Source organism: Dreissena polymorpha, chromosome 8 (genome assembly GCF_020536995.1).
Source record: "Dreissena polymorpha isolate Duluth1 chromosome 8, UMN_Dpol_1.0, whole genome shotgun sequence".
Lineage (NCBI taxonomy): Eukaryota > Metazoa > Mollusca > Bivalvia > Myida > Dreissenidae > Dreissena > Dreissena polymorpha.
Window position 1 is genome coordinate 11159318 of NC_068362.1, and position 70814 is coordinate 11230131.

Below are 70814 nucleotides of genomic sequence, written 5' to 3' on the forward strand. Positions count from 1 at the left end.
AAGTGAAAGTTTTGGCAAAAGAATCTCTAGCAGGGCTTGCCATTAACAGTTGTTGTATTGCCCCTGACAAGTAAAAATTGGATCTGGGGAAGTTATTTTAAAATCTAACTTCCAGGTCGGGCAAATGGGAAAAAAGGGACAAATTAAGCAAAATTGTGGTTCAGTGTTAATATAGTAAATAAATCTTGATTAAATTGCTAAATGCACAAATATACGTTGGCAATTGTTGTTCATAGAATACTTACTATGCATGATTGGCATGTAGGCCTCATCTTGAATTCAAAATTCATTTTAGAAACACCATACAAAATAAAACTGAAAAATAGTTTGGGATTCCAGAGAAAGGTGTTCAAATTCTATTTTTTCAACCTTTTCAATACATTTAAGTTCGAAATAGCATTGTTAGTGTTTATAGACATAGCTTTGGTCTAAATATTTGATATTTTATCACAATCATTGTGATAATTGTCCAAAATTGAATATGCACAACCAAAGTTAAAATTTCAAGCAAATTTAAAAACAAAGCCAAATACTGACATCAAATTTAATACATATTTTGATGGAAGAAAAAGCAAATTTTAACATACCTCTGGTTATGATAATTGTTCCCTCATAGTCTTCTGCGCCCCATTTCATGGAGCATTTTGATTTTTGCTTGAAAACTTCAAATGTCAAGTCTCTGAGATTTTGTCGCACACTTACAGTGTATTATCCTTTTCACAGTAAACTAGACCAAGCATCTTTAAACCATATATATTACAACGCTTTTATAATGTTATGTCTTAATTTCATAATTGTTCCAATTTATAATTTTTTGTCACAAATTTTGTGTGGTTATTGGCCTGCCTTTGTGCTGTCTTCAATCAGCTTCAAATCTTCACTTCAACCACTGGGCAAATTCAAACAAACCTTCACATAAAGGATCATGTGTGATCCTCTATCAAAGTAGTCAAAACGTTCCAGTAAGATGCATGTATTGGTCTTCAGTACGGCTGCATAGAGGAACATTCACTCTTTTTAAGAAAAAAAACACACAATTAAACAAAAGGGCAGAGCATATTAGATAACTCAAGGGAACGACTTACTAACTCGTTAGTTAGCTATTTCGTGGGAATGTCTTACTTAGTCGAGGGTACGATCGAAATAGAACAAGGAGGAGTGCACAACTAAATAAAAGAGGAGTGCAATGAAAAAAATTGATTAATGCACCCCTCCTTTATTTAATGCACTGCTCATTTTTTCATTTCACTCTACATTTATTTAGTTTTTTTTGTTTTTTTTTATCTCGTTCAATCAAGTTAGTATGTCATGAGAACACGATTGAACAAAGAGGATTGCATTTAAAATAAAAAGAGGAGTAAATCTCACCTCTATGCCACCTTACATCAGAGATCGAGATATGGATATTCTTTAAATTAAACCTCAATCAAGTGTCTTAATGTCATGCCACTTGAAATAAAAGAGACCCTAGTGAACACAGTTTTGTATATGGTTTATTAACAAAATATATTTATATGTGCTGAAACAGCAAAGTTTAAAGTCAATTTGTCATGTTTTACGACCTGATATATCACTTATCTATATTATACTTATTATAGCACTGCAGATGCCCCAGGGGTAAAGAAAATCTAGCCTTTAACCACTGTGGTCACATTGTCAATGACATCTGGTATAATAATTGCAAAATTAACTTGTTCTGTAATTATATAATTTCTGATAGGTTATGTATTTGCAATTTTCTTGGCATTACTAAAATATGTCCAGCAGCAATCATCTATGGTACTATTTAATGTATATTTTATTTGACAAAATTCAAAATGGCTGACTGACATGGAAATTAGATTCAAGTATATTAACATTTTCATCAAAAGTGATTTGGCATAATACAGGAATACAAAATTATAAAGTTAACATTGACTCGCCATTTACAATGCCAATTTAAAGTTAAAAAAACGGAATTGCAAAATATATTCAAACTTTATTTTTGAATTTGCTATGATACCATTACAATTGTATGCATTGTGCACAAAATCATATAAGAATAAAACAAACCATATACATTTACATGTACCATGTGATAACTGTACTCATGTCATGTTAATGTTTAAAGCATTCTTAAAAAATGTGTTTTTATTCGATTAAAAGCTAAAAACATTCCATACCGATTTGTTTTGATTAATCCCAAAGTGAGCGTGGTACTTTATACATGTACGTTCATGTACATCAGTACGTGACATTTGCCATATAGGCGAGTGAGTCGTGTTCGAGTTCGCCATAAATAGCTCTGAATTAATTAAAAACAATTTTGATAACTAACGACACAAATATGATTGTTGTGGACACACAATTAATTATTCAAGACATAACATATTTCACAAAACATACACACACAAAAAGCAGCGTCATAAAATTATTTTCAAGACATAAATGATCTCAGAAGGTATTGTCAAAACCTACACATGCACTAAGTTCACGATTTCTTGAAGAAGTCCGAGATCACTCTTTGCTTCAGTGCATATTTCTGCTTTACAATCTTAATGCTGAAGATGCATTTAAAATTAAGCAAAGGCAATGAATGAATTTGCAGACAGATGGATTGATATTTAACGGTCATATTTCTCACAGTTTTATTTGACAAACAAACAAACAACCTCGCGAACATTTTACGAACATTGGTCCAAAATATCAATTGGTCAATTACAAAAATGGATCCACAAGCTAGAGTGCTAACTCAAATGATATGTTTCTGAACATTCTAGAAGTTATATTTTTTACCCAATCCTCATAAACACTTTACTAAAGGTATATCTGCTGAGTTTAAAAACGGTTCAGGTCTACTGAAAAATATGAGTGCCAGTGGGCTATGATGTTTTCCATATGCGTGTATTATGAAACTTTGTGAATTATATACAAGCCACATTTTATTCTATATCATCATGAAACATTTTTCAGAACAATTGCAATAATGATACTTCAGCTGAATTCAAACTTGCTTCGGTCCATTACAAAATACGACTCGTTTAGGTGAAAGTACTATAGGGAGGAAATAATAATGGTTAAGTGCTCTACACGATGCTCTGATATTGAACACGTGATTCACGCATGTTCAGTCCCGATTATTTGCAAGCGTCATCACTTGGCATAAGCTTTGATTTCCATTTCATTAAACAGCTCACACCAACTTTCTGAATCGTGTTTTTTCCAATATCACAGCTTAAGTCCTTGGTAAATTATTAACCGACTTATTAATTCTGATTTAAATACAGTGGAAATTGAGTGATGTTCTTCCTTCGTCTCGTGGTCGTTTTATGCTCATCCTAGTCTGCGCAGCTATCAAGAACACTTTCGGTTAAGTCTAGTTCACGTCAGGTATCGGATCGATCGTCTAACAACGTTTCACAATATGGATTATTTTATATTATTTAACTGCTTAACAATATAGTTGCGTCATAGAATCGGTCTATGAATTTGAAACTGACGATGATTTTACTTTTTCAGGAATGATCTTTTTTAAAGACCAAATATTAAGAAAATACTAATTGCATCTAAACATAATACGGATTACAGTTATAAGCACTCATGGATTCAACTTGCATTCTTTGATCCCACACTTGAACATCTGGGCCCCCATTGACCAACTGATTGTTCGACTTAAGTCTAATCAAGTAAAGAATTTTCTTAACCCTTTCCCACTAAGAAGCAAAGTGAAAATGGCTATGTGCAAACAGCATAAAACCAGAACAGACTGCGAGTAACTCACAGTCTGTTCAGGTTTTATGCTGTTTGCTGCTCATCAGTATCTAAGGTTTGGAGATGAAGCCTTTACAAGTTCAATCAAGTTAGAAAGGTCTTCAATTAAAATGTACTTTCTAAGGGACTACAAATGCGTCAAAATACGTATCTAAGGGTAAAAACAAGAATGTGCTAAAACTACATGACAGTCCCACATCTAGCATCAAATATTGTAAATTGTTGTAAATAAGAACAATATGTTTATAAAACAAGCAAATTCGTTGAATTGATATCCCCTGCAAAATAAATGTTGTTTATAGATGGGTTTAGATTACTAAAATAAAAGGTATAAGTTAAGAATGAATAAAGCGAATCGCATGATTTTACATGAAGTGTGTGACATTGACCTTAACCATAGACGTGAACCTTGACCTTAGTACCCTAGACATGAATCTTACATAAGACACACAGCAAGGAAGAAGATGCAGAAGAATTTTGGAAGGTTATTACAGACTCCACTGATGCATATTAAAACAATTGCTAAATAATAAATATTTCTACAAATGTGTGACCTTTGATGTGTGACCTTGCATTTGGTTAAAACGCATAGGTATTGCACTGCCGGATAAATGAGAACAATTACATCAGCTCAGTTTGAGAATCCATTAATTATGGTATAATCCTTACCAAATAAGGCATATTTAATCAAAATGAGTTTTTGACCTTAGAGTGTGACTTTGACCGTTACCCTAGCAACCTGGATCTTTTATTTGACACTCAGATAGATAATGGATAACGTTTGTAGACAGTTTTACAGAAACACTTAATGCAAAGTAAAGGAATGACTAAATAATGAATAATTCATCAAATGTGTGACCTTTGACCTCAATGTGTGACCTTGACCTTAGCTCCAAGGATTATTGGTGTTGTATGTGAGTAGCGGATCCGTGGTCTAGTGGTAACACACTGGCTTCACAATCCAGAGATCGCTGGTTCGATCCCCCGCTGCACCTGACCTACTAACTCGTCTTTCGCATGAGACGCTTAAAACCGAGGTGCAGTGTACTAGGTGCTATACACCGGGCACTAAAAGACCCAGGGTCACCTCTTGAACGGGGTGTCTCCTGTATCTTGCACTATCCCCCGTTACCAACTAACACGTCTTTCTGGGGGCGATGGCCATATGGGAGACAATCCCGGTGCTATCGATAAAAAAATAATGAAGAAAGGTGTTGTATGTGAAGCATCCCCAGATAATTGAGAAGAACTATGGCATAATTTCAATTTTCACTATTTAAATCTAATAAGTCAATATGTATAATCATATGAAGTAGTTTCATGGCTCTTGCTCATGTGTTAATAGAGATAAAGCTCTAACCTAATATTAAAAGCATTTTTTTCAAAATACAAAAGGGCCATAACTCCGTTATTAACAGATGATGTACAATGCCATTTGGCCCACATCATCCTCATATCCATACATATATTCATACCAAGTTTCAATGAAATTCGCCAAAGCACTTTTAAGAAATGGCTCCGGACACAAAAGTGCCGGACTGACAGAAAGATGGACGGATGGACAACGCCAAAACAATATCCCTCTGCCTATGGCCGGTGATAATAAGCATACAAGTTAAGCTTGTATATATCTACGCTCTCGGATAATTATGTGGAGTCTAAGTCCAATTGTTTATAATTTTACTTCCTGGTTTTAACATACATGTATATTGAACAGCTTTTATTATCCCCACGCTTTTTGAAAAAAAGGTGGGGATATTGTGGTTATCTCCGCCGTCCGTCCGTCCGTCCGTCCGTCTGTCCGTCCGTCCGTCCGTCCTGGCCACTATCTCCTCCTACACTAAAAGCACTAGAACCTTGAAACTTACACACATGGTAGCTATGAGCATATGTGCGACCCTGCACTATTTGGAATTTTGATCTGACCCCTGGGTCAAAAGTTATAGCGGTTGGGGTGGGGCCGTGTCAGAAATTTTCACTCATTTTTTTAGGTTATTTTACATTTACTTCTTTATTTCTACACCGATTCACTTCAAATTGATACTGGACCTCTCTTATGACAATACGGTCAATCTCAACCATGCATGGCCCCATTCCCAACCCTGGGGCGCCCCGCCCACATAGGCCACACCCACCAAAAATTTCCATTTACTATAATTTTTTCATTTCTACACGGATTCACTTCAAATTGATACTGAACTTTTGTTATGACATTAGGGTCAATCTCAACTATGCATGGCCCCAATCCCAACCCTGGGGCGCCCGCCCACATAGGCCACACCCACCAAAAAATTCCATTTACTATATTTTTTTCATTTCTACACAGATTCACTTCAAATTGATACTGAACTTCTCTTATGACATTAGGGTCAATCTCAACTATGCATGGCCCCATAACCAACCCTGGGGCCCCGCCCACATAGACCACACCCACCCAAAATTGCCTTTACTATAATTTCTTCATTTCTACACCGATTCACTTCAAATTGATATTGAACTTCTCTTATGACAATACAGTCAATCTCAACTATGCATGGCCCCATTACCAACCCTGGGGCGCCCCGCCCACATAGACCACACCCACCCAAAATTGCCTTTTACTATAATTTCTTCATTTCTACACCGATTCACTTCAAATTGATACTGAACCTCTCTTATGACAATACGGTCAATCTCAACTATGCATGGCCCCATTACCAACCCTGGGGCCCCGCCCACATAGACCACACCCGCCCAAAATTGCCTTTTACTATAATTTCTTCATTTCTACACCGATTCACTTCAAATTGATACTGAACTTCTCTTATGACAATACGGTCAATCTCAACTATGCATGGCACAATTACCAGCCCTGGGGCGCCCTGCCCACATATGTCACACCCACCCAAAATTGCCTTTTACTATAACTTCTTCATTTCTACACCAATTCACTTCTAATTGATGATGAACTTCTCTTATGACAATACGGTCAATCTCAGCTATGCATGGCCCCATTACCAACCCTGGGGCACACCTAGGTCAAACATTCGGCGTGGGGATACGCGTCGGCCTCTGCCGCGCCATTTCTAGTTCAATTTAAGCCAATGCAAAATTTGCAAATCAATATTCTTATCTATCAGTATCATTATCATTTGTATTAATGTCTGCGTTCAACATAACGTGACATGCGATTAAATCCCTATTAGGGATATCTAAGAAGTATCTGATTAAAGTACCAATCATGTAAGAATCTTAACATTTATTGCTCACATCACATTATTAGCGGTACAACTTAATTACCAACAATAATCAAAAACTGATAAACTCTATGAGCATACATTCGAGCAGTAATTTACATGCCTAATTTTTTTCCGAGGGCAAGGAAAGTTCAGTTTTAAGTAATTATTACCGACAATTTAATCTTCCTACCGACTAAGTCTGGTTTTGATACCTCATAATTTAGAGTCGCGATATTCCCTGTTCACATTTCTGCAAGATAATTCACAAGGGCAATAACTTACACATTTTTTTTAAGATTTTTAGCTCCACTGGCCAAAGGCCAGCGGGGCTTATGTCATAGTCCTGTGTCCGTTGTGTGTGCATGCGTGTGTCTGTGTGTGTGTGCGTCCGTAAACTTTAAAAATCTTCTTGTCCATAACCATTGTGCCTAGGGCTACCAAAATTTGCTATGTAGTGACAACTTAAAGTCCTCTACCAAGTTTGTTCAAATTATGCCCCTGGAGTCAAAAAATTGAAAATTTGCTTATATAAGGCCTATTTTGTGCAAACTTTAAAAATCTTCTTGTCCATAACCATTGGGCGTAGGGCTACCAAATTTAGTATGTAGTGACATCTTATAGTCCTCTACCAAGTTTGTTCAAATAATGCCCCTTGGGTCAAATTTGACCTTGCCCGGGGGTTAAAAAATGGAAAATTTGCTTATAGAAGGCCTATTTTGTGCAAACTTTAAAAATCTTCTTGTCCATAACCATTGGGCCTAGGGCTACCAAATTTGCTATGTAGTGTCATCTTATAGTCCTCTACAAAGTTTGTTCAAATTATGCCCCTGGGGTCAAATTTGACCCTGCCCCTGGGGGTTAAAAAATTGAAAATTTGCTTATATAAGGCCTATTTTGTGCAAACTTTAAAAATCTTCTTGTCCTTAACCATTGGGCCTAGGGCTACCAAATTTGCTATGTAGTGACATCTTATAGTCCTCTACCAAGTTTGTTCAAATTATGCCCTTGGGGTCAAATTTGACCCTGCCCCAGGGGGTTAAAAAATTGAAAATTTGCTTATATAAGGCCTATTATGTGCAAACTTTAAAAATCTTCTTGTCCATAACCATTGTGCCTAGGGCTACCAAATTTGCTATGTAGTGACTTCTGATAGTTCTCTACCAAGTTTGTACAAATTATGCCCCTGGGGTCAAATTTAACCCTGCCCCAGGGGGTCAAAAAATTGAACATTTGCTTATATAAGGCCTATTTTGTGAAAACTTTAAAAATCTAACTGTCCATTACCATTGGGCCTAGGGCTACCAAATTTGGTATGTAGTGACATCTTATAGTGCTCTACCAAGTTTTTTCAAATTATGCCCCTGGGATCAAATTTGACCCTGCCTCGGGGGGTCACAAAATTGAAAATTTGCTTATATAAGGCCTATTTTGTGAAAATTAAAAAAAATCTTTACGTCCATAACCATTGGGCCTAGGGCTACCAAATTTGGTATGTAGTGACATCTTATAGTCCTCTACCAAGTTTGTTCAAATTATGCGCCTTGGGTCAAATTTGACCCTGCCCTGCATAGCGCATCCTACGTGTAAATACATATGAATACATTTTCGGAAAGGAAATCACTTTTTTTTTAAGATGACGCGATGTCTTTCTGAACACCGGCGTTAGCAGTACTAAACTGGACGCGTGTAACATATTTCTCCAATTTGTCAAGGAAATTTAAGAACTGGCTTCCGCCTGTGTTTTGCTCCCAGAACTGCCTTACATCGTTAATGCATGTGGTCATACGTTGATTAGATATCATTTTCATTCATGTGTTGTCGGCCTCATCGTCGGCTTTTGACGACATTATAAAATTAACATGCTACGCGCAGGCGGCAAAGGTGTAATTATCGGCTTTGACGCACAACGCGCAGACGACATAGGTGTGAAATTACGCCCAGTGTTTTGCAGTTTTGACTTCGGATTAAAGATTGATAATAAGGTGCGAATTAGAGTGTTGGGACCGACATAATCACTTCGAATTAACGATTTCTTTGGATTAACAAAGTTCCGATTAACAATGAAATTTTACAATGAACAAAGAAGAACCACAATCGGGACCCGAAAAATACTTCGAAATAAAGGTGACTTCGGATTATCGTTTTTCGAAATAACGGTGTTGAAGTGTATATATATTGTGTCACCCTGTGACATTTTATAAATTACAGCTTAAATTGTATACAATTTTAATGTCCATTATTTTCACTTAATGAACCAATACATGTGTATGAACAAGTAATGATAAATAAATATAAAATGGTTATGTTCATCAATTATTATGCCCCCCTTCGAAGAAGAGGGGGTATATTGCTTTGCTCATGTCGGTCCGTCGGTCTGTCGGTCGGTCTGTCTGTCGGTCCGTCCACCAGGTGGTTGTCAGACGATAACTCAAGAACGCTTGGGCCTAGGATCATGAAACTTCATAGGTACATTGATCATGACTCGCAGATGACCCCTATTGATTTTGTGGTCACTAGGTCAAAGGTCAAGGTCACGGTGACCCGAAATAGTAAAATGGTTTTTGAATGATAACTCAAGAACACATACGCCTAGGATCATGAAACTTCATGGGTAGATTTATCATGACTTGCAGATGACCCCTATTGATTTTGAGGTCACTAGGTCAAAAGTCAAGGTCACGGTGACCCGAAATAGTAAAATGGTTTCCGAATGATAACTCAAGAACGCATACGCCTAGGATCATGAAACTTCATCGGTAGATTGATCATGACTCGCAGATGACCCCTATTGATTTTGAGGTCACTAGGTCAAAGGTGAAGGTCACGGTGACCCGAAATAGTAAAATTGTTTTCGGATGATACCTCAAGAACGCATATGCCTAGGATCACGAAACTTCATCGGTAGATTGATCATGACTTGCAGATAACCCCTATTGATTTTGAGGTCACCAGGTCAAAGGTCAAGGTCAAGATGACCCGAAATAGTAAAATGATTTTCGGATAATAACTCAAGAACGCTTTTGCCTAGGATCATGACACTTCATAGGTACATTGATTGTGACCAGCAGATGACCCCTATTGATTTTAAGGTTACTAGGTCAAAGGTCAAGGTCACAGTAACAAAAAACATATTCACACAATGGCTGTCACTACAACGGAGGGCCCATATGGGGGGCATGCATGTTTTACAAACAGCCCTTGTTAATAATGTAACTGAAAACTGTGCAAATAGTGTGCATGAACTGGTATATGAATGCACTCTATTCTGTACAACTTAAGTTTTGTTGCAAATGTTACATACTCCCCTGTGAGAGTTTAATGAATTGTTCATGAACCATTCACGAATCATTCTTGCATCATTCATGAACAACATTCATGAACTATTCATGCACAATTCATAAAGGTGAAATGGCCACTTTCTGAATTATTTCTTGAAATATAAGTTCATGAACCATTCATGAATTAATTTGTTATTGAATCATTCATGAAAAAATTTGTCCATGAATCATTCATGAACCTTAATGAACTCACATAATAATGAATATTTCATGATCACTTTATGAAGCGGCCATTTAACCTTCATGAATAGGGCATGAACAATTCATGAATTGAAACTGCATAAATTCATGAATTATTCTTGCTCCATTCATGCAATTTCAATTCATGAATTATTCTTGCTCTATTCATAAAGTTTTAATTTTGAATTATAAACTTGCTCTATTTAATGTTCTAGAACTAATAATGAACAAAGTGATGTCATGAATACTTCAAGAACAATGAATGTTAAAAGTAAATGCATACCATTAAATGTATTTGAAAGATAAAAAAGGGAAATGACAGAAACATATCAAGACGCACTAACCCAAAAGTGATCTAGTTTGTAAGGACCTATAAAATAATATCACATTAAATCAGCCTCTATTTCAGGAAAATAGTATTGAAGAGTATTGTTTGAAATTTACGGTTTTATATATAATTATAAGCCCGTCTATGACGGGACGTATTATGGTATACCCCGCGTCCGTCCGTCCGTCCGTCTGTTAATGTCGTACGCTACGTCAAATATCCTTTGACAGATTTTCTTCAAATTTTAACACAATCTTAATATTGATAAACCCTGATCCCCTTTCGTTTTTGACGGAATTCTGAATTGTCGTTCCAGAGTTATGGGACTTTGTTCGTCAAAATTTCGTGATTTCATTGAATGTCCTACTGTAGCTATATGAAAATGTTAAAGTTGTTATAACTTTGGTATGCTTGGACCTAGAGTCTTGAAACTTGACATGAAGGTTGGCCAGAACTAGTAAGTAACCACTGGACATTTCAAGGTCATTCATTTGAAGGTCAAGGTCACTGTGACCTTGAATGTAAAAATGTTAAAGTTGTTATAACTTTGGTATACTTGGACCTAGAGTCTTGAAACTTGACATGAAGGTTGGCCAGAACTAGTAAGTAACCCCTGGACATTTCAAGGTCATTCATTTGAAGGTCAAGGTCACTGTGACCTTGAATGTAAAAATGTTAAAGTTCTTATTTCATGTTATAACTTTGGTATGCTTGTACCTAGAGTCTTCAAACTTGAAATAAAGATTGGCCAGTACTAGAAGATGACCACTGGTCATTTCAATGTCATTCATTTGAAGGTCAAGGTCACTGTGACCTTAAATGTTAAAATGTTAAAATTGTTATAACTTTGGTATGCTTGGACATAGAGTCTTCAAACTTGACATGAAGGTTTGCAAGCACACTTAGATGACCACTGGTCATTTCAAGGTCATTCATTCTAAGGTCAAGGTCACTGTGACCTTAAATGTTATTGTTGTTCATGTATCCTACCGTAGCTCAAATATCCCCCGATGGATTTTTTATACGCCCGTCTATGACGGGACGTATTATGGTATACCCCGCGTCCGTCTGTCCGTCCGTCCGTCCGTCCGTCCGTCCGTCCGTCCGTCTGTTAATGTCGTACGCTACGTCAAATATCCTTTGACAGATTTTCTTCAAATTTTAACACAATCTTAATATTGATAAACCCTGATCCCCTTTCGTTTTTGACGGAATTCTGAATTGTCGTTCCAGAGTTATGGGACTTTGTTCGTCAAAATTTCGTGATTTCATTGAATGTCCTACTGTAGCTCAAATATCCTTCGATGGATTTTTTTCAAATTTCAACACAATCTTAATATTGATAAACCCTGATCCCCTTTCGTTTTTGACGGAATTCTGAATTGTCGTTCCAGAGTTATGGGACTTTGTTCGTCAAAATTTCGTGATTTCCATGCTCATGTACTTATAAAATAAACCATGTATTCAAATACAAATAAACTGAAGTAAAAAAATGATTCAAAGGGTTATTTATTACCTTACTACTTCATTGGCGAACGACGGGCGTATCATGCGCTCATGGCGCAGCTTTTATTTATTAAGTGTTATGACTCCCAAAGTAGTGTGCTATTAGTTTTCTCATCATTTCTATTGAATTTGTTGCCTACAATTAATCACATGCTCATAGACCATCAATATTCAAGGTTTCAAGTTTAAATGTTTTGAATGTTCATGTACACTCCATAACTTGTATTCTGTAACTGATATAACATACATTTACTTTTATGACAATCATATTCTTTGGCAGCGTAATATGTAGCCTACTGTGACAAGCCTTGTTTCTTGCTGTACATTTGAACACAATATCTGCTATTTTCTACTGGGTATCTCATAATTTACGCAAGAACACAATCTTTTTTTAAACTTATTTTTTTTATTCAGATTATAGCCATCCACTGGTAATGTAAAATATAATTGCTTTGAGAGATCTATCCGACAGTAGATTTTAAATAGTTGGTTTAACTGAATATAAAACAAAGGCTAATATTATTATATTTTTTTTTATGCTCCCCGAAATTTTTTAAAGAACATAATTATAGTTGCCAGTTTGTCCTTCCTTACTTCATTACTACCTTCTGTCACACTTTTGTTACAGTTTTTCATAGCGCCTTTACTATTTTACCGATCTCTTAAATATTTGGCATGCAGGTACTTAATGCATGGACCTCTACCTTTTGATGAGGTTTGAGGTCACTCAGCTCAAAGTCAATGTCACCGAGGTTAAAAATAGACCTTCTAAATGTCAAACAAGGGGAGAATCATTTTCAACGATTTTATTTAAACTTGATTGCATCAAAAGCCTAAGGCTTATTACTAAAGCTCTCTAGTCTTTTTCCAGAATACAATCACCACTTGTTGCCTTTATGGCTGATCGTAAGAACACTCCCACAATAGGGATCACACTCAGGACCTCAAGCTCACTAAGCAGACACAATATCCTCTGTCAACTTTCAGTGTCCAATTATATACAATCAGTACTTGTTACCTTTGTGGCTGATCGTAAGAACACCCCAACGATAGGGATCACACTCAGGACCTCCAGCCTGCTAAGCAGGCACCATATCCTCTGCCAACTTTCAGTTTCCAATTAAATAGACATCTTGTATTTCAACCAAATGCTCTTTATTTAATTATGTTTATATGTTTGATTCTAAAATATTTAATAAACATAGCTGGTTTTATTGGCAATTCAATTTTACAGTACTGCCCTTTTAATATTTTTATTTTTTTTATTTTACAGTACTGTCCCTTTAATTATATTGGGTTTTTTGACATCATTGTGTCATCTCTTCTAAATTACATCATCACACAAACTTTCACTGTTTTGGGCTACATACATAGGCCATCGGGTTTATAGTGTTAAACCTTATTAATATTTTCTCTCTGACGGGCGTTTCTAGTTTGATTTGTTTTTTAGCAGTCACATAAACAACCATTATATATGCAATATGGATTTTTTTCACCCATTTTTGCTGCACATTTCTGTATTTGCACCATGATGATCTGAAATATCATCTGTATGAGGCTAAATATTTTAATATATTTCTAAAAAGAAGGGATATATTAGTAGACATTTGTTCGTAACTTCATTTCATTGTTTGTCAAAAGTTGTAACTCTGTCGCTCTGGTCTCCTTCCTACCATTGAGTAATTAAATGGTAATTAAATTGAATAGGTTTTAATTCCCTTTTATTTTTGTTTAATTTGATTGCAATGCTATGAGGTTAAACTTTAATTGAGGGCTATAAAACCGGTTTCAACCCCTAATGCTTTGCATTGACCGTTCTAAGGTGGTGACCCCAGCTTTATTCTTCTGTTGTTTCGTATTGTGCTGTTTCGTACTGTTTGGGCAATTGGTCATGTGCACTTTCCTTAAATAAAGGACCAACTAATTGTTTATAATGAGAATGTACATGTCAGTGGAGTGAGCATTGTTATCATAATATTTCGGAAGACTTTCTTAAGAAGATACCTATATGTACTGTATGACTGGAACTTTGAAGGAGAGACCTTTGATACACAAGGTTTGTTGAATATCATGATTAAGAATATGAGCATGAAATAGAATGGTGTAGTTTTTTAATCATTACTAAAGTTCTGTTGCAATAAAACATATGAAATGTATTACTATTAGTTGTCGCATTGGTATCAAGCAATTTATTAATATATATACAGTCCACTCTCGTTATCTCGAAGTCGGCGGGAACAAGAAAAAATATCGAGATAACGAGAGTTTGAGATATCCGATTCGGCGTTTTCAAAGAAAACAATGAGACGAAAATTTACCTTGTTTTTAGCATCTTAATACCTGCTAAGTGGTCTAACTAAAGCCGTCACCGTGTGGCATAATACTCTCTTCCTGATATATACGCGTTTTTACGAGGTAAGATTAATTTTGCTATTTAATTGCCTAAAATGACGTTTTAAGTATTACAAAATTGCATGAACACATGCGATTATAATTTTTCTAAACTGTCGAGTAAACATTCGGTAATGTTGCTAGTTAAAGTAATGATGCAATTGACGTCCAATCAAGACGAGGGTTTTCCATCTGAACATGCGTAAATCACGTTCCGGAATACTGAACAGTACATGTACATTTTGTAGTTTGAAATATTCTTTCAATTTAGCCATGATAATGAGTTTTGGAGTTCAATGATAGAACAACATTCTGTAAATTTGCAATGGTTTATATACGCAAAAATATAACTCAATGCATTTTGGAATGTTGTTTGTAAAAATAAATAGTCTTTCGGCCTTTCGGCAGACTGTGTATTAATTGCAGTTAATATTGATGTTAAAAAGTGCCAGTTAAAGTGACAGGCGTTACTCAAGTGTTAATCGCTAACGACATTATACACGTGTGATCAGTGATGCAATTAACGGATCAATTTCCCACCGCACAGTATCGGGAGCAGCCGGGCAAAGCGGGACGGTGAAGTATCAAAGAAAAATGTTCTCACCTTTTGCCGACTCTGAGACAGTTATTCGCACTTCGAGATAAACCACAGTAAATACATGTAAAATCGGGACTGGGGACACAATTTTATATCGACATATCGAATTATTCGACATAACGAAAATCGAGATAAGCGATGTTTATTTATATAGACAAAGAAGGGAAAAAATGGGACATTGAGCTTACTTCGACATATCGAGAATATCGAGATATCCGATGTCGAGATAACGAGAGTGGACTGTAGTATAATATTACTACCTCAAAGTAGAAAACAGACAAATGCTGACAGGTTTTTTTACATTTAAATTTCCTCAAATCTTAAATTGTATTGTTCACTACGAACAAGTAGGCTGTGTTTAATGTGTACCTTTAAGAGCTGTTACTGATAATGGAATACAATTGACTGACTTCATCTCATTCAAGTCCCTTTATTATTCAACTTTCAAGATTCAATATCACATTAATGTAAACGTTTAGGAATTTGTAGGTATGAAATTTCGTGGTTTAATGAAAAACAACTAATTCGTTGACACGTAATTTCGTGGATTTCAAATTTTTGGGGAAGACTGACCGTCATAATAATTATACTTTTATTAAAACAACCAGAGTAATAACGAAGCATAATCTGCTAATCTGTGTTGACAGCAAGACTTGAGGTTATAATGTGCACTGAAGCATGAAAGTTGCCGATAATTGTCGATAAGAGCGATAAAGCGGCGCACTTTATGCGGGTCCCAGCTCGCTAATTGCCATCGATGTTGTTTTGACAATATTTGCACTTCACAGCGCAATCGTTCCCCTAGTAGAAACACTTGAGTTATAAGGTCCCCAAAATACATGTGTGAAAACCGTTATGTCTCTTTTAAATTTAATTTAATATTGACATATATCATAAATCTGCAAACTGTTTATTTTAAGATGTCACGTAAAAGAAATTTGTTTTTCTTCACATTGGTAATGCTATTTATTATATTTATTTACCATGATTAATAAAATGTACATTAACGATGATGAATAAAAAAAACCTGATAGATATAGTGTAATGTGACCTACTGAAGTGAAGTAACTATTACAAAAACAAATATCTCAGATAACTGACAACACAAGAAAATATCGGAAATGACATTCGGAAAAAACAAATTTTAGACAATTTTTTTTTTAAATCAAAAGTCTACCTGATACACAGACAAGTCTGAATACATCGCTTTAAACCTTAATGACTCTCCATATTGACCAATCATTGTGTCATGTGATACAGCAGGTATAAAGATTTCAGAGCCTATCTAGAGGCAGTTTAATGTTGGAAGTCATTTGTAGATTGTGCATGTTACATTGAGGTTAAAATACTTCTGTTGTTGCACTGTGGACACTACGGCTATGAAAGTGACAACACATCTATGTTATATCATTTAGGGAGTATAGATTTATATTTAAGTCAAATACATGTGCTCTATATTACTTTATTGAAAGTTTGTAAACAAAATGTCGACACAGTCTGATAGAGTTTTCTTCTTCGGTTGTGTATCATGCAAGAAAAACAAGAATATCGAAGAATATGCAGTGTATTACTGTAAAAATTGTCATCAGTGTTTTTGTAGACAGTGCTGTGAGCTACATCATGACTATTTGTTTAGTGAACATGTAAAGTACGACCGACTAAATATGAGGAACTGGCCAGTCTCAAAGGAGTTGGAGGCTGTTATACTAATGTGTGAAATACACACTCATAAACAACTAGAGACGATCTGCAAAGATCACAGTCAGCTGTGCTGCTCAAAATGTGTTTCCTTAAGTCACAGGTATTTTAACTTTAAAAATCCTTAAAACAACATAATTTGAGGTATTTCTTATTTGTCAGACTAGTTATCTTTTGCTCGGGTCCATTTATTCGTCAGGAATTAATCAAAGCGCTGAAGGCACTAAAGATGTTCGCAATTGTGTAATTAAAAACGCAATTCATTTTTCAAAATCAATCGCAAGTTTGAAATGAACACAACGTCATTCAACTTTATAAAGTGTGTTTCATAGCGCACGGGTCGAGTTTTGTGTGCACTTTTTATCATCCTTATTATTTCATAGAAATAACTTAGACAAAATAAAAACAACATGCTTTTTGGACGTTCTGAAAGCATAGAAAGTATGATGAAAATGGTAATGAGAACTTAATATAAAGAAAATTTGCAGTCACCATCATATTAAAGGAATATATTTTCTAATATCAAATAACTATCTCACCAAGAATATAAATTCATAATGAAAGTTCCGTGTACAAAAATTTTGATTTTTGACACCATATACAAATTCAAAATACACAATGATCTTCGTATCTTGTATATGGAGGAATAAAAGTATATAAACATTGCTGTTTATGCTTTACTTGTTACCCGAGCAGTTCACACAATGTCAACAACGCTGACATAAACATAGGTATAAAGCACTAATGCGCTTTAAGGCGTAGCTGTTTTACTCAGTTTTCATCTTAGTGACTTTTACATAAGGCCAACAGACACGCATGAATATTTTCCAATATTTAATAAGCTGATTCGAAATACAACCTCTGAATTTTTGTTACATCACTGCGTATGTGCTCAATTCAAAGGATGTAGCACTGTTCAGTGTAAGGATTTCCGGACTACTCTCTGTATACTCAAACAACACAAATTGTGGCCCTGTTACAATTACGCGTAACAATCCATCTCGCAGAATTTCACTTTCACCTCCAAGATGAGAAAACAATCATTAGCGAAATAGTATAGTGTCATGATAAGAGAATTTTTTTTAATTATCATACCACAATGTCTGCCGTACTTGGTCAGCACGTCTGGAAATCATTCCTTAATGTGTGGATAGGATGCCATTATTAACAAGTTTGCTAGTTTGAATTTAATTTTGTATCAGAAAGCATTGTTCTTAAAATTGGCATTTTCAATTTGCAATTAAATTTGTAATGACCCTCGTCATGCGAAAATGGGTCTTATTCCATATGCGCCCATCATATAAATAGCCCACTCAGCTATCTCTCCTTCTGGTAAGGAGAAACAAAACATATTGAGTGATTTTATAGCGAACAGCATCGCCTAATGCCTGACTGTGCAAAAGCACATGTTGGGTTTAACAAACGCTTGCCGAAACGCATAAGACCAATTTTCGCATGATGGCATTATTGACATGTGATTTAAATGTGTCGAAAGAAAACTGCGTTTAAATCAAATATCAACATACGATATATTTCAAAAGTAAAGAAAGATACTCATAACAAGGCATATGAGGACACATATGAAGTGCTCTCACGTAGTATATTTATGCCCCCCTTCGAAGAAGAGGGGGTATATTGCTTTGCACATGTCGGTCTGTCTGTTGGTCTGTCGGTCGGTCCGTCCACCAGGTGGTTTCCGGATGATAACTCAAGAATGCTTGGGCCTAGGATCATGAAACTTCATAGGTACATTGATCATGACTCGCAGATAACCCCTATTGATTTTGAGGTCACTAGGTCAAAGGTCACGGTGACCAGAAATAGTAAAATGGTTTTTGGATGATAACTTAAGAACGCATACGCGGCCAACAAGATGCATACGCGGCCAACAGGGCTTACTCTGAACAATATAACTGAAGCAACTGGTCTGTAATCCTAGATCTATAATTATCAGTCCAATGAATCATCATCATTTGAGTAAAATAAAGTGGATCAGTAAAAATGTTATCAGAATATGAGATTTTTTTTGTATATTTTGTATAATAAATATTGTGTTTATGTTTAATTTTGTTGATTAATATAAATATAAGCAGGACAGGGGAGGTAATACACTTTTATATCTTTCTTACATACAGGGGAAACAAATGCAATAAGTTTAAATTTTATGTTTAATAAATAGAGGATATTTGTAAATGTCAGTCTGAGATCATCTGTTATTTTTTTCATTGTCCCTTGACATATTGCTTTTATATTTTGCATACTTGTTTAGCAACATCACCCCAACCTATATCCCCCCCAACCTCACCCCCCCCATTTTTTTTAAACATCATCTAATAAATTACCACACCCCACATTATACCCCCCTCTCACCCCCCATCCCCCCTACTCCCCCATTTTTTTTTTAAACATCTAATAAATTACCACACCCCACATTATACCCCCCTCCCACCCCTCTAACCCCCCCCCCCCAATTTTTTTTTTTTCCTTTTTTTTTTTTGAAAGATTGTCGAATAAATTATTGAATATGAACAATTTCCCCATGATGGCTTACGTTATACTGTCAAGCACTCGAATAGTCGAGCGTGCTGTCCTCTGACACCTCTTGTTAGGTCACAAGGTAAAAGGTCAAGGTCACAGTGACTCAAAATAGTAAAATGGTTTCCAGATGATAACTCAAGAATGCTTACGCCTAGGATCATGAAACTTCATAGGTACATTGATCATGACTGGCAGATGTCCCCTATTGATTTTCAGGTCACTAGGTCAAAGGTCAAGGTCACAGTGACTCGAAAGAGTACAATGGTTTCCTGTTGATATCTTACATTAGGTCAAAGGTCAAGGTCACAGTGACAAAAAATGTATTAACACAATGGCTGCCACTACAACTGACAGCCCATATGGGGGGCATGCATGTTTTACAAACAGCCCTTGTTTTTATCTACTCACACTAATGCGTGGTTTGACAATGCTAACACACATTTCATGCGGTGAATATGCAACTCACAAGTGAAAAACACAACACAATAGTTTAATAGTTTTGTTTAATTGTATTTATTTATTTAGAAAAGTAAATTGCAAACTGTGTTTCAAAGTCACCGTATACGCCGACTACATTTTAAAAAGATATTTATGCCCCTCTTCGAAGAAGAGGGGATATATTGCTTTGCACATGTCGGTCGGTCTGTCGGTCTGTCCACCAGGTGGTTTCCGGATGATCATGACTCACAGATGACCCCTATCGATTTTGAGGTCACTAGGTCAAAGGTCAAGTTCACGGTGACCAGAAATAGTAAAATTGTTCCCGGATGATAACTGAAGAACGCTTATTCCTAGGATCATGAAACTTGATAGGTAGATTGATCTTGACTCGCAGATGACCCCTATTTATTTTCAGGTCACTAGGTCAAAGGTCAAGGTCACGGTGACCCGAAATAGTAAAATGGTTTCCGGATGATAACTCATGAGCGCTTATTGCTAGGATCATGAAACTTCATAGGTACATTGATCATGACTGGCAGATGACCACTATTGATTTTCAGGTCACAAGGTCAAAGGTCAAGGTCACAGTAACAAAAAACATATTCACACAATTGCTGTCACTACAACGTTGAGCCCTTATGGGGGGCATGCATGTTTTAAAAACAGCCCTTGTTATTGTTTTAAATATATTTAATATAATATATTTAGTTGTTTTCGGTTTTAGCGATTATAAAGCATTTTCGAGGTTGCCTATAGTATGCCTGTAGTAATTGATGAACTCATATCCAACTGTCTATGTATTGAGAACTGTGAATATAAACAAGCTAAACCTTCTACTAATCTTCTACTATTGCGTTGCTAGCAACCGTAAATACAAAAGATCGCCGCTATCTGTTGAGAACCAAAGAACGTTTTCCAGAAATACCCGCTATAGTAGCATGAACGAGGTTACGAAACATGTCATTCGTTTTATTATTATAAATTGTTTGTTATATTTGGGTTTAGTAATTATGAAACATTTTTTTGTTTTTGTCTATGGTATCGCTGAAGTTATTGTTGAACTTATGTTCAAAGTTTTATAAATTGAGAATATAAATTAGCGTTCACTTTTTCCCGAATCTATTAATAGCCTCAATTTACGACCTATACTATGTCATTGAAGTGTATGTGAGAGTGTAACCTATTGCGTTGTTATCGCCCGTGGACTTTCCTTTGTTTATCAACAGGCGCATCTATTAATAGCCTCATAATATGAATGGACTGAGCAAAAATACTACGTCATAAAGACGCTGCAGAAAGTGGACTATTTTATTCATTCATAAACCTCTCCTCTGCAACATATACAATACGATCATTGTTTATTGATTCTTTTCTATAAAAGCATTGTCTAAACTATTGCATTTAACACGATATTAATATCATGTTTCCATTTGTGAATGAATATAATTGGAGAACTCATACCTCTTGCATAAATTATACAACTCTTTCTAGCGCGGATACGCGTAGTAAGCGGGTATTGGGCTCCTAGTAGCTAAGGCGTATCGACCTGAATTTTAGACTAACCACCTTAGACGTTCGCTAAGGGACCATCTAAAAATGGTCCTATGGTTTATACAGGCGTTAATAGTCAAATTACTAACAATGTACTCCTCTGTGAAACTGAAAGGGTGTGTTGTATTGTGTTTACATAAACTCTGCTAATGACGCTTCTTGGTTTAAATTTGCTATGTACAGTAGTCTTATTGTTTTGTAATAATAATAGATATGTGGCCAGGCTTCAAATTATGACAATCAGTTCATACAACGTAGGTAGTATGGCACATTGTAGGTTGACTCTGTAGGATTATTAAAATAAAGAAGACTGAGTGTTTTTTCCAGGCCCTCATTGCGTGGCTCTTCGCCATTCCGCCGTTTTGAAGCGCCCTTTTTAAAGGCAAAAACCACCATTCATCCTGATTGATAACATCTTAAATGCCTCAAAGTTCAACTATGACGCTCCGACTGTGATTGATTTTATTCATAGGTGTGCACGTCTAATCGAGTATTTCGATTGAGTAAATCCATTTTTGTCTTGATTTTCTGTTTAATCTTCGTAAAGTAAAATAACTGGTTCATTAGTGACTTATCTAAAGGACCGTTACTATAGTCTATAAGAGCAAGTGTGTAAATTGAACTTAATGAAGGAAATGTCAATTTTCAAATCATTCGTGATATAATTTTTTAATTAAATGCACCCAAAAAAACATGTTTCCCATGCTCAAGACAAGACTTTTTAAATGACCAACATATAAATTTTTGCTTTTTATCTTGACAAAGGACACACAAAGTAGCTTCAAAATTTAAGCTACAATTAACTTGTTACCATCGCGTTAACATAAATCGCGTGTTTCCGATTACAAATTTTAGAATGCTCATTTGAGAACTCATAACAAAATACAGTTTTTTGCAATGGATTCAATTATACTTTTATGTCCTTTTTATGTCCCCCACTATAGTAGTGGGGGACATATTGTTTTTGCCCTGTCTGTTGGTCTGTCTGTTGGTCTGTTTGCGCCAACTTTAACATTTTGCAATAACTTTTGCTATATTGAAGATAGAAACTTCATATTTGGCATGCATGTGTATCTCATGAAGCTGCACATTTTGAGTGGTGAAAGGTCAAGGTCATTCTTCAAGGTCAGAGGTCAAATATATGTGGCCAAATTGCTCATTTTATGAATACTTTTGCAAAATTGAAGATAGCAACTTGATATTTGGCATGCATGTGTATCTCATTGAGCTGCACATTTTGAGTGGTGAAAGGTCAAGGTCATCCTTCAAGGTCAGAGGTCAAATATATGTGGCCCAAATCGCTTATTTTATAAATACTTTTGCAATATTGAAGATAGCAACTTGATATTTGGCATGCATGTGCATCTCATGGAGCTGCACATTTTGAGTGGTGAAAGGTCAAGGTCATCCTTCAAGGTCAGGGGTCAAATATATATGGCCCAAATCGCTTATTTTATTAATACTTTTGCAATATTGAAGATAGAAACTTGATATTTGGCATGCATGTGTATCTCATGGAGCTGCACATTTTGAGTGGTGAAAGGTCAAGGTCAAAGTCATCCTTCACAAGGTCAAGGTCATCCTTCAAGGTCAAACGTCATATAGGGGGACATTGTGTTTCACAAACGCATCTTGTTATTTGCTAAAACACGTTTAGTGCCAAAATAAATGTTTTTATGATATTATGCACAATTTCCACGAGGATAACACCCGTTGGCAATCATCAGTCTCCGAAGTAAGGTGCCATCCATAAAGTATGTCACGCTTTTCTTGACCATTTTTAATCCCCCCTCCCCCCATGTCACAAACTGTCACAAAATCTTGGACCCCCCTAAAGTACGTCTCAAACTCACACTTTCGAACATATTTTTTTAAATTAATAACTTTTACAGATTTTATCTAAAACACAATTCACTATACAACAATATTAAAATTTCACTTAAAAGACTTACACATTATCAAAGTTATGTTAATTACTAGAATAGTTGATTGTCAACAGTTGTCACAGTTATTTATTGAATAACATGTTAAATTCAAAAATGTTCACTTTGGACACAATTCTTGCATGGTGAAGTGAAGTGTTCATCTGTGGTTATGACTGGCATCTATTCAATGAATATTTATCCGAATGTAAACCTCTAATAAAAACGAAAATATAATTTAATTTTTCTTTCAACCCTTTACTATCTAAAAAATTGAAAAGTCCAATAAATTATTTTGTCATTTACTTATTAAATCTGCGTGGATGTTGTGCTAAGGTGCCTTTTCAAATTCGAACAACACATTCAGGAGATACGCAATTCTTCTTATTTTGACATAAAACTAATTCAATTTTTGTTTTTTAATTATTTTAAAATTCTTCTTAAGAAATAATAATATTTTTTTTAATAAATGTGTGACATCACACATGGCCTGACCCACTCCCTCCCCATGTCACAAACTGTCACACTTTCTAACACCCCTCCCTCCATCTTGAGCATGACATACTTTATGGACGGCCCCAAACTGGTCTCAATTTTATCATGGACGATACATACCATATACATGTAGCATAGCCAACAAACCTCCACAAAATCCCTGAAATTATTGATTTTCTTTCAGAAAATGCAAAAAAGTAACACTTAACTCAGCCAAGAAGCAGGCAGCAGAAGTACAAGAACTGTTTGAGAAGCTCCTGATCAACATGAAAAAACTGGGGAAACTGCAGAGTTGCTGTGAGTCTGGAATCCATGATCTGAAGAGTTCATACCAGGGGCAAGAACTCATGGTACACAAAATGAATGACAAAATTAAATCCACTATGGCCAAAATTGTGAGGAGAACTTTAAAGAAAATACCTAAAGTTGAGCAAAACAAAATCTATGAATTAATGCATTCCACTTTGTTTCATATAAAAAATATTACTTTGAATAAAGCAAAAATTACACTATCAAGTTTTGAAGATTCTCTCAAAACTGGTGTTGAAACCTGCATCCGTCATCAACATGAATTAAAAGCACTCCATGAACTCCTTCTATACAGCAGTGACAACAAGAAGAAGAAACTCTGCATAATAGCGAGTCAGAAATGCATGGACAAAATACAAAAAGTTGAATCGTACCTGGATAAGTACAGTGTTAGACTTGAATGTTCAGTATTAAACCAGACTATACAAGGCACTAAGCAGTACATTGTCAGATTATCAGGTCTGGGGAGGCTGAAAGAGAGTATGAAAGCTAACACTGACATTGAACAGTACTTGTCTAAACTGTCAGGTCTTGCGAGAGTATTGCATAACCGTGTGTTAACTGTCCATGGGAAGTCTGAGCACACTGTGAGAATAACAAGTGATTCGCAGATATGTGATATCTCAGCCATCTGTGTTCTTCTTGATGGACAGGTCCTTGTTGCAGACTACAATAATCAGAGAGTCAAGCTTCTAAACCAGCGGTACCAGGTGGTAAATCACTGGGATGTGACTTTTGATATGCTGGACTTTTGTCAGATCACACCCAGTGAGGTTGCAGTGGCTGTCCGTAATGAGGTCCATTTTATCACAGATATTGGACTTTATTACCAGAGCCAACTAGCTATAGGCAGGTGGCTTGAGTCACAACATAGATGTACTAGTATTGCCCACCATCAGGGAAACCTGTTTATTGGATCTTCAACTGCTCTGTACAAGTACACACTGAATGGCATACTAGTCTGCAAACTTTATGAAGATAAATCAGCTAATTATACAGGTAAGAATCATGGTGGATTCATCCTGATAACATTGGTATTATGTACAGGGGTTTTCTAGCCAATTTTAGAAAAGGATGTCTGGTTAAATTGGGATTTGTTAAAGAGATAAAATTGCAAATTTGGGATTTTTTATCGACTAAATGGACCGAATCAGATTTGTTTATCAACAAATATTGACACATCAGGCCTTTACCTTTAGACACTTCTTTCTACAAATAAAAAAGCATAAGTCTAAACGGACCGTTAAATGATAACGGGCCTATTAAAATCAGCGTTAGCGTTAGCATTGGGTTGCTCAAAATAACGTTGGCTTTTAACGGCCAGTTTAACGGCAGATTCTGCGGTTTAATTTAATTTACCTTTAGACACTTTTTCCTACAAATATTTTTTTTTTAAATTAGGATTTTTTTTTACAATATTGGTTTGGGATCGGGTCCATTTTAAGGCCATTTTTACATAGTAGAAAACCCCCTGATGTATTATAAAGTAATTATTCTATAATTCATATGTGCCCTTTGAATGCCACAGTAGCCAAAAGAAGATTCAGAATTATTGATTTATAAACATGAGTAATGAAGTACTTTGACTGTCACTACATGGCATGTCTATAAATAGAAACTGAGTTCCTGGGAGTGAGACACTTTCTGACCTGGTGTTCATTTTTGTGGCTGTCAACTTACTGTACAGTGCAAGATGTTTCATGAATTAAACAATTTCATTACATCGTATAAAATAGGTACTCATTAAATTGTTGTTGTTTGATTTTAAGAAGTGTTCAAATATATGTATTAATTATAATAAGTCATTAAAACATTATGTTGTTGTAAGGGGTTTGGAAAGAAACTAGATTGAAAAACGTCAATATATGTTGTTTGAAATATTAGTTTACTTGAAATAAACACTTTAAATCACAAATAAAATCAATGCACTGCACATGTATGAAATGTGTCTGCTTTTGTCAATTTCACTTGTGTCAGTACATTGCTATCACATGTAAACATGTATACATGTGTGGAGAAGCTATAATAGTTGCATATAGAAACATTCAAAATATACACGAATTGATTAAACTGTGTAATTGTTTTGATGTGTATGTTATTGTTTCCATCTGTGTAATTTTTCTTCAATTCTTATCTAACTCACCAGTCGCATTTAAACATGTCAAACGTTAACACAATAGCTCTGCTACTGAAGTTTATTGTCAAGCTTAACTATTGAATCATTTAAATGTATGCATATATTTTAGATGTGTAAAGGCCTGTGCAGTATGTTTAATAAGATTATTTAACATTGACAGTTATTAAATATCTTGATGTCACCTGTTTTGCAGTATACAAGTGTGCTGTGAGTCCCACAGGAGACAGGCTGTACATCATCAGCTTACAGCAGGACAAGCTTCTCACCCTGGCCAGGGATGGCACACTCCTGGCTACATACTCAGACCCAGCACTAGCTGGCCCAGAGAGTCTACATGTGACCCCTGCAGGCCAGGTGCTGGTCTGTGGATACAGGTCCCACACTGTACTACAGGTGGGCTGGGAGGGAGAGAGTAAGCTGGCTACGCTGGCTACTCAGAAGGATGGAGTGTGTAGGCCATTGTCAGTCTGCTACAGCAGCACCACATCCTCCATCATTGTGGGACTGTATGGGGACAACATCCTGGTGTTCAGAGTGGAATAGTGTGAACATGTAAGCATTAGTTGTTGTAATTAGTGATTAGTATTTCAATTACAATGTGTTGTTTAGCATACGAACATAGTAGTGTGTGATGTTACAATACAACATTAAGTGGGTAGTTAAAGATACAAATAATTTATGTACACATATTGTTATCTGATTATACAATGTGAGGGTTTTTGTTTGAACATATGATCTAATGCATATTATGTTATGTTGTCAAAACGTTTGTGTCATTATGGTCCTAAAATTTAGTTCTTGTAAACTTTGCCTGAAAAAACAAAGCATTTCAACTGAAAATTTAATATTTGTACATAGATGCACATGTACATAGCAACTGAGGCTATTTTTAGACTTTCATTTCTATAAAAACCATGCCATGTAAGAAATGTATATGGATGAATACGTTTTTTTATAAAATATGAAATTGTTAAAGTAATATTTGGAGGAGTATATATTGATATTGTACGCAATGTTTACAGAAAGGTAACACTTGATGTGAGATTTATTTATTTTCCAAGTTTTATGCTGTTGAACATTTGTTATTGATTTTCATTACATTTATATAAACATGTGTGTGTTAGTTACATTTTTAGTGAGGCTGTTTTTGGGGAAAACCCAAGCTTTTGTCATAGCCAGCTCGTCCGCCGTCTGACGTAGGCGTCGTGCTAAAACCTTAACATTGGCTCTAAAATTGGCTCTTAATGTAAAGTGCTTCCACCTACAACTTTGAAACTTCATATGTAGATGCAACTTGATGAGTTATACACGCCACACCCTTTTTTTGGGTCACTAGGTCAAAGGTCAAGGTCACTGTGAAATTTATTATCAAACTTTAGCATAGTCTCTAAAATTAAAGTGCTTCCACCTACAACTTTGAAACTTCATATGTGGTTGCACCTTGATGAGTTCTTCATGCCACACCCATTTTTGGGCCACTATGTTAAAGGTCTAGGTCACTGTGACCTCTAATATAAAACTTAAACAAAAACCTTAACATTTCCTTTAAAATCAAAGTGCTTCCACCTACCACTTTGAAACTTCATATGTAGATGAACCTTGATGAGTTCTACACGCCACACCAATTTTTGGGTCACTAGGTCAAAGGTCAAGGTCACTGTAACCTCTAATATCAAACTTTAACATAGGCTCTAAAATCAAAGTGCTTCCACCTACAACTTTGAAACTTCTAATGTAGATGCACCTTGATGACTTCTACACGCCACACCCATTTTGGGTCACTAGGTCAAAGGTCAAGGTCACTGTGACCTCTAAAAAAAAATTCCGACAAGCTTTCGCAGCCGAGCGTGACACCCCTTATGCTGTGCTCTTGTTGATAAATGTGTTTTAGTCCTAAATATACATACAAGAAAAACATCAAGCTATTCTGCTGCTACAGTGCTGCTGAGTCAGGACAACGATGCTCAGCATGTGATGGACAAGAATAACCTGAATACGCATAAGGTAACATAGACCCTTTGTCAGACCTTTTCTTGGTCATTTTGGGGAAAATGCCATTGTGGTTTTTGAATATTTTCCTGTGAAAAGTCAATTGATTTGGGAAAAACTAATTTAATATCATTCTTTCTAATATATCAAATTATACAAATAAAATCATTTTATGATAGTTATATACTTTGTTAGATCTAATTGAAATATGATTGAAATATAATAATTATAATGCATAAAAATGGGAACATCACATTTTCAGGTGATTTACGTGTTTTTAGTTGAAAAAAACGCCCTGATCACTTTTATCAGATTTTTACACAGTAACATATATGCCAAAATTTGACAACAAATGGTGAATGTTTGTGTTTCTGGGAAATTTTGATCACTTTTGTTGTAAATATTTATCAGAATGTCCTTTTAATAATGGAATATACGGGATTATCGGGTAATGAGTAGCAACTGTAAAAGTAGTAAGTTGGCAGTAATAGATAAAAAGTATGGTTTCATACGGATGTATTAAGGAATCGATCGAGACGCAATTATGCGTATCTATGCGGGAAAGGTTTAAAACAATTTTTGTTAAATCTTGTTATTAATGACTTTATTGCTGTTTTTTTCTTGAAGAGTCATAACGCACCGTCATAACATCATTTCACTCTAAAAAAAACAACCCACATATGTAGGGTGCAGCCCCCCCCCCCAATGGCCCCTGGGACGTCTGAAAAAATTCCTGTTGAAAGCCCTGTAATTATAATAAGGCACTTATTTAAAAACAAATAAAATGCTTTGGGTATGGGTCTGTTTTACAGACCCATAAATACACCAGGAACGCGCCGTCTTGTGTATTTCCTGTTTACACTGTAACTCCAATATAGCGCGGTCAATGTGGTCCAAGCCGCGAAACAGCGTTATAACGGATCCGCGTTATAGGTTCTGAGCTCATTTACTTCAGGGCGCTATAAAAAAAAAACAGGTATAGAATAGCCTATAATATAGGTCATGTATATTGCCATGCCGTGTTGACGCAAATACATGCATATAAACCGAATCGTATCGATAACAGTATACATACCGCTTTTCTTATGTGCACATTTATCCGATAATCCAATAAAATTGCAACATCACTTAAAAAATAATAATCTTGAACATTAATGACGATATATGTTTAAGAAATTCGTAAACACAACCGTACGCATATATGCCATTTTCAGAAGTGTTAAGAGTACAGCGCATTATGGGTCAGAGCTTTCATTGGACGAGCGACTTTAAATTTAGATTGAATGCAATACGACTCATGTACAAAAAATTGTTTTATTGCGTCATACGCATGCAAAAAACGTGTTTCCCGGGGACTTTCTGATACCGCGCGAAAATGAAAATGAAACTCTGTTAACAATTGCCGGTACACTGCGTTCACATGTAAATAAATCGTCTGCATTATTTAATTTCTTATACACGAACTGAAAGATTAAATGACATAATACTAGAATGATAATGAAATGACAGAAAAAGTTGTTTTATACAGTAGGCAGTATATTTCACAGCCGCTCATTTAATATAGTCAAACTGCAACCATATCAAAGTAAGAATGTTTCAATCGTTTTGAATTACTTGAATTGTATATCTATCCCGCTTGCACTTAACTTATGGAAATTATCGCACTGAACCGCTCTGATGAGGAATACATGTAATAAACACTGACATGCGAGTTTTTCACACCTTTATTGACATTACATAACAGATTAACACCAATTAGCTGTCGGTGTTGTTTAACCTCGAGGCGATTATAATCGGTTAAACGGACGGTTGTATAAAGCAATCAACATGACTGTGATTGCCGCCATCTTTGAATTGTCTGAAAATACATGAAGTTGCATAATACGGATTTGAATCAGAAATCAAATGGAAGGTTGGAGAAAAAATGGGATCCAAGCACCATCCGCGTTATATTGGATTCAGCGTTATAACGGAGCGCTTTATATTGGAGTTACAGTGTATTAAGAATGCAAAAAGATGAGGTGGTAAAGAACAGAATGAATTTACATATGGTAAAATATCCTCTTTAATTGTTTGTATATTACATATGGTAAAATATCCTCTTTAAGTGTTTGTATATTTACATATGGTAAAATATCCTCTTAAATTGTTTGTATATTGCATATGGTAAATATCCTCTTAAATTATTTGCATATTGCATATGGTAAAATATCCTCTTTAATTGTTTGTATATTACATATGGTAAAATATCCTCTTAAATTGTTTGTACATGTATATTGCATATGGTAAAATATTCTCTAATTGTTTGTATATTACATATGGTAAAATATCCTCTTAAATTGTTTGTATTCCTCCTCATGAAATTTTGGTGGTGACAAAAGTATTTCATGGACATATAATTAGTTAATGTGTGGATTACTCAGTTTGGAAAAGTAAATGAGGAATTTGTGTCAGTTCATTTGCCGTGTGTTTGTGATAAATTTGTGGATCAGTAAAACCTTAAAATGATAAAAAAATAGCCTCAAACGCATAATAAAGGTTTTGCAGTGTTACCTCTGTATTAAAAATGCTAAATATGAAGTGGACAAGAATATGATATGATTTCATAGAAGTTATAATTGCGTCTTTTCTTTTATGTATCGTGTTAACAGCACGACTTCATTTACTTGAGGATCAATAACTCAAAACATTCTTCAGCTTGTTGCTTTCCAACTTACCAATACAGAAACCTTAGTAACACAACACCACAAGAATTTCAGTCATCAGTCATTCAGCCTAGAGTTTGTATCAAATTGTGAGATATTTAGTTGTCAAATATCGGGGCCAAAATCGGCCCCATAACAAATGATGGAACTATCTAATTTTCCCAAACAACTTCCTAAAATTCCCAATTGAAGGTAAAGTAAAAGAAATTTATCACAATACCAAGTTTATCTCTCTTCCCAACTTTATTAATTGAACCTTATTAAATGCAATATTGAAAACGCTTATTCTCGATTGTATAGTATTTGTAAGCAAAAAACCAACAACACAAATGACCCAATTTGTGGTCAAAACACCAAGAATTGTCCCTAGCTATTAGAAGGACTCCGGCCTCATTGCACAAACTTAAGTTAAGTCTGCTTACAGTCTGTTGTTGAGTGTTTTTACAAGAAACATATGTGCCTCCCTCTGGGATAATGGGACTAAATGCATGTGTGTAAAGTGTGGTCCCAGATTAGCCTGTGTAGTCTGTACAGGGACTAAATGCATGTGTGTAAAGTGTGGTCCCAGATTAGCCTGTGTAGTCTGTACAGGGACTAAATGCATGTGTGTAAAGTGTGGTCCCATATTAGCACGTGTAGTCTGTACAGGGACTAAATGCATGTGTGTAAAGTGTGGTCCCATATTAGCATGTGTAGTCTGTACAGGGACTAAATGCATGTGTGTAAAGTGTGATCCCAGATTAGCCTGTGTAATCTGTACAGGGACTAAATACATGTGTGTAAAGTATGGTCCCAGATTAGCCTGTGTAATCTGTACAGGGACTAAATGCATGTGCGTAAAGTGTGGTCCCATATTAGCCTGTGTAGTCTGTACAGGGACTAAATGCATGTGCGTAAAGTGTGGTCCCAGATTAGCCTGTGTAGTCTGTACAGGGACTAAATGCATGTGCGTAAAGTATGGTCCCACGCTGATTAGCCTGTGTAGTCTGTACAGGGACTAAATGCATGTGCATAAAGTATGGTCCCAGATTAGCCTGTGTAGTCTGTACAGGGACTAAATGCATGTGTGTAAAGTATGGTCCCAGATTAGCCTGTGTAGTCTGTACGGGGACTAAATGCATGTGTGTAAAGTGTGGTCCCAGATTAGCCTGTGTAATCTGTACAGGGACTAAATGCATGTGTGTAAAGTATGGTCCCAGATTAGCCTGTGTAGTCTGTACGGGGACTAAATGCATGTGCGTAAAGTATGGTCCCAGATTAGCCTGTGTAGTCTGTACAGGGACTAAATGCATGTGCGTAAAGTATGGTCCCACTCTGATTAGCCTGTGTAATGTGTACAGGGACTAAATGCAGGTGTGTAAAGTGTGGTCCCAGATTAGCCTGTGTAGTCTGTACAGGGACTAAATGCATGTGCATAAAGTATGGTCCCAGATTAGACTGTGTAGTCTGTACAGGGACTAAATGCATGTGTGTAAAGTGTGGTCCCAGATTAGCCTGTGTAATCTGTACAGGGACTAAATACATGTGCATAAAGTATGGTCCCAGATTAGCCTGTGTAGTCTGTACAGGGACTAAATACATGTGTGTAAAGTATGGTCCCAGATTAGCCTGTGTAGTCTGTACAGGGACTAAATGCATGTGTGTAAAGTGTGGTTCCAGATTAGCCTGTGTAGTCTGTACAGGGACTAAATGCATGTGTGTAAAGTGTGGTCCCACACTGATTAGCCTGTGTAGTCTGTACAGGGACTAAATGCATGTGTGTAAAGTGTGGTCCCAGATTAGCCTGTGTAGTCTGTACAGGGACTAAATGCATGTGCATAAAGTGTGGTCCCAGATTAGCCTGTGTAGTCTGTACAGGGACTAAATGCATGTGTGTAAAGTATGGTCCCAGATTAGCCTGTGTAGTCTGTACGGGGACTAAATGCATGTGTGTAAAGTGTGGTCCCATATTAGCATGTGTAGTCTGTACAGGGACTGAATGCATGTGCATAAAGTGTGGTCCCAGATTAGCCTGTGTAGTCTGTACAGGCAAATCAGGGAAGATACTTTCTGCATTTACAGAATTTTTCGTATATAGGAAGTCTCTTCTTTAAAAAAAATCTGTCTAGTGGAAAGTGTTGTACCTTATTAGCCTGTGTGGCTGTACACGCTTATCTGGGACAAAACTTAGTGCACAATTTATAAAGACCTGGCCTAAACTAAGTCCCCCTACCGTCTGTTAACGAGTTGTACAAGATAATACCAGGTGAGCCTTGTTCTGGGATAATAGTGCTTAATGCATTTTAGTGCCATCTACAGAATAGCCTGTGCAGTGGGCACACAGAGTAATATGGGATGATACTTTCCGCTTTTGAGGACATTTTTGTTTAAAGGGAATTTGTATGCCCCCGTCAGGGTGGCATATAGCAGTTGAACTGTCCATCAGTCAGTCAGTATGTCAGTCTCTCCGTCCATCTGTAAAAAACACTTTAATATTTGCCATAACTTTTGCAATATTGAAGATAGCAACTTGATATTTGGCATGCATGTGTATCTCATGGAGCTGCACATTTTGAGTGGTAAAATTTCAAGGTCAAGAAAATCCTTCAAGGTCTAGGGTCGAAAAATACAAATCCAAGGAAAGTAATAAGCTTTAAAGGGAGATAATTATCATATATTATAAATTTTCGTTTAAAGATAATTTGTATGGCCCTGGTAGTGTGGCATATATCAGTTGAACTGTCCGTCAGTCAGTCAGTCAGTATGTCAGTCTCTCTGTCCGTCCGAAAAAAAATTAACATTGGCCATAACTTTTGCAATTTTGAAGATAGCAACTTGATATTTGGCATGCATGTGTATCTCATGGAGCTGCATATTTTGAGTGGTAAAATTTCAAGGTCAAGATAATCCTTCAAGGTCTAGGGTCGAAAATTCAAATCCTAGTAAAGTAATAAGCTTTTATGGAGATAATTATCTGACCTGCCAATTATTTATTTTTTTAAATATATCAAAGCGGTGCAGTAGGGGGCATTGTGTTTCTGACAAACACATCATGGTTAAAGGTCAAGGTCATCCTTCAAGGTCTAAGGTCAAAAATACAAATCCAGGGGAAGTAATAAGCTTTAATGGGAGAAAATTATCATATATAATCATATGAAACCATACAACTGAAGGATAATCAAAATGACATTTTATGGTCAAGCCAAGCACACAATGTCACTTTTTGGCATACAAGTATCTTAGGTACGTTAAGGTTACCTGTGAATCTACAGTCACGGTAGTGGTTTATAATTAATTGCTACTAAAATAGAGATTTGACAGAGGCAATTATTTTCAAGGGAAGTAATTTATATAATTATAAATCTCAGATTATATATTTCCCTATCAAGAATTTAAGTTATTTTTACAGTTACTGTACAGATTTTCTATTTTGTTTATTTATAACTTAAATGATTGATTTGTCAAATGTTTTTTATGCCCCCTTTCCGTCACACTTTGCATTTAGGTTTTGAAAAATGCTCATAAATTCTATGTCCCTTGAGATATAACCTTCATATTTGTTATGCATGTGTATATGGACAAGGCCTTTCCATACGCATAAAAATTTTGACCCCTGTGACCTTGACCTTGAAGTTAGGGTCCGCGTTTAGGTTTTGCAATCTGCGTTTAGGTTTTGAAAAGTGCTCATAACTTCTATGTCCCTTGAGATATAACCTTCATATTTGGTATGCATGTGTATACGGACAAGGCCTTTCCATACGCACACAAATTTTGACCCCTGGACCTTGACTTTAAACTTAGGGTCCGCGTTTAGGTTTCGAAATCTGCATTAGGTTTCGAAAAAAGTTCATAACTTCTATCAAGCGTTTATAGGGGGCATAAGTCATCTTATGGTGACAGCTCTTGTTTTTAAATGATATAACTATCATTTCCTACCTGTACTAATTGTGAATGGTTGGTTTCATTACTTACCTGTGGACCTATGTACATAGATACATGATGAACTGCGGCAATGATCTCTTAGATAAACCACAGGCCTTGCTGGTCAGCGATGTCTGACTTGGTCATTTTTACTGTCTACTGACCCCCCCCCCCCCCCCACGCTGTAGGGTGGCATATAGCAGTTGAACTGTCAGTCCATCTGTCTGTCAGTCGTTGGTCCGAAAACTTCAATATTGGCCATGACTTTTGCAATATTGAAGATAGCAACCTGATATTTGGCATGCATGTGTATCTCATGAAGCTGCACATTTTGAGTGCTGAAAGGTCAAGGCCATTCTTCAATGTTAAAGGTCAAAAACAAAATCCAAGGGAAGTAATAAGCTTTAAAGGGAGATTATTTCTATACCTGCCAAATGATAAATATAAATTTTATTTCAAAGTGGCGCAGTAGGGGGCATTTTGTTTCTGACGAACACATCTTTTGTTTCCAAACAAAAATCAAGTCTTAGTAAAAAAGTGTCGTCTCAGGTTAGCCTATGAGGACTCCACTGGCTTATGTGGGAAGACACTTTACACATTCATTAAGTCCCGTTTTTCAAGAGCGATGCTCAAGTTAAGTCCGTTTAAGGATTGTATTTATACATTCTTATGAGAATAAATTTGGTATAACAAACAATACGATTTAAAAAGTGGTTATTGGGACAATGGTGTTCATGTTAATGCACATTAAAAATAATTGTTAAGAGATACTAATGTAAGCAATGTTTGATTGAATTTAGAGCGCTTAATTTTGAATGGCTCTTGTGCTTTTTTAAACTTTTCTCACAGAGGTGAAGTCCCAATATATTTATAAATTACTGTAAACGAGTATCCAAACTAGAAAACTAATTCTTATATAATTGTGGAAACTTAATTTATTTAAATAAAGAAAGAATGAACATAAAATGCATAATAAATACAATAAAAATGTATTAAGGGAACCTATGAATTTTGACTTGTTCACAGATAAGCAGAATAGTAATTTTCTAAAAATTATAATATAAAGTCAAAACCTGTTGGCTCAAACTCGCTTGGCTCAACTTTCCAGTTTGCTCGGACTATCCTCGAAGCATCTTTTTTGTGTTGCTAAATATTCATATACATTTATGTCAAATGGCTCGAATTTGCAGGGGTCGGGTTAAAGTCTCATATTTTTTTAAGTCCCTGTCACAATTTTCACATTGTTTAGTTTGCCTGGCTCTAAAACGCCTAGGGTCGCATAAAGCTGTTACTTGATCATGAGCACTTGATTATAGGCTCCCTATAATTTCAAACATGTTATTGACTCAATTGTGAATTGATTTGAGCAAAAGATGACAATCTGGCGTTTTTGTAGATGCTATAATATTATGGCTGGAACGGCTGCATCACAATATGGTTAATTAAACAATCCATCCAGAAGGCCAAAAGCCCAAGAGGACAAAGCAAGCATACAGTGTTTACTAAATACACAGTTTATGATTATACAAAATAAAAATCTACTATAATAGTTAGAGTTACAGTTATAATATGTCAACTTGAAGGAATAGACAATTTTGTATCTATGCGTCGTCATGTCATTCTTAAATAAAAACACAAGCAAATAAAGTAATACATGTGTTGTTTAATACTTGGGCGATGTGCATATAATGCTTATATATTGCTTTGTTTCTTAGCGTTATTCCTTACATAAAATCATTGTTTGATTGTTTGTGTTACTGTTTTAAAATAGTGATTACTTAAAAATGCCATGTATATAAATTCTGTTCTTACTGATTCAAAAGAAGAAAGTAGTACGGAGATTAGGCAGTATGAATACTCTTCAACTGGAGATGTAAATCTATTGCAGATTTATGTTAGTAAACATAAGTATATTTAGATCGGTTGGATCGACTTCTGGATGGCTAAAACTTTTGTTGTCAGTCCAGGCAAGTTAGAGTCATTGGGTTTCGACTTTATTCAGCAATCAATGTTTGCATTGTATTTAAACTAAGGAATACACCGGACTAAAATAAATCAAAATTATTGTTCTTAATGAACAATCATAAATTTAAATTAAAGATAAATAAAATAAATCTTGTCAAACACATTTCTAAAAACATGTTGATTAAGTACTGTAAATTTGTTATAATTTGTGGTACATTAATTAATGTTGATTTCGTGGGTTAACTCAAACACATAACAAAATGATCCAAGCAAATTCGTGTTTTTTTTTTCAACAAGTAAGTAATGCACGAATTTACATGTCCACACAAAAGTATTTATTTTAAAAACCTCCTAGTGTTATGCCAACTAATATAAATGATTTTTCAGGATCAGGGGTGTAGCGTTCCAGTCTCTAGCTTGAATTGTTGACCAATATTTTGCATCTGTTTCATCAGTCAGTGCCTTTTTTGAAGTTGTAGTTTTTCTGGAAGGGGCATGATTCTGGGCTATTTTTTCTTTTTATGGAATCGCAGTTTTTTTGCAAATTTGAGAGTTTTGTGGGTCACAATTTAAAGAAGTTTGTGACTAGAATTTTCGCAATTTTAAGAAGTTTGCTACCGGTACTCATTTCTTCACTATAATTAAAATTCGAGAATCATTTTTCTTTCACAAAATGAATGGGTCAAAGGATGATACAAAACATGACACAAAACATGTCCTGTGATCGGATTTGTGTTTGTGGGCAATTGGGTAATATGTTTAGAGAAACTTGTGTTTCCCCTCAACATATCAAACAAAGTTTATGATAGCAATTTACTTGGAAAAAAAATCATTTCTTGGTATTGGTTACTGTAAAAATGTGGATTTTTAGGCGTCACCAAAGAACGGGCAAACTAGTGTTGTCAGTGTGTAGTCTTTAAGGGCAAGTGGCCTATAACATAATTTAAATCCAATGTATATGAGCAGTAAAATATATGGAAACGTAAAGTGATACATATAATGAGTACAATTGAAAAACAATGTTAAGAAGATGACTTTCTATTATTTGTTTGTTTTTAAACGGGAGAAAAACTTCTTTAAAATGGGGCTTAATGCATGTGCTTAAATTGTTGTCGTTGTCCTAGATTAGCTTGTGCAATCCAAACAGGCATATTTGAGACAACAATTTCATATGTTTAGTATTTTTGTTGAAAAGAAATATCCTCTTTATAAAAATCCAGTCAAAAAGTGTCCTTCCTGATTAGGTTGTGTGGACTTCACATGTTAATCTGGGACGATTATTTGTAATATTTAGGAGCCGCATATTGGGTAATGAAATTACATCAGTATGAATATACAGGTTGGTATACAGTGTTTTATTAGCCAACAATGTTTTAATACGAAATGGTTTGATTATATTAATTTTCGTGCTATTGAGGACAATAAACCAATGAAATGCCAGATTAGAAATTCATTAGAAGGAAATGTTGCCTATTAAACACCTTCATAACCAATCAAGAAGCATAGTTTAGTATAGATTGTAATATAAACATTTTGAGCTCATCTATTTTTTGAAAAAAAATTATGAGCTATTGTCATCACGTCTGCGTCGGCGTTGGCGTCCGGTTAAGTTTTGCGTTTAGGTCCACTTTTCTCAGAAAGTATCAATGCTATTGCATTCAAACTTGGTACACTTACTTACTATCATGAGGGGACTGGGCAGGCAAAGTTAGATAACTCTGGCGTGCATTTTGACTGAATTGTGTGCCCTTTTTATACTTAGAAAATTGAAAATTTTGGTTAAGTTTTGCATTTAGGTCCACTTTTTTCAGAAAGTATCAATGCTATTGCATTCAAACTTGGTACACTTACTTACTATCATGAGGGGACTGGGCAGGCAAAGTAAGATAACTCTGGCGTGCATTTTGACAGAATTATGTGCCCTTTTTATACTTAGAAATTTGAAAATTTTGGTTAAGTTTTGTGTTTAGGTCCATTTTATTCCTTAAGTATCAAAGCTATTGCTTTCATACTTGAAACACTTACTAACTATCATAAGGGGACTGTGCAGGCAAAGTAATGTAACTCTGACTGGCATTTTGACAGAATTATGTGCCCTTTTTATACTTAGAAAATTGAAAATTTGGTTATGTTTTGTGTTTAGGTCCACTTTATTCCTACAGTATCAAAGCTATTGCTTTCATACTTGCAACACTTATTAACTATCGTAAGGGGACTGTGCAGGCAAAGTTATGTAACTCTGACAGGCATTTGGACGGAATTATGTGCCCTTTATACTTAGAAAATTGAAAATTTGGTTAAGTTTTGTGTTTTGGTCCACTTTACCCCTAAAGTATCATAGATATTGCTTTCATACTTGGAACACTCGCAAACTGTCATAAGGGTACAGTAAAAGGACAAGTTGCATAACTCTAGATGTCATTTTTACGGAATTATGGCCCTTTTTTGACTTAGTAACTTTGAATATATGGTTAAATTTTGTGTTTTGATCCACTTTACTTCTTAAGTATCAAGGCTATTGCTTTCAAACTTCAAATACTTTCATGCTATCATGAGGTTACTGTACCTGGCAAGTTGAATTTTACCTTGACCTTTGAATGACCTTGACTCTCAAGGTCAAATTATTAAATTTTGCTAAAATTGCCATAACTTCTTTATTTATGATTAGATTTGATTGATACTTTGACAAAACTACTCTTACCTGACATACCACAATAGACTCCACCCAAACCCGTGCCCCCCCCCCCCCCCCCCCCCGAATCCCCCCCGCCTATTTTTTTTTTTTTTTAAGATCATCTCACAAATGACCACCACACCCTCACACTATACCCCCCCCCACCCCCTCCCCAAATTATTTTTTTAAATGGTTAAAAAACAAAACTATTTATTTTGATTATTTTATGTTTGAAATACCGTCCAACCATCGCACCCAACAATCCCCCCCCTCCCCCCCCCCTCCCCCCCCTCCCCCACTCCCCCCACCCGAATCCCCCCCCCCTAAATTTTTTTTTAAGATCATCTCACAAATTACCACCACACCCTCATACTATACCCCCCCACCTCACCCCCCCCCCAATTTTTTTTTTGAAACTTAAAAAACACAAATATTTATTTTGATTATTTTATGTTTGAAATACCGTCCAACCATCGCACCCTAGAATCCCCCCCCCACCCCCCCCCTCCCCCCACCCCCCACCCGAATCCCCCGATTTTTTTTTTGCATTTTTGGAACATAATGTAATGAATGTCCACACCCCCACACAATGCACCCCTCTTCACTCCACCCCTCCCTCCTTTGTGATTGAAAATGAGAGTCCCTTCACCTTTAAAAAGAAAAAAGATGAGCGGTCTGCACCCGCAAGGCGGTCCTCTTGTTTACAAGTTCACATCACCCACTGTGCTGTTGTTTTCAGGACAGCACCACCATTGATATCGAGTTGGCCCAGCAACAGCACCAGTCCGGCCTGCAGGAGCCCCAGTCCAGGACGACCCATCCACTCCCCTGACCCATAACTCATCATACTTGATATCCCGAAAAATGGGGCCTTATGCATGTGCTTAAATTGTTGTCACAGATAAGCCTATGCAGTTTGCACAGGCTAATAATGGACAACATTTTCCTCTTAAAGGTATTTTTTGTTGAACAAATAATCCTCTATGAAAATCCAGACTAGTCAGAAAGTACCCTCCCTTTTTAGCTTATGTGAATTTCACATGCTAATCTGGGACGACACTTTCTAACATTAGTGATCCGCATATTGGCTTATGAAAATACATTTCTAGAAATGGAGTAAAGATTATAGATATAAATTTACAGATAAGTATAGCATTAGCCAACACTTTTCTTGTTTTAATACAAAATGACTTAATTGTATTTATGTTTATGCTATTAAGGACAAGGAACCAATAAAATGCCAGAATAGAAATTCATGTTTTTGAAAACCTTCACAGCCAGTCAAGAGGCATAGTTTGTTATAGCTTGTAATATACTTTGTTACAAGTTCCTATCACCCACTGTGTTGTTGTTGTTTTCAGCAGAGCACCAGCATTGATATCGAGTTGGCCCAGCAACCGCACCAGTCCCGCCTGCAGAAGCCCCAGTCCAGAATGACCCTCCCCCTCCATTGACTTCTAACTCCTCCCCCTTGACCTCCTGCCTAAAAAAGTCAGCATCGTTGAAAAAATCTGTTCTGCAGGAAATTCTGAGCATGATTCTGTTCTGACAAAACGCAATGCCCACTTTACGTTTTCCAAACAAAAGCCTGGGTAGTTTTGTTAAGCTAGAGTTCCGCGTGGGCTTGAAAGGGACAAGTGTTACAGACACGAAAAGTTATAGCAGAAGTTATGGTAACGCTAACAGTCAGTTGTTGCTGTTGGACATCACAACAAATATCATGAAGAATAAAAAGTTCAATCACTTGTTCCAATCGTTATGGGACAAACAGAAATTGAACAGGAGAGAATCAAGGAACAATAAAAGCGTAAGCTTTCCTAGTGGTATACGTCTGCTGTTGATAGTTTGGACAACAGAAGGGTTACGGACTGCCCCAGATTGTCCTCTCAGCGGCCAAAATATCATAATAGAACAGACTTTTAGCAATGTTACTGACAAAAAAAGGCAAAAATGACTTGGTTGTGAACACCCAGAGCGCGATACATCCATTCTTACACAGAAAGGCGGTAATAACTTGGTTGTGAAGACCCAGGGCACAAAAAAAAATACATCCATGCTGACACAGAAAGGAAGTAATGACTTGGTTGTGAACACCCAGAGCACAATACATCCATGCTGACACAGAAAATAAGTAATGACTTGGTTGTGAACACCCAGAGCAAGATATATCCATGTTGACACAGAAAGGCAGTATTGACTATGCTGTGAACACCCAGAGCACAATACACCCATGCTGACACAGAAAGGCTGTAATGACTTGGCTGTGAACAAAGAGCACAATACATCCATGCTGTAACAGAAAGGCAGTCATGACTATGCTGTGAACACCCAGAACACGATATATCCTTGCTGACACAGAAAGGCAGTAATGACTATGCTGTGAACACCCAGAGCAAGATATATCCATGCTGACACAGAAAGGCAGTAATGACTATGCAGTGAACACCCAGAGCAAGATATATCCATGCTGACACAGAAAGGCAATAATGACTTGGTTGTGAACACCAGGAGCAAGATATATCCATGCTGACACAGAAAGGCAGTAATGACTTGGCTGTAAACACAGAGCACAATACACCCATGCTGACACAGAAAGGCAGTAATGACTTGGCTGTGAACACAGAGCTTAATACATCCATGCTGACACAGAAAGGCAGTAATGACTTGGCTGTAAACACAGAGCACAATACATCCATGCTGACACAGAAAGGCAGTTATGACTTGGCTGTAAACACAGAGCACAATACATCCATGCTGACACAGAAAGGCAGTAATGACTTGGCTGTAAACACAGAGCACAATACATCCATGCTGACACAGGCAGTTATGACTTGGTTGTGAACACAGAGCACAATACATCCTTGTTGACACAGAAAGGCAGTTATGACCTAGCTGTGAACTCAGAGCACGATACATCCATGCTGACACAGAAAGGCAGTAAAGACTTGGTTGTGAACACCCAGAGCACAATGCATCCAGGCTGACACAGAAAGATAGTTATGACTTGGTTGTGAACACAGAGCACAATACATCCTTGTTGACACAGAAAGGCAGAAGGGACTTTGCTGTGAACTCAGAGCACGATACATCCATGCTGACACAGAAAGGCAGTAATGACTTGGATGTAAACACCCAGAGCATGATACATCCATGCTGACACAGAAAAGCAGTTATGACTTGGCTGTAAACACAGAGCACAATACATCCATGCTGACACAGAAAGGCAGTAATGACTATGCTTTTAACACCCAGAGCACAATACATCCATGCTGACACAGAAAGGCAGTAATGACTTGGATGTAAACACCCAGAGCACAATACATCCATGCTGACACAGAAAGGCAGTGATTACTTGGTTGTAAACACAGAGCACAATACATCCTTGTATGACTTGGTTGTGAACACCCTGAGTACCCTACATGCATGCTGACACAGAAAGGCAGTAAAGACTTGGTTGTAAACACCCAGAGCACAATACACTTCAACACCGTTATTTCGAACACCGATAATCCGAAGTCACCGTTATTTCGAAGTATTTTTCCGGTCCCGATTTTGGTTCTTCTTTGTTTAATGTAAAATTTCATTGTTAATCCGAACTTCGTTTAACCGAAGAAATCGTTAATTCGAAGTGATTTTGTCGGTCCCAACACTATAATTCGCACCTAATTATCAATCTTTAATCCGAAGTCAAAACTGCAAAATACTGAGCGTAATTTCACACCTTTGTCGTGGCGCGTCAAAAGCCGATAATTACACCTTTGTCGTCTGCGCGAACGCCGGTGTTCAGAGAGACATCGCGTATTATTTAAAAAAAAAGGTTAATTCATTTCCGAAAATGTATTCATATGTATGTATGTCTGATAATTTGTGCTATTCGTTTTATTTTATATGTTCTGTAAATAGAGAAAAATAAAAACAAGATACAGAATCGTTTTATTCCCCCGTTTGTTACTTTCTTTTACCGTTTGTTACGGTTCTTTAATCCGTTAATTCATTTCCGAAAATGTATTCATCTGTATTTACATGTATGACAATTTGTGCTATTCGTTATATTTTATATGGTCTGATAATTTGTGCTATTCGTTATATTTTATATGTTCAGATAATTAGCGCATATTCATTATATTAAATCTATTCTGTACTTAGAAAAACATAAAAAGAAGAACAAGAATCGTTTTATTCCTTCGTTTGTTACAAGTAGAAATTTTACTTTTTTTAAGTAAACAATTATTAATAGTAGCGTTGAACTGAACCATGCGATTTCCACAACGTTTTATTATTACAGAATCCTCAGAAGTCGTCTGTCAAATGTTTATTTCGAATTATCGTTAATCCGAAGTTTTTTTAACGGTCCCGACGACTTCGAAATAACGGTGTTGAAGTGTACATCCATGCTGACACAAAAAGGCAGTAAAGACTTTGTTGTAAACACTAAGAGATCCATACATCCATGGGGTGTGCCACAGCCGCAAATTACGCCCACTATTGTGAACAAGGTTCTTAAAGTGAACATATCTGGTTTTGTTATGAGCACATAGCACTCCAAGCCCAAAAGGCCTCGCATTGAATTGATGCAAGAGAAGGCTTTGAAAAATAACAGCAGTTTTGTTGTGTGGTCCAATACGTCCTTCGACTCTCAACCTGAAGAAAGCAAAACTCAAACTCATCTCTTAGAAATATCAGCAAGGCCAGCATGTCATCTCAGCTTCTTGAACTTCAGGTGAGACCTTACAGTGTTAATTATTTTGTTGAAATTGGGGCAGAAATTCAGCCCCATTCTTATCTCATAAAGTCTATATCCATGATTACTGGCTAAAGTTCTCAATTCATGGTTTCCCGGAAGAAAAAGAAGGTTGCAACATTGAGTTAATCAGAACTCAAATTCAGCCTTTGGCAATATCAGCTAGGCCAGCATATCAGCTCAGCTTCTTGAGCTTCAGGTGAGATCATACAGCAGGGTTCGCACAGGGCTTGAAAAGTGCTTGAAAACGAGTCCTAGGCTTGAAAAGCCCTTGAACTAAGGTTGGCCTTGAAAAAGTGCTTGAAAAGTGCTTATTTCATGTAAAAAAGCCTTGAAAATGTTTATTTCTGTTCAAAATTACTTTTATCATTGCCATGAATTTTAATCGTTCTTAAGGAAAATATTACGAAAATTTATCATAAATTCCTTTGCGCAAAAAGTTGAGTACGAAATATAAGTTTGGTACACTATTGGGTACGAAACGTTAAGTGTACACGTCACAGATTATGTGTACTAGGTCAGAGGTTCTCCGTTGTGATTTATTTTCGCGAATAAAAATGCAGCGATGGGGTAGTGTCGTTTCAAAGCAGAGTGGTTAACTGAATATTCCTGGCGCTACTTTCTGGTCATAAACACTGATGAAATGCAGAAAAAATGCTTAAATAATTACCACTTATACGAAACGTCAACATTCTTTAAATATGAATATTCATGGCGCTATTTTCTGGTCATAAACAAGTTGTCAAAATGACGTTAATTGTTATGTTTTGCGCGAAACTTATGAATATTTCTGGGTACAGAAAACAAATGACATTCGAAAAGCACAATGTTTGGTCTATATGAAGACCATTGGGGTCGGGGGAATGGGGGACAGCGCTTTGAAAAGCCACTATAAAGAGGAAACCCACAAAGAAAACATGAAATTGAGAAGCAAACAGGGTTCCTGCAATGTGTTTTTTGGTGAAACAGGAAGGTACTATTGTTAAAACTGTTGAATCTAAAACAGTCATAAACAACAACAGCTTTGTGAAATACAAAATGTAATAGTAACTGATTTATGTTTAAATAAAATGAACTAGGTTGTTTGATGTGAGCATAGAAAGAGACAATGTGTTTGTTTATAATAACTTTAAAAAGTAAATACATATGTGAGACTCATTGAGTTAAGGATGGATAATGTGTATTTGTATGTAATGACTATAAATAACATGTATGAGTTATTGAAATAAGTTTAATGTGTTCAAGCAAATAAATGATATATACTGTGTTAATCGGCCTTGAAAATGAAAATTTGGCCTTAAAAAGTCCTTGAAAAGTGCTTGAATTTAGGTTTGAGATTTCTGTTTGAACCATGTACAGTGTTATTCATTTGTCGAAATTGGGGCCAAAATTGAGTCCCATACCTAATCATAAACAGTTTATTTTTTCCATAATTACTGGCTAAAGTTCTCAATTCAAGGTTTGACCCGAAACAATGTTTTAATAGGTTACAAATTGAGTTTGTTTCCTTATGCAGCTCTATAAGTTGAACCTTAGTGCAATTTATCTTGATAGCACTTATTCTCAATTTTTTAAATTATGTTTGGCAAAAACTACAACCATTTTCCCAATTTAATTCAAAACACTATGATTTTTTACGAATTGTCCCAATCCAAAAATGGTAAAAATAAACTCTGCACAGAGCTAGCCCCTAGATATAGCACATGTTAAAGTTTTTTATCAGAATAACTGGCTTAATTATACCCCCACAAACGAAGTTTAGGGGGTTTATAGAAGTGAACTTGTCTGTCGGTCTGTCTGTCGGTCCGTATTAAGTGTCCGCTCTCTAATTCAAGTAGTTTTCATCCGATCTTCACCAAACTTGGTCAGAACTTGCATCTACATGATGCCTAGGCCAAGTTCGAACATGGGCCTTGCCGGGTCAAAAACTAGGTCGCGGTGTCACTTAGTGCGTTTTAAACATTCAGCATGATGTCCGCTCTCTTATTCAAGTAGTTTTCATCCGATCTTCACCAAACTTGGTCAGAAGTTGTATCTAGATGATCTTAAGGCAAAGTTCAAACATGGGCCTTGCCGGGTCAAAAACTAGGTCACGGGGTCACTTAGTGCGTTTTTTAACATTCAGCATGGTGTCCTCTCTCTTATTCAAGTAGTTTTCATCCGATCTTCACCAAACTTGGTCAGAAGTTTTATCTAGATGATCTGAAGGCCAAGTTCGAACATGGGCCATACCAGATAAAAAGCTAGGGCACAGGGTCACTTAATACGTTTTACACATTGAACATGGTGTCCGCTCTCTATTTCAAGTAGTTTAAATCAGATCTTCACCACACTTGGTCAGAAGTTGTAACTAGATGATGTGTAGGTCAAGTTCGAACATGGGCCATGCCGGGTCAAAAACTAGGTCACGGGGTCACATAGTGTGTTTTAAACCTCACCATGTTGTCCGCCCTCTAATTCAAATAGTTTTTATCCAATCTTCACCAAAATTGGTCAGAAGTTGTATCTTGATAATGTTTAGGTCAAGTTTGAATATGGGTCATGCCAGGTCAAAAACATGGTCAGTGGGTCAGTTACTGCGTTTTGAACATCACAATGTTTTCTGCTCTATAATTCAAGTAGTTTTCATCCAATCTTCACCAAACTTGGTTAGAAGTTGTATCTAGATGATGTCTAGGTCAAGTTTGAATATGGGTCATGCCAGGTCAAAAACTATGTCACGGGGTATCTTAGTGAGTTTTAAACCTCACCATGTTGTCCGCTCTCTAATTAAAGTAGTTTTCATCCAATCCTCACCAAACTTGGTCACAAGTTTTATCTTAATGATCTCAAGGCCAAGTTAGAACATGGGCCATTCCGGGCCTAAAACTAGGTCACCGGGTCACTTTGTGCATTTTTTTCACATTCAGCATGGTGTCCGCTCTCTAATTCAAGTAGTTTACGTTCGATCTTCACCAAACTTGGTCAGAAGTTTTATGGAGATGATCTTAAGGCCAAGTTAGAACATGGGCCTTTCTTGGTCAAAAACTAGGTCAAGGGGTCACTTAGTGCGTTTTAAAAATTGAGCATGGTGTCCGCTGTTTTTTGTGAAGATGACATGCAAAATATTGTGTGTCAATGCGGCATGTGGGGGTATTCGTCACGTCTGTGACAAAGCTCTAGTTTGCTTATTTCACTAAGTTTAATAACTATTTTGAACTCGCATCTATTGTTTCTTATTAAATGCCATACAGTTATATTGTCTCACATTAAAAGTTGTTAAGTCTCAGGTATAAGTCATAAACTTTCACATTTAAAGGTGTGCAGACTCACATTTAAAAATTGAGATTGTTACATTTAAAGTTGTGTTGTCTCACATTTTAAATTGCTGAGTATCACATTTAAAATTATGTAGTTTCAAATTTAAAGTTCTATAGTCACACAATTAAAGGTGTACAGTCTCACATTCTAAATTGCTCAAGTAATGCCTGTTTTTGATTTACAAAAAATAAATATTACACCTTGCTACAAACCCAAAAATTCCAATTTCAAGTTGGCCAGGGTAAAACATTGTTACTACGTTATTCTGAGTTCTAATTGATGAAAAATTAATTGAAATATTCTAAATATCAATTATAGGCACAATGTTTGGCATTTAAAAAACAGGTCTGTAAAGTAAGGCGTTGCAAGGCTTATTCATGTGTCACTAAACAATCCGATTTTAGTTTACTTTCCATTTCCTTTTCAGTGAATTTTACTAGCAAACATGACAAACGTCATTGAAGTGAAAGTCGATGACAACCCCCTTCTTGCAAAAATACTACAACTCGCTTAAGAAATTCAGCATGAAGACGTCTTGCATCAAACCACCAAGCCTCCTTTCAATATCTCCTCCCATGTTGGCTACATCAACACTTCCAACAGCAGAGCCTTGGTGAGTAAGACTTCCGTCTCAGCATCGATGTCGCTTAGCAACAATTGGATGATGGGCGTCGACAAATTATGCCGTACAAGTCGCTCGAACTGAAACGATCTGATCCAACAGGTAGAGAGTCCATTAATGTGACTACTCGATATGTTGTTCTTGAATAATGTGAACCTTAGGCCTGGAGAGCAGTATGCGATTGACGCCATTCAACAACAGTTGTTGTCGGCAATTCTCGGGTTTGAGGTGGCGACTTCAGCGTCGGGACTCGCTCCATCTCTGTCTGGCCCAGTCACAGCAGCAGCAGCAACAAGAACAATAAGTAGTATCTTAGTGGTGTTCTGGGATATGGGGCTTCATGTATGTGCTTAAATTGTCATCCCAGATTAGCCTGTGCAGACTGCACCTACATTAAGTCCTATTAAATTGTCGTCCCAGATTAGCGTATGCAGACTGCACATACATAAAGTCCTATAAAATTGTCATCCCAGATTAGCCTGTGCAAACTGCACAAACATTACGTCCTATTAAAGTGTCATCCCAGATTAGCCTGTGCAGACTGCACAAACATTATGTCCTATTAAAGTGTCATCCCAGATTAGCCTGTGCAGACTGCACATTAAGTCCTATTAAAGTGTCATCACAGATTTGCCTGTGCAGACTGCACATACATTAAGTCCTATTAAATTGTCGTCCCAGATTAGCGTATGCAGACTGCACATACATAAAGTCCTATTAAATTGTCATCCCAGATTAGCCTGTGCAGACTGCACAAACATTAAGTCCTATTAAAGTGTCATCCCAGATTAGCCTGTGCAGACTGCACATACATTTAGTCCTATTAAAGTGTCATCCCAGATTAGCCTGTGCAGACTGCACATACATTAAGCCCTATTTTCCCAGAATGAGGCTTGTATACTTCACTTAACATCAGTATTTTATGTGCCTGAAAAGTTCCTAGCATCAAATGGGAATTATGTGCTTTTAAATTGATCACACTAAGTAAATAAAATGCAAATAGCACTTGATCTGATATCAATTTTAATCATAGAAGGTCAGGGCATGAAGTTTTGTATATTTTCGACCGAAATTCAGCCCCTGAACCAAAAGTTTATCCTTGCAGAAAAATCTGCTTTAATAGAATTGTAAAATTATATTTAATGTAGTAAAATAATTATGTAAAAGCCTTCAGCTCATTTCAATATTATTTTCTTTATTTATTTTCAATATTTATTTAAATTACTAGATTTTGTTTTAAGAGCCTGTTCCTACAGGAACCCATGCACTCATAGATCGGTACCTAGCTGAACAACAGGCTGTCTGGTCAGCTGGGCCCAGACGCCCAGTGACACTTCCTGGCCGAGGACCTTTGGGCAAATGCTCAACTAGTCCTACCCACAGGGTGGAGCCACACTGATCCTGGGGCTCCATACTTTCTTGGCCAGGGGCCAAGATAACCTCGCCAATAAGGTAGGTTGGTAATGTAATTAATCATATATAATGTGCAGTGTTTCACTCCAAATTTCAATTTGAATAGTTTGGGTGTGTTTAATATTGATATAACTGTATCCTGGCTGCTAGCTTAAACAAATCATTTATTTAAGTGTTAAATATTTATAATAGCAGCCATTTGTTTTGCCTTGAAAGGGCTCAGTAATTCACCCCGTCCTTTCTTTCAACCTTCCTTATATCCGTCCCACCTTTTAGTGTTGCACGTAACTTTATAAATATTGGTTCCAGAGGGATACAAAATGTTTGTATCAAGTGAACAATATATAGAAGGATATGTTAGTATCAAGTGTTTAGTGTATATCCCATTTGTATCAAGATCCTTCAAACATAATTTATTTCATAAATATTTGTATACTCAAACAAAATTGATTGACTTCTTATATAACTGATGCCATTTCAGAATGCATTGAATAATTTGGTTTACAGGGACTCATTCCTGGGATGCCCTAAGGTCTTTCTATCTGTTCACAGAGGTCTTATACTCACAAGTTCAAGCCCATTGAGCGATGTTCACATTATCAAACTCTGCATCTCAATAGGTAAGTCACCTTGCCATTTCAAAAGGGGCCACTGTGGCAAAGCATTCAGGAGACCCAGTTGTAATAGCCTAAACATTTTGATGCAATATAGCTTTCACAAATACCCAATAGGTAAAACCCACTACAAACTGGGGTTTCTGCTCTTCAATTAATTGACCAGTTTATCTAAGTGTAAGGCTTCAGCCACAAACAACTTTATCTTATAAAGAAATTTGAAAAAAGTGCACAAGTTTCAAGTTAAACCCTCAAACTTGCATTTTAAATTTAACATCTAGAGTTATATTAAAACTCAAAACCACAACAACAACAACAGCAAACAATTCATCAGCAGGTACCAACATATCTGACTCTTTCAATCTTTACAAAATCATGTTCCATATCAACGTAAGTGTGGTTCTTAAAATAACATTGAATTACGAAGAGGGGTCAGTGATGTTTTAGTTTAGGGGGTATATAGGAGTGAACTTGTCTGTCTGTCGGTCTGACGGTCGATCTGTATTAAGTGTTCGCTCTGTAATTCAGGTTGTTTTCATCCGATCTTCACCAAACTTTGTCAGAAGTCGTATCTAGATGGTGTCATGGTCAAGTGTGAATATGTGTCATGCAGGATCAAAACCTAGGGCATGGTATCACTTAGTTTGTTTTAAACATTCAGCATGTTGTCTTCTCTCTTATTAAAGTACTTTTCATACAATCTTCACCAAACTTGGTCAGATGTTTTATTTAGATGTCTATAGGAAACAATTGAACATTGGCCATGCCGGACCAAAAACAAGGTCACATGGTCACTTAGTGCGTTTTACGTAATCAGTTGGTGCCCGCTCTCAATTTCAAGTACTTATCAACCGCTCTTCACCAAACTTGGTCAGACGTTTTTTTTATAGATGATCTGTAGGCCATTGTCGAACATGGGCCATGCCGGGCCAAAAGCTAGGTCATGGGATCATTAAATGCGTTTTACACATTAAGTTTGGTATCCGCTCTCTATTTCAAGTACTTATCATCTGCTCTTCAACAAACTTGGTCAGAAGTTTAATCTAGATGATCTCTAGGCAATGTTCGAACATGGGCCATGCCGTGCCAAAAACTAGGTCGCAGGGTCGCGGGTGTGTTTTACACATTCAGCATTTCAAATTCTTATCATCAGCTCTTCATGTGGGGGTGTTCGCCACGTCTATGACAAAGCTTTATTTTTTAAAGTTAATGGCTTTTTCATAGAGTATTAAGTGTGTTGCCAGGGTTGAACCCGCATTTTGATACTTGACAATTTTTATGAAATGCTAGTAAAGTCTTAAAAATTGTTGTCTTAATTAACACATGACAAACTTAATTCCAGAAACCCGGATAGCAAAGCGTTGGTTTGTTTTTGAAACATTTGAACCAGCAACAGTCATCATTGGAGTTTCTGACATGTCTATGGTGTGGAACCCTCAGTCTATGAACATCATAACAGCACATGAACCAGCAGCAGTCATCATCTCAAGATTCTGGTATATCCATGGTACAGGACCCTTAGTCTGTACAGATCTTGCAGAACAAACTTCAGGTGAGTGTTCTTGTCGTGTGGATGTTTTTTACATGCTCCCAAGTTCAGAGATGTGTGAGTGCATGTAGATGTACATTTGTCAATCCATACGTACATCCAGCTGTTGGATTTGTATGTCAAGTCTAAACTCAAAAAGTATTGCTTCTAGTGTGATTAAACCAAAGATATTTGCCATTCTGTGAACTTGTCTACTTGTGTATTTTGGTTCTTTGTCTTTTAAATTATTGGAATTTTGAGACAAAAGCAAAATGTTGGAGCATGATTTCAAACCATTTTAACTATTTATTATCTATCATTATTTTATAAATAGTCTCAGGACCATCATTGCCTCAATGGATTCAAATCAGATTAGTTGTAACATTCTGAATCAAGTGCTGTGCTTGTTCTTGATTTGTCATCGGTATAAAAATAAATAAAAAACTGACATCTACAGTAACGAGTCTTTCTTTTTTCAGATGCAATTTGAGAAAATCAAACCATCCAATCTGTTGCAGCAATTGTTAACATATTGATCCCAGTCAAACCTAAGAAGCTCAGAGTTACATACTGTTTAACATGTGCTAGTCTTCATATACCTCCTGGTTTGTTCAGCACTTACTCTTTGAATGTTATGACGGGTGAAAATGAATGACCTTGTTCAGATCGAAATTGCAGAATGACACATCACAACAATTCAAGTGGAAAGCCACAAAGCCATGTCAACAGCCACATGTTGTATGTTGCCAGCCAAGCTGTATTAAAAAACACAATAGCTTACGTTTTATGTTATATGTGACCAACCAAGTTATATTCATACAAAAACAATAGTTTATGCTTTATGGGAATTGTTATGCTGTCAGTCTTTATGTTGAAATATTGTGTTCAATATAGCATGTTAAGTATTTTAAAAGCACGCATATTGCTCGTATATGCAATCTCTTTGTCTATATTATGATATCACTACATATTGTGATCCCGATAATGGTAAACTAATGGGAAATATGCTTTAATCAAAGACTTTCAAAGTGTGACAAAGCTGTCTAAATGAGGTTGGTAACTTGGACAACATTAATAAAATATTGGAGTATTTTCATGTTATAAAACATGTTTCAGTTTTCTGTTTTTTTACCCGTATTATAGATAAGCTAGATAAAAGTAGTGTAAAGAAAGGTTTAGAAGTTTTACGCTTCAGCTTTTCTGTTTATCAATCTTTCTAAAAAAAATACTAATAAATTTGCACATTCGGGTCGGTTTTCGAACAAGAATCTTGTTTAATAGCATTCGTGGAAATCCAAATAAATTATGTGCACACTTATGTAATTTACCTAAAAGTGTCGATTCTGTATTTACTACCAGTACTTTGTTGATTTCAATGGATATTGTTTGTTAAATAGTCGAGAATGGCTCTTGCATTTTTGGGAAAACTTTAAGGAAAACCTGAAAATTAAAAAAAACATTTTTTTCGAGTTTTATTAAAAGTGGCAAAAGTTATAAATGTTATTTTGTGTTGTTAGATCATAGACTTAGATGCTCATAAGTGTTTAAATTTATTTTCGGACATAATAGTTTATAATGCTTTATATTTGTATATGCATATGAAGACGACCAAAATGTATCCTCTTTAATCACTGAGTATCTTACTGGTAATCAATATCTCTTGATCACTGCATACATTGTAGAGGTATATTTGACATTTATATACAGAGCAACACTGTGAAACAATAGTATTTTAAACGTACATTATTTATTTATTGTTGCAATTGTTATAAGATAAACTCACTGTTTACATTAATTTGTACACATCATAGTCATAAAAAATATTGATTGTGTGAATCCTCATATATGTATTGAACTGTTAAAATAATGCACAGTAACAGATTCTGAAGAGAAAAATGTACTCAATGAAATATAAACACCTTGTTATATCAACTGCTTTGAATGAAGAACAACTACTTAAAATAAGTTTAATTTTGTTTTACATTATCTAAAGAAAATTTAGTACCTTGTTATTTGAAATCAGTCATTCACAAATTAAGGAATAGTGTTGTCATATGCTAACAATTGTCAAAAAAATGAAATTGTCTCTATTGGTAGAGTAGAGAGCAATAGTATTTGCTTAACAAAATATAAACAAAGATGTCTGCTTTGTAAGTGTATGTGGAATAAACACTTATGTTTGTGCTTATATTAAACGTGAATGTATTGACGTATTGCTGATAATAAAGTTTGACATTTTATTAGTTTTGTAACAATGTGTTTGACCTTTTATGTTAACATTCCCACAATTGATGTCAGCGCAGTGCCTTCAATGGAGTCATTTTCTGTAAATCTCCCACTGTTAAAGTTCAGCAAATGTTTTAAGACCAGATTTCCTTAAACTTGGAGTTGTTTATATTTAACATTTTTTGAATGCATGAAACATGTTTTTTATGTTGTAGAATAGCTGAAACTAGCTTGATGTTTGTAAATTGTTTGACATGTTAATCAAATTGATAATAGAGACCAACACTCATTATGCGTTAATTTGTATGTTTAGCTAAACAAAAAATGTTAACAAACACAAATATAAGATATATTCGTAAAACAGTATCAAATGCAATTTGAAATATAATGTTTAAATATGTTCGTCAACTCCAAATAAGCATTTTGAATAAGCAAATTAATACATAAATACTCTCTAAGGAAAGTACACGCAGGCACTTTTCAATCGCTTGTGTACTTCATAATAATCAGGGTCTTTCTAAATTCATGCATGATTTTTTATGCCTATGTCTGAATTGTGTAAATATCTGTTAAATCACTGTTAAAAAGGATTTATATATTAAAAGTTAAAATAGTGTCTAAACTTTAACCGGGCATCTGTTGCATTTATTTTTACGTGTTTATATTTTCTGGCTTACTGTGCTTAATTTTGTCTATAATTGTGCGTACTTGTATTGTGGTTTTCATATTAAGACAAAGCGCACTACACTTATGCTGTTGTTTTTGTCCACCATTTCTATACAAAATGTTGTATGTAAATAATTAAGCATGTTGATGTTGGTAATAATGTATTTCCTGATCTAATATTGATGATGCACTCAATAAAGTACATAACCATTTATGTGGACTAGTATTGTTTAGTGATATTTTGTTGTTATTACTAATAAAATCTTCAAGGATTGGCTTTCCACTGATATATAGCTTTTCCCTATTGAACCTGGAGAGCACATTTTGTTTTATTGTAACTGTCCTCTCGCCCGTAAGTCCTGTATAACACTTTTGTCACTCTTCATTATTCTTCATAATTTTAAGAAATACATATTCCTTACAAATCCTATTTCACATTCATTTCTACGAACCATTGTTATAAAAAAATGCTTGTGTGAATGATAGTATATGTATTGAACTGTTAAAATAATACAACATAACACATTCTGAAGAGAAAAATATACTTAAGGCATCTGAAACAACTTTTAATAAAGGACAACTATGTAAACAAATATTTTTTGTTAAACAGTATTTGAAGCAAATTTAATACCTCGTTATTTGACATAAGTCAATTACATATTAAGGCAGAGTCTTTTTTGATAATACTAGAAACCATTATCATTTGCTTATACAATAACAGCAAAGATGCCCGTTCACCTCTTTTTAATGTACTTTTTGTATTTATATTTTAAAAACAAAAATGGTGGTATTTTTCTACGAAAAATAAAGCGAGAATTATGTTACAATATTTAAAAGGGACCTTTTCACAGTCTTTGAATGTATTGAAGTTTGTCATTCAATGCTTTATATTGATAATTGTGAACAGTGTTTCTAAAATCTCCGGAAAAAAATACGAACAATATTAAATAATGAAAAAAGTAACCCTCAACTGGACTCTAACCACTGACTCCTGGAGTAAAAGTCTATCGCTTAGACCACTCGGCCATCAGTGCTCATGCAATGAGTGATGTATTTTATACTTTATTAAGCAATCCTCATAGTGTCACAAGATATAACCACAACAACAGGAAGCTCCACATTATTCAATCGGTTCGCGTTGCAACGCTTTATAATTTTCAGGTTTTTAAATCGCAAACGATGCATATACTGTAATTGATATTTTAGAGCATGGTAAATGTTCAGTATTACTGTTTCCTCACAAATATTATAACTACAACGAAAATTTGCAAATCAAACTTTTTTATTTTGTCAATTTTCCCAAACTTGGAAATGCCCCTTATATAACGCACAGCTCGAAGCCAATTATTACATATGATAAAAAATGGTATAAGATATTATTCAAGGTTAAGTTTAAGATGTTAGTTCAAACATGGCCCAAGGTAATCGCAAAAAGCAAGAAAGACACGATTACATCTGGATAAATTCTGAATTGAAAGTTTCATCAGCTTAAGTTGTTAAACGAAGACTAAATACATTAAACAGAACACGACACTGTTGTAACATTGGGCTTAGGCAACTTAAATCAATATTTAACGAAGTCATCATTGACTATATTAAATATAGAGAGAAATTGAGTGCTTGTGCTTTATCTTAAAACTTAAATCAATATTTAACGAAGTCATTATTGACTAAATAAATATGTACATCTTTTCAATCCATTAGAAACGGCACTTATATACACAGTACAACAATAAAAAGCTATTAGTTATGCTCGATTGGTCATTGTCGGCTCGGGTACTACTTACATGTACCCCGGGTACTCTTAAGTATACTTACATGTACCCCGGGTACGGTAAATATACTAAAACGTACCCGGGAAATTTAACGCTAAATTGGTCTTTATCGGTTTTTTTTAAAATTAATTATAATTTTTTTTCGTTTTAATCAATTTTCTGTAAAATGGCCTCTATTTTATCAAAACTCATACTCAAAAAGCATGTTGATGCATTTTTTTATTAGAAGTTTGTTTTAGATAATCATTCATATATATAGTGAGAAATTGAGTGCATTTCGGTCTTCACATGAAGTGCATTCGGTCGGTATATTGCCGATATTTATCCAATTTTGGGCATTAATACCTCATAATAAACACAGGGTAGTATAAATATGCATGAAATATAACCATTTATAACTAATTTAAACCGTTTACACACAATAGGAACGCAAATATTCATATATATAGCGAGAAATTGAGTGCTTTTCGGTCTTCACATGAAGTGCTTTTCGGTCGGTATATTGCCGATATTTATCCAATTTTGGGCATTAATACCTCATAATAAACACAAGGTAGTATAAATATGCATGAAATATAACCATTTATAACTAATTTAAACCGTTTACACACAATAAGAATCAAATATTCATATATATAGCGAGAAATTGAGTGCTTTTCGGTCTTCACATGAAGTGCTTTTCGGTCGGTATATTGCCGATATTTATCCAATTTTGGGCATTAATACCTCATAATAAACACAAGGTAGTATAAATATGCATGAAATATAACCATTTATAACTAATTTAAACCGTTTACACACAATAGGAACGCAAATATTATATATATAGCGAGAAATTGAGTGCTTTTCGGTCTTCACATAAAGTGCTTTTCGGTCGGTATATTGCCGATATTTATCCAATTTTGGGCATTAATACCTCATAATAAACACAAGGTAGTATAAATATGCATGAAATATAACCATTTATAACTAATTTAAACCGTTTACACACAATAGGAACGCAAATATAATATATATAGCGAGAAATTAAGTGCTTTTCGGTCTTCACATGAAGTGCTTTTCGGTCGGTATATTGCCGATATGTATCCAATTTTGGGCATTAATACCTCATAATTAACACAAGGTAGTATAAATATGCATGAAATATAACCATTTATAACTAATTTAAACCGTTTACACACAATAGGAGCGCAAATATTATATAAATAGCGAGAAATTGAGTGCTTTTCGGTCTTCACATGAAGTGCTTTTCGGTCGGTATATTGCCGATATATACAATTTTGGGCATTAATACCTCATAATAAACACAGGTAGTATAAATATGCATGAAATATAACCATTTATAACTAATTTAAACCGTTAACACACAATAGGAACGCAAATATTCATATATATAGCGAGAAATTGAGTGCTTTTCGGTCTTCACATGAAGTGCTTTTCGGTCGGTATATTGCCGATATTTATCCAATTTTGGGCATTAATACCTCATAATAAACACAAGGTAGTATAAATATGCTTGAAATATAACCATTTATAACTAATTTAAACCGTTTACACACAATAAGAATCAAATATTCATATATATAGCGAGAAATTGAGTGCTTTTCGGTCTTCACATGAAGTGCTTTTCGGTCGGTATATTGCCGATATTTATCCAATTTTGGGCATTAATACCTCATAATAAACACAAGGTAGTATAAATATGCATGAAATATAACCATTTATAACTAATGTAATCCGTTTACACACAATAGAAACGCAATATTTCATATATATAGCGAGAAATTGAGTGCTTTTCGGTCTTCACATGAAGTGCTTCTCGGTCGGTATATTGCCGATATTTACCATTTTTGGCAAAATGTAGTATAAACATACAATCATACAACCATTTATTACTAATTAAACTCGTTAACACACATTAGAAACGATATATTGCATATATATAGAGAGAAATTGAGTGCTTTTCGGTGCTATTCGGTGCTTTTCGGTGATTGTATGGACCCTAGGCAGAGCTATTGTTACCATTCCCGCAGTAAAATTCATTTTTTTGTGAACGGTTTAACACTAAATAATGTTCAATAGTGTAAATCTTATGAAAATACAAGATATAATATCCTTTCGATACAAGTTTATTGATACGATGTGTAACTATGATCGTGCAATCTTCGCACTAATTACTTTACGCTAGTAACGTGCAAATATAACTATGTAGCCAAGTCGGTCGTAATACGGCTTGTTTTGACTGCTTTGCATTGACCGTTCCAAGGCGGTGACCCCAGTTTTATTCTTATATGTGTTCATGTTGTTTTGTATTGTGCTGTATTGTACTGTTTGGGCAATCGGTCACTTGCCTAAGATAAAGGACCAACCAATTGTTTATAATAATTAAATACTGCTCCAGCAGCTGGAGTTTCACTTCTTTATATTGGTAAACCGATATTTGTCGTGTATTTGATGAGCGCTTTTATCAAGCAACCGATCTGCTTAAAATTTTGTATTGAAACTTTGGTTACTTCCATAATGTTATGACATCTATTATAACTGCGACTGGTTAAATTGTAAAAGGCGCAAACGTACTGATTGTTTGTTGTTCCCTTTTAATACGGATCTATTATATTATCACACAGCGGTCTTGTTCAATAAAACAAACTGTTAATTTTTAATGGAAAGTCGTATAAAAGTTGGTCTTAATCGTGGTAATATACATGCAATGTGTACATATGCCAACGTACCTGATATGCACGAACAATGTGTAAAAACACGGTTGTACTGAACTCGTGCGAAGTGGTATGCTATCGCGTATACCTTCGTTTATATAAAAATAATAAATAATAAATACATATTATAAGTATCCCAATTCCGTTGTTTTCTGCTTCTTGAACGAAGAGCTAAGTATCCATATCCGTTTTCATTTTTCCTGAACGAAGAGCCAAGTATCCACTTCCGTTTTTCATGCTTCCTGATAAGTATCCCAATGCCGTCTACCCTTAACTTTCGACACACGTTACTAATATTGTATTAAGCGTCATCACTATATTTTATTATTTCACTCTTACAAACGTTCTTTTAATGTTAGCCATAGTCTTATTCTTTAAAATTAAAATCATAGGTAATTTTTTTTAAAGTTATATCAGAAAATAATTCAAATATTATTACCGTAGCTCAATAACCAGCTAAGTTTTAAGTGGGCTTGTTCACAGATGTTTGAAACAAAAACAGCAATTTGTTCAATGACTTTACAAACAAAACTATAACATTTGGAATGTGATATATAATATGAATAAATTGTTAAATACAAATATTTCATTCACCGTATATCGTTTGGGTGCACACATCTTAAACCCTACCAATAAGTAAATTTAGCTTTACACGTTCACGTTTAATGTCTGATATATGTTAGTAATGCATACAAGTGTTTTCCAATGTATCGACAAAAAACGTTACAAACGCTATTGATTTACCTACCAATAAACAAAACGAAATATTCATATGTTTTGTTTCGTTTGTTTAAATAGCATGAATGCTATCTTTTTCAATATGCCACATTTTATTTGCTGTCTCATTTATCTGTTAACCAGTCCCATTAAGCTGGGACAAAGTCTAGAGTGTTAGATTGAGTTCTTTTATCAATGTTGGTCCATGCGTTGTAAGTAAAGACCATTAACTTTACAAGGTCATTTGTGTATGACAGGTACACACCGATGAGCGCCGCTTCTGGTTCCCGTGGCGCTTTCGCCGCTCCCGGACGAGCACTCGAAACGGACCTCATGCACGGACGCGCAGCAAACGGCTCTTCCTCTCGGATATGACCGACAGTCCGGTATTCACACTCAGCAAACCTCTCAGTCGCACTGCGATCCGCCGGCTCCGGCTGCAACGGCTCGACGTGGAACATTGTGAGAAATCATTTGAAACATTAGATGAGTAGTGCGTTTGACCAGCGCGACGATAGCGCGGAAAGGCTTGTGGCCCCCAGCTCCAGGTTGTATGGGCGAGTAGGACATCAGGCGCGTGTGCATAATCATTTGTAAGAGGAGGGGTAGGAGGCGAGTAGTGGGCGACTAAGAAACCAGACGCGGTGACGTTATTATGTGTCAGAGGAGGTAACGTGGGTAATATTGGGCCCGAAGTTAACGAAACGCGGTGACATGATTCTGTGTTAGATGAAGTGGCGTTGGGAATAGAGGCGAGTAGGAGGCGAGTGGGACACCAGATGCGGAGACAATATTCTATTTAAGAGGAGGGAGCGGGGTTTTTACGTAAAAGGGAGTGACAGTTACAGATAGAACATTGTAGTTGTTAAATCTTAAACTTAAAATACACTAATGAAAAGAATGCACCTAACGCAATATTTAAAATGTTGCACTAAAGAACAGGCATATGTGTTAATAATTAATTGTTGTTAAACAGCATAATGCAGCAAATATACCTTCTTGATTTAGTCGATGGTTTAGCCAGGCACTTTTTCGACAATATAGAGAGGATGTTTTCGTCTTCCATACCTTTCTAATCATGCACATAATTACTGTTATCGCTAATTCAAGATATTTATAATTTATTGTAGACAAGATAATTAGTTATATGGCTTCTTAGTTAGCCCATTAAACATGTTAAGCTGTATCACATTGTGCGAGGTCAATAATGTGTTTTTTTATGTTTTTTTATTTATATACGAGTATATTAGATGCATACAAATATATCCGTGGATTTACAAGTTCATACTCCTGTTGCAATAATTATTTGCGTACACTTTCCCAACATTCAAACATGAAATTGGCCTCTTTCTCGGAAAACTGGGTTTAATGCATGTGCGTACAGTTTCGTCCCGGTTTAGCCTGTTCAGTGCATACAGGCATATCTTATTGTCGTTTCAAGGAAGTCCATTCTTAGCGAAAATCCAGGTTAGGCGGAAAATGTCGTCCCAGATTAGCCATTGCATAAGAACAAGCATTAAGCCTAGTTTTCCCAGACCGAGGCTTTAATAAATACTTCCTGAGCATGTCTATTATTTGAACTGCGACTTAATGATACACCTTACGCGAAAATACTGAATATGACATCCAAACAGAAGGCATAGTTATATGGTCTGTGAGAAAATCCGTTGACGACAATCGGTGGAACACTATGTAACTAGTCGACACCTGGTCACAGTCAGTTGAGACAGGAACCTTGTTGAAACATTGAGCTACGACCTGGGAAAACTGGGCTTAATGCATATGCTTAAAGTTTCGTATCGAATTAGCCTGTGTAGTCTACACAGACTTATCAGAGACGCCACTTAACGCTTTAATGCATTTGCGTTTAAAGGCAGTCTTTTATAAAAGACAAGTTTGTGTTATCGCAAAGTGTCGTCGCTGATTAGCCTGTGCGAACTGCACAGTCTAATTTGGGACGGCAATTACCGAGCATGCATAACGCCCTTTTTTTCAAGAACGAGGCTCCATTTTGTATTTTACACGGAACATGTCACCTAAGTATTAATTAATAATTACAGATTATAACATGCACATGGGCAATGCTCAATAAATAAATATTGTATAGAGCATTTTGAGGAATTGAAACCCACGTATATTGTTTGTTTTTAGGCAATAATTTTTTGGAATAATAATGGTAGATATTATCAAATGCTAAACCTTGCCGCAATTCAGTAGTTTTTACAAAATAAAAATTATTCTAGCCCTGTTTGATACAAGTATAAGTATTATATTCATCCATATATTTTTCTTTATATTATAACTTGGGGTGCTATTTTAATTAAATTGATAAATCACATATTCAGCAATTTACCTCTTCTTAAATTAGGTAAATAAATAAACTTTCCTGTATCAATATGTGTATAATGCCTACTTTCTTCATTGCGGTAAAATATATGGGATAACTTATATTCATAATGAATTGCATAGCTCGCCATTTCCAACAAGTGTTTTGTATCTATTGCTTTTTATTTTGGAATCTTTACAAGTGAGCAACCAAAGAGTTTTACTTTATCAAATAATCACAGCTAGTGTTCTTTTCTTATCAGTGTGATAGTAATTATTTGTGATTGTTTAATGTACGATGTATGAATGAAACAATGTTGAGGGATAAGTTTGAATTGTTTACTAGTATTTGAGCCTAGGTCTGGGAAAAACTGGGCTTGATGGATGTGCGTTAAGTGAAGTGCCAGATTAGCCTGTGTAGTCTGTACAGGGACTAAATGCATGTGTGTAAAGTGTGGTCCCAGATTAGCCTGTGCAGTCTGTACAGGGACTAAATGCATGTGCGTAAAGTGTGGTCCCAGATTAGCCTGTGTAGTCTGTACAGGGACTAAATGCATGTGTGTAAAGTGTGGTCCCAGATTAGCCTGTGTAGTCTGTACAGGGACTAAATGCATGTGCGTAAAGTGTGGTCCCAGATTAGCCTGTGTAGTCTGTACAGGGACTAAATGCATGTGTGTAAAGTGTGGTCCCAGATTAGCCTGTGTAGTCTGTACAGGGACTAAATGCATGTGCGTAAAGTGTGGTCCCAGATTAGCCTGTGTAGTCTGTACAGGGACTAAATACATGTGTGTAAAGTGTGGTCCCAGATTAGCCTGTGTAGTCTGTACAGGGACTAAATGCATGTGCGTTAAGTGTGGTCCCAGATTAGCCTGTGTAGTCTGTACAGGGACTAAATACATGTGTGTAAAGTGTGGTCCCAGATTAGCATGTGTTGTCTGCACAGGGACTAAATGCATGTGCGTAAAGTGTGGTCCCAGATTAGCCTGTGTAATCTGTACAAGGACTAAATACATGTGCGTAAAGTGAAGTGCCAGATTAGCCTGTGTAGTCTGCACAGGGACTAAATACATGTGTGTAAAGTGTGGTCCAAGATTAGCCTGTGTAGTCTGTACAGGGACTAAATACATGTGTGTAAAGTGTGGCCCCAGATTAGCCTGTGTAGTCTGTACAATGACTAAATGCATGTGTGTAAAGTGTGGTCCCAGATTAGCCTGTGTAGTCTGCACAGGGACTAAATACATGTGTGTAAAGTGAAGTGCCAGATTAGCCTGTGTAGTCTGTACAGGGACTAAATGCATGTGTGTAAAGTGTGGTCCCAGATTAGCCTGTGCAGTCTGTACAGGGACTAAATGCATGTGTGTAAAGTGTGGTCCCAGATTAGCCTGTGCAGTCTGTACAGGGACTAAATACATGTGCGTAAAGTGTGGTCCCAGATTAGCCTGTGTAGTCTGTACAGGGACTAAATACATGTGTGTAAAGTGTGGTCCCAGATTAGCCTGTGTAGTCTGTACAGGGACTAAATGCATGTGTGTAAAGTGAAGTGCCAGATTAGCCTGTGTAGTCTGTACAGGGACTAAATACATGTGTGTAAAGTGTGGTCCCAGATTAGCCTGTGTAGTCTGTACAGGGACTAAATGCATGTGTGTAAAGTGTGGTCCCAGATTAGCCTGTGTAGTCTGTACAGGGACTAAATACATGTGTGTAAAGTGTGGTCCCAGATTAGCATGTGCAGTCCGTACAGGGACTAAATGCATGTGTGTAAAGTGAAGTGCCAGATTAGCCTGTGTAGTCTGTACAGGGACTAAATACATGTGTGTAAAGTGTGGCCCCAGATTAGCCTGTGTAGTCTGTACAATGACTAAATGCATGTGTGTAAAGTGTGGTCCCAGATTAGCCTGTGTAGTCTGCACAGGGACTAAATACATGTGTGTAAAGTGAAGTGCCAGATTAGCCTGTGTAGTCTGTACAGGGACTAAATGCATGTGTGTAAAGTGTGGTCCCAGATTAGCCTGTGCAGTCTGTACAGGGACTAAATACATGTGCGTAAAGTGTGGTCCCAGATTAGCCTGTGTAGTCTGTACAGGGACTAAATACATGTGTGTAAAGTGTGGTCCCAGATTAGCCTGTGTAGTCTGTACAGGGACTAAATGCATGTGTGTAAAGTGAAGTGCCAGATTAGCCTGTGTAGTCTGTACAGGGACTAAATGCATGTGTGTAAAGTGAAGTGCCAGATTAGCCTGTGTAGTCTGCACAGGGACTAAATACATGTGTGTAAAGTGAAGTGCCAGATTAGCCTGTGTAGTCTGCACAGGGACTAAATACATGTGTGTAAAGTGTGGTCCCAGATTAGCATGTGTTGTCTGCACAGGGACTAAATGCATGTGCGTAAAGTGTTGTCCCAGATTAGCCTGTGTAGTCTGTACAGGGACTAAATACATGTGTGTAAAGTGTGGTCCCAGATTAGCCTGTGTAGTCTGCACAGGGACTAAATACATGTGTGTAAAGTGTGGTCCCAGATTAGCCTGTGTAGTCTGTACAGGGACTAAATACATGTGTGTAAAGTGTGGTCCCAGATTAGCCTGTGCAGTCTGTACAGGGACTAAATACATGTGTGTAAAGTGTGGTCCCAGATTAGCCTGTGTAGTCTGCACAGGGACTAAATACATGTGTGTAAAGTGAAGTGCCAGATTAGCCTGTGTAGTCTGTACAGGGACTAAATGCATGTGTGTAAAGTGTGGTCCCAGATTAGCCTGTGTAGTCTGTACAGGGACTAAATACATGTGTGTAAAGTGTGGTCCCAGATTAGCCTGTGTAGTCTGTACAGGGACTAAATGCATGTGCGTAAAGTGAAGTGCCAGATTAGCCTGTGCAGTCTGTACAAGGACTAAATGCATGTGCGTAAAGTGAAGTGCCAGATTTTCGAGTGCAGTCCGTACAGCGTAAAGTGAAGTGCCAGATTATCCGGTGCAGTCCGTACAGCGTAAAGTGAAGTGCCAGATTATCCAGTGCAGTCCGTACAGCGTAAAGTGAAGTGCCAGATTATCCAGTGCAGTCCGTACAGCGTAAAGTGAAGTGCCAGATTATCCAGTGCAGTCCGTACAGCGTAAAGTGAAGTGCCAGATTATCCAGTGCAGTCCGTACAGCGTAAAGTGAAGTGCCCGATTATCCAGTGCAGTCCGTACAGCGTAAAGTGAAGTGCCAGATTATCCAGTGCAGTCCGTACAGCGTAAAGTGAAGTGCCAGATTAGCCAGTGCAGTCCGTACAGCGTAAAGTGAAGTGCCAGATTATCCAGTGCAGTCCGTACAGATTAAAGTGAAGTGCCAGATTAGCCAGTGCAGTCCGTACAGCGTAAAGTGAAGTGCCAGATTAGCCAGTGCAGTCCGTACAGGCTAACCAGGGGAAACATGATTAGCCTTAGTATTGATACAATTGACGCGGAAAGTATCCTGACTGAGAAACCACTTGTCACATGCATTAAGACCTGTTACCCCAGAGTGTGTATTAATAGTTACAGGGTTAGGTACACACTTGATACGGGATATACGTTTCTGTGGAAAACCATATCGGGGCGTAGTTACAGGGTTAGGTACACACTTGATACGGGATATACGGTTCAGTGGAAAACCATATCGGGGCGTAGTTACAGGGTTAGGTACACACATGATACGGGATATACGGTTCAGTGGAAACCCATATCGGGGCGTAGTTACAGGGTTAGTTACACACCTGATACGGGATATACGGTTCTGTGGAAAACCATATCGGGACGTAGTTACAGGGTTAGGTACACACCTGATACGGGATATACGGTTCTGTGGAAAACCATATAGGGGCGTAGTTACAGAGTTAGTTACTGACCCGATACTGAATATACGGTTCTGTGGAAAACCATATCGGGGCGTAGTTACAGGGTTAGTTACACACCGGATATACGGTTCTGTGGAAACCCATATAGGGGCGTAGTTACAGGGTTAGGTACACACCTGATACGGGATATACGGTTCTGTGGAAAACCATATCGGGGCGTAGTTACAGGGTTGGTTACTGACCTGATACGGGATATGCGGTTCTGTGGAAAACCATATAGGGGCGTAGTTACAGGGTTAGTTACACATCCGATACGGGATATACGGTTCTGTGGAAAACAATATCGGGGCGTAATTACAGGGTTAGTTACACACCGGATATACGGTTCTGTGGAAACCATATCGGGGCGTAGTTACAGGGTTAGTTACGGACCCGCTACGGGATATACGGTTCTGTGGAAAACCATATCGGGGCGTAGTTACAGCGTTGGTTACTGACCTGTTCATCATGTGACGTCAAACAGCCAATGAGAGAAGAGTATTTTGAAGATGGTGTGATATATATATTGTTATTTTTATAGAGTGTAAACAAATTGGTATGTATGGCTTATGGTTTGAATACCAAAGGAAACGATATTATGGTACATAATAAGATATAAATATATATTTTGTACCAAAATCTCGTTTTGCAGACATACTTAACATGCTGTTTTATAGTATTGATATTACATATATGTGTGTCCTGTCATATTTGTGTATTGTATATAATGTTACGAAATCACATAAATTGTTTTCTTAGTATGGATCCAAAAACACACGACTTTGTGTTCAGAAATGTATTCTGATAATGGTGGCTGTAGGCTAACCCTCTGTCCATCATCATGTCTGTCTGTCAGTTGGTACGTCCGACCACAAAATTTGTCTGACGTTATTAGATAAGAAAGGGCCTTAAACTAAAATATCTGGAAATGAAAGTTATTTATATTTGTTCTAAATCTGTTTCATATATACATGATATAAGTTTGTGTTTTAAGTGGGAAATGAATCAATAAGTTAGAAGTTATCAATATCAATACATGTATTATATTCACAGTATTTAAAACAAACAAAAACTGAAACTAAAAAAAGGAAGCGTATATGTGCCTTAATGTATTTGGATGGTTGAATTAAAAATGACGGTAATGAAAATATCCCTCTTGAATCTTAACCTGACTCAAAAAATCGCGTCAGTTTTGGTACATGCTATGGTACATATACCAAACGACACAAATTAGCATGATGACATGGTTTCAAAAAGTCCAATTAGTCCAATTATCTTCATAGTATATTTAAGGTCGTGAGTGACGTCGACCGCTGGAAACTGCATGTTTAAGTTTCCCGCGCACTGCGTTATCAGCAGACGTCGCTATCACTGCATGGGCGTTAACAACCTCCGTGTAGTTTCTATTGGCCGCGATTTCGCGTCTTGTGACGTCATCATGCGGGAAGAACACCAGCCGGTCCGTGCCCACTTGAAGCCCCGACTGCATAGCTTTTGCCATATCCGCTGTAGTACAAAATTCGACAACCCAGCGGGAGTTGACCCCGGGTCGCGCCGACCGGATATCGAGGGGATCGAACTGAATACTTCGTACAGGAACGTCGAATTGAGTCTGTATGAGGTACTGCAATTGTTCGTGAGTTGATAAGTAGTAGTTGTAGATGTAGTAGAAGTAGTAATAGCAGCGAAAGCGTTAAACGCAGTAATAGTAGTATTATAGTTGAACTGATTGTTGTTGTAGAAGCATTCTTTATTTAATTTGCCTAATAATTATTAATATGAGTAATACAAGCAGTACTAGCAGAAGCAGCAGTAGTAATTGTAGTTACCTAGTACATATGTAGTTTATTTATGGACATTTTTTATTTACGTAGTACGACTGAAATATTAAATCAAGGTCCGTCTTTGCAATTATGATATATTTTAATATTTGTGTCACTTATGCTCGATTAGTAATTGTCGGCTCGGGTACTACTTAAATGTACCCCGGGTACGGTAAATATACTAACACGTGCCCGGGAATTATAACGCTTAATTGGTCGTTGTCGGCTATATTTTTTAATTAATTATATGCATATTTATGTCAATATTCTGTAAAATAGCCTCTATAGTATCGAAACTTCTTCCTAAAAAGCATGTTAAGGAGTTTTTTAGAGAATTTTGTTTCGAATACGTAGCGCGTTTAACAACATCGAATTTTTGGCGGGAAAAATACTCTGGTACAGTCTAAATTGGCCAATCGAGTGTCAATTATGCTTGATTGGTCATTGTCGGCTCGGGTACTATTTACATGTACCCCGGGTATCTTAAGTATACTTACATGTACCCCGGGGACTGTAAATACTTAATCGTACCCGGTCGATATTAGACTGTACCCGTGTTGGATTCCCGCCAAAAAATCCGATGTCGTAAAACGCACTACCGATTATTTTAAAGGGGCCGTCCAACAGATTTTTGCGTCGTGCGACGCGAAACGATATTATGGGAAACTAGGAGGATTTCTTATATAGGTAAAACATACGTACGCTTTCATCATGAGCGATGATGGTCGAGTGGTCTAAGCGGGAGACTTTTTACTCCAGGACTCCAGGGGTCAGTGGTTCGAGCCCTGTTGAGGAATACTTTTTTCCTTTTTTAAAATTGTATTCTTGTTTTTTTACTAGAGATTTTTAGTTCCAATATTTAAATTTATCAATATAAAGCATTCAATGACAAACTTCAATACATTTTTGACATGCCAAAATATGTTTGACGGACCCTATAAACAAACTTATCTTTAAATAAACTGCATCAACATGCTTTTTGAGTATGAGTTACGATAATATAGAGGTCATTTTACAGACAATTGACAAAAATATGAATATACTAAATAAAAAATAGCCGACAACGGCCGATTATGCGTTAAATTTCCCCGTAGCCGGGGTAGATGTAAGTATACTTAAGAGTACCCGGGGTAGTAGTAAGTAGTATCCGAGCCGACAATGACCAATCGAACGTCAGTTATAGTATCAGTAGCTGGTAGATACAACTTGAGTTTGTTGTATTCACTAACATCACACAGCTTATAAGGTATAGTTTCTAAATTGGTACGTTGTTTGCGAAAACAATAAAAAAAAATCGACATAGAATGTTCGACATAAACACTATTTACTTTAAATTGTCTGCACTAAACAGTATAATTCATCTCCAAGTAAATGTGTTCAGTTGTAGAGCTTGCTAAGTCAAGGGAGAAAAAAACTACAGACTGAATGATTAAAGTAATCGCAGCGGTTATTTCCTTTTTGCTGATCAAAAGCTGCTTCGTGATTGTCATGTAAATTGTGAGAGTTTTTATATATATTGTTTGCAGACTATAACCTATAACGTATCTCAGTAATGTTGACTAGAGCCTTACGTGTTGTACTAATTGAAACGAAACAATATTTGTAAGAAAATAATAATCGATAAAAATGACGTCATCGCATGCTGTTGTTTTTATTAGAAGGACAATGTGTTGATCGGAGACATGATCGGAACTAGTGACATATTTGATGCTCGAAACCAGTGACATGTCTAAGTCTGTCTAATCAAAAGGCATACGCCGATCTCTTAAAGGGAACGGAGAAGCTGGCATACGACTAAATTCAGTGTTTTAATTCAAAAGCTCTGTGTAATCCAAAGATTCTTCATAACAAACGTGTAAAATGTGTCCCATCTAAACGAACCAGCAAAATGATTTAGGACATATTACTTATTAAAATTAAGAAATTTCCTAAGGTTTCAAGAGTTACCTTCGTAATTTCTCATCAAATTTTGTACGGAAAATTACAGTTACGGCTTGAATTTAAGCTCACTGTTATTTCACATTAATACAAAATAATATACCTAAATAAAAGGAATGTGAATTATTGTCAGGAATTGAACAGAATTATTGAAAGTAAGTTATCAGAGAGGTTGAGACCTTGTTATTGTACTTCGTCCAAAATCGCATCGTAACTTAATATGAAACCCGCACGGAAAAAAAACTGGGCTTAATGTTTGCGCGAATACTAAAGTGTCAATCCAGATTAGCCTGTGCAGTACGCACAGACTTATCTTGGATTACACTTTCTGATTGCATGGCATGATTTGTTTAAAGGCAGTACAATAATTCGCGAACATCTGTGAACTACACAGGCTAATATGGGACGACACTTTACGCACATGCATAAGGCCGGTTTTCCTAGAGCGCTGCTAAAATACATATCGTATGAATTTCTGTTAGACGGGCTCTAATCAATTACCGACCATTAACCTTTACCATTTACCATTGCAGAGATGGATGATCTGTCTGGCCCGGCAGTGAAGGGCCGACATCGACCGGAAGTGGGCCGGCTGTCCACTTTATCAATTTCCGTGGAGGAACCAGTCCCGCCGAGCGCACGCCACTTTGAGAATAGATATTGTGCATTATAAACGTAAGATTGTTAAATGGGCCTTTTCACAGATTTGAGTCATGTATTGAAGTTTGTATTGAATTAAATGCTTTATATGGATAAATTAAAACATTAGATCTAAAAAGCTCCAGTAAGAAATGAAGAATAATATTAAAGAAAGAAAAAAGTAACCCCCAACTGGGCATGCACCACTGACCCCTGGAGTAATAGTCTATCGCTAAGACCATTCGGCCACCCGCGCTCATACAATTGGTAGTACATTTTATACTTTATAA

General features: G+C 36.4%; 3 long non-coding RNA genes across 5 annotated transcripts; all 3 read left to right on the forward strand.

The window, feature by feature from the left end:
- Positions 1-10953: 10953 nt before the first annotated feature.
- On the forward strand, positions 10954-12103 carry LOC127841876 (uncharacterized). The gene is made up of 2 exons (XR_008031387.1): positions 10954-11296; positions 11442-12103. It is a non-coding gene; the product is annotated as an uncharacterized LOC127841876 (long non-coding RNA).
- An 18290-nt stretch (positions 12104-30393) lies between these two features.
- Positions 30394-41666, forward strand: LOC127841877 (uncharacterized). Its single transcript, XR_008031388.1, has 3 exons — positions 30394-30440; positions 40373-40588; positions 40995-41666. It is a non-coding gene; the product is annotated as an uncharacterized LOC127841877 (long non-coding RNA).
- Positions 41667-44023: 2357 nt separating this feature from the next.
- Positions 44024-55018, forward strand: LOC127841872 (uncharacterized). 3 transcript variants are annotated; one of them, XR_008031382.1, is made up of 6 exons: positions 44024-44353; positions 48102-48600; positions 49538-49748; positions 50217-50329; positions 51666-51875; positions 52331-55018. It is a non-coding gene; the product is annotated as an uncharacterized LOC127841872 (long non-coding RNA). The 3 variants fall into 3 exon arrangements; XR_008031381.1 differs by having other exon boundaries at positions 48102-49748; XR_008031383.1 differs by lacking the exon at positions 44024-44353 and adding an exon at positions 44507-44573 and having other exon boundaries at positions 48102-49748.
- The last annotated feature ends 15796 nt before the right edge of the window (positions 55019-70814 follow it).